This window comes from Phaseolus vulgaris, chromosome 10 (assembly GCF_051622355.1).
Source record: "Phaseolus vulgaris cultivar YP4 chromosome 10, ASM5162235v1, whole genome shotgun sequence".
Taxonomy (NCBI): Eukaryota; Viridiplantae; Streptophyta; class Magnoliopsida; order Fabales; family Fabaceae; genus Phaseolus; species Phaseolus vulgaris.
The window spans coordinates 3,536,546-3,607,942 of NC_143507.1; the positions used below are offsets into that span (position 1 = coordinate 3,536,546).

The 71,397-nt window shown below is 32.2% G+C and overlaps 6 protein-coding genes across 15 annotated transcripts; 3 read left to right on the forward strand and 3 right to left on the reverse strand.

Moving 5' to 3' along the window:
- Positions 1-2,666: 2,666 nt before the first annotated feature.
- Positions 2,667-5,941, forward strand: LOC137818971 (6,7,8-trihydroxycoumarin synthase). The gene is made up of 3 exons (XM_068622642.2): positions 2,667-3,305; positions 3,526-3,841; positions 5,153-5,941. The coding sequence occupies exons 1-3, from the start codon at positions 2,722-2,724 to the stop codon at positions 5,759-5,761; spliced, it is 1,509 nt and encodes a 502-aa protein (XP_068478743.2). The 5' UTR covers positions 2,667-2,721; the 3' UTR covers positions 5,762-5,941.
- Positions 5,942-10,438: 4,497 nt separating this feature from the next.
- LOC150024157 (6,7,8-trihydroxycoumarin synthase-like) lies at positions 10,439-13,737 on the forward strand. Its single transcript, XM_090296797.1, has 3 exons — positions 10,439-11,077; positions 11,298-11,613; positions 12,949-13,737. Exons 1-3 carry the CDS (start codon positions 10,494-10,496, stop codon positions 13,555-13,557), a joined length of 1,509 nt encoding a protein of 502 aa, XP_090152923.1. The 5' UTR covers positions 10,439-10,493; the 3' UTR covers positions 13,558-13,737.
- Positions 13,738-17,896: 4,159 nt separating this feature from the next.
- LOC137818970 (membrane protein insertion efficiency factor) lies at positions 17,897-27,575 on the forward strand. 9 transcript variants are annotated; one of them, XR_011082174.2, is made up of 7 exons: positions 17,908-18,178; positions 18,256-18,315; positions 18,950-19,090; positions 19,197-19,337; positions 20,069-20,209; positions 26,420-26,568; positions 27,202-27,575. XR_011082174.2 is itself a non-coding variant. In XM_068622640.2 (4 exons), the coding sequence occupies exons 1-4, from the start codon at positions 18,001-18,003 to the stop codon at positions 19,262-19,264; spliced, it is 447 nt and encodes a 148-aa protein (XP_068478741.2). In that variant the 5' UTR covers positions 17,897-18,000; the 3' UTR covers positions 19,265-19,587. The 9 variants fall into 9 exon arrangements, 1 of the variants encoding a protein (XP_068478741.2); XR_016516447.1 differs by having other exon boundaries at positions 19,197-19,332; positions 25,509-26,568; XR_016516445.1 differs by lacking the exons at positions 26,420-26,568; positions 27,202-27,575 and adding an exon at positions 24,329-24,644.
- LOC137818969 (suppressor of disruption of TFIIS) lies at positions 25,463-29,587 on the reverse strand. Of its 2 annotated transcripts, none has more exons than XM_068622639.2 (9): positions 29,358-29,477; positions 28,788-28,874; positions 28,640-28,705; positions 28,442-28,539; positions 28,289-28,326; positions 28,077-28,164; positions 27,135-27,455; positions 26,483-26,548; positions 25,463-26,143 (listed from the first exon to the last, which is right to left on the reverse strand). In XM_068622639.2, exons 2-9 carry the CDS (start codon positions 28,855-28,857, stop codon positions 25,994-25,996), a joined length of 897 nt encoding a protein of 298 aa, XP_068478740.2. In that variant the 5' UTR covers positions 28,858-28,874; positions 29,358-29,477; the 3' UTR covers positions 25,463-25,993. The 2 variants fall into 2 exon arrangements, with proteins under 2 accessions (XP_068478740.2, XP_068478739.2); XM_068622638.2 differs by lacking the exon at positions 29,358-29,477 and adding an exon at positions 29,537-29,587 and having other exon boundaries at positions 25,478-26,143.
- A 4,499-nt stretch (positions 29,588-34,086) lies between these two features.
- Positions 34,087-37,200, reverse strand: LOC137818968 (uncharacterized protein At2g37660, chloroplastic). Its single transcript, XM_068622637.2, has 7 exons — positions 36,949-37,200; positions 35,960-36,231; positions 35,834-35,870; positions 35,642-35,739; positions 35,378-35,439; positions 34,760-34,883; positions 34,087-34,460 (listed from the first exon to the last, which is right to left on the reverse strand). The coding sequence occupies exons 1-7, from the start codon at positions 37,001-37,003 to the stop codon at positions 34,341-34,343; spliced, it is 768 nt and encodes a 255-aa protein (XP_068478738.1). The 5' UTR covers positions 37,004-37,200; the 3' UTR covers positions 34,087-34,340.
- Positions 37,201-40,434: 3,234 nt separating this feature from the next.
- On the reverse strand, positions 40,435-46,645 carry LOC137818967 (serine carboxypeptidase-like 11). The gene is made up of 14 exons (XM_068622636.2): positions 46,296-46,645; positions 46,059-46,207; positions 45,110-45,186; positions 44,808-44,927; positions 44,060-44,162; positions 43,392-43,429; positions 42,737-42,835; positions 42,193-42,279; positions 41,953-42,108; positions 41,795-41,866; positions 41,436-41,551; positions 40,839-40,952; positions 40,675-40,720; positions 40,435-40,594 (listed from the first exon to the last, which is right to left on the reverse strand). Exons 1-14 carry the CDS (start codon positions 46,442-46,444, stop codon positions 40,511-40,513), a joined length of 1,410 nt encoding a protein of 469 aa, XP_068478737.2. The 5' UTR covers positions 46,445-46,645; the 3' UTR covers positions 40,435-40,510.
- Positions 46,646-71,397: the final 24,752 nt, after the last annotated feature.

The following is a 71,397-nucleotide window of genomic DNA, read 5'->3' on the forward strand; positions in this document are numbered from 1 at the left end:
CAATTTTATGCTATTATTTTAAATATTTTTAATTTGTTTAATTTAAAAAATAAGTTAATACAATTTATCCTATCAAATTCATGGTAACCTTTATTGTAAAGTCTAGTAACATTTATTTTCATGGTAGATGTCATTTTTGTTAATAAGTTCACTTTGAGTCATCAACTTAACATTCCAAAGAAAGACTCTACATTATTTTCATACCAAAACACATATATGCAATAATCACTCACAGGATTATCTATCCAAAGCAAGACTAAGCATTATTTATACACCAAGACACGTATATGTAATAGATACTCAAACAAGGATTAATTATATACAATATCAGTATGTAGTGACCTCTCTCTCATTATCTATATACTCAATGGTGACTGAATTCACAATAGAGTCTCAATATTTGGACAACTCATACCAACATCATTTTTCTTCACAATATCATAGCTTCAAAAGAGGCCTTTTTTGGAGAAAAAAAAATCTGAAAAATCATAAATATTTACAGAAACTAAGTACACCAAAATATATACAGTTTAACGTTATATTCCACAAAAAATCATCATACTCCAAAAAAATAAGCAAATACCAAACACAAACAAAATGTATTACCTTTGGTCACCAATACCACCACCCAACCACTATCAAAACAGTCGCACCCACGATGACGACCAATCACTGTGGAAAGACGTGCACCCACCACGACCAACCACCTCAAAACAGCCACACCCATGACGACGACCAACCACCGTGAAAAGAGGCGCACCCACCACGACCACCACCAACGGTTGAAGAGAAAGCTTGAGGAGAAGGTGTAAGAGGATGTGGAGGAGAAGAGGGAAAACGACAACGAACTCAAAAAGAAAGTGAAAGAGGTGCAACCCCAATTTCTAACCTAATTTCACAATGCGACCAAGAGACTCAAATATTATATTTTCAGAAATTTTATTGGGTCCCACAACAGAAATAAAATATTATTATTTTTGTCACATCAACGGTTGTATGTTGGAGCAATGCATTTGTGGTTGTTCAACCATCATTCTTCAATTAAAAGTTGCATTCTCAGAGTTCCAAATCTATTCCCAGTCCAGCAGAAAAATTTAACTTTTAGAAAAATAAAATAAAGCTCTTGTGTACACTGCTTGGAGTTCATGTTTGCCTAGCTTGTTAAAACTGCTTCTTCCTGTACTTTCATCACTCCTTCAACCACCTCTATAAATTTTTAAATTCTCAAAAAACTTCTTCACTAAAAAGATAAAATAGAAACAATGTTTTACACTGCGAATTATATAATCTAGAAGTCAAAAGTTATAAATTCTAGATTAAGTAATCTAAAACCTATTTAACAACTCAAAATACTGGATTATGTAATACATAACTTATTTAAGAAAATAAACTTATTAGATTACATAATTGGAATTAAAAAATTACCACTTTCGAATTACATAATTCGGAACTGTTAATTTTTAATTTTTGACTTCCGAATTACGTAATCCAGTAAATTTATTTACTTAAATAAGCTCCGGATTGCGTAATCCGATATTGTATGTTATTAAATAAGTTTCGCATTATGTAATCCAGAAGTTGTAATTTTTGACTTCCAGATTACATAATCTGAAAGCTGTAATTTTTTACTTCCAAATTATGTAATCTGAAATCTGTAATTTTTTTACTTCCGAATTACGTAATTCATAGTATAAAACATTACTTTTATTTTTTACTGAAGGCTAATTTTAGAAATTTACAAATTTATGGAGGTGGTTGAAGAAGTGATGGAAGTGCAGGAAGAAGCAGTCCTTGTAAAAATTGTACAAATTTACGTTGTTTCTTTCTCCACCCTAATAAATTTCTTCCTACACTCATCACTTTCAAAGAAGAATGTTTTACCATTATGAAAATGACTTCCAATCTCATCATGTATATATATAACTATGTCAACCTCAATCTTTTTTAATACTTCCCAGATATTTCTCAGCCAAGGTAGTTGATAATTTTGGGATCCTACCTTAGTTTGAGGTTGTAGTGATAATCTAAACCTTCTTACCCTACCATATATAGTACAATTAGTATAAGTATAATAGAAAAACTTCCTAAAGTACAAAAGAGAAGTAAAAAAACTAAATTTAGGAAAAAATAATTCATGATGACCAAAATGACACATGTATTGATAAGAAAAGGAATTGTAACTCTCCTTACCAAATCATAAATGAAATTATTAACTTCATTAAATACTAAATAGTTAAGTTAGTTTTTGATGTTCTTTAACTACTTCACTCTAAAATATACTACATGTTTCTAGATTATTATAGAAAACGTTCATTTTTGTAAGGGAATTTTAGTAAAAGCATTTTTAAAATATTTGGATATTCTTAGATCATTATAGAAAATCTTTCTTAAAGATAATTTCTATTCCAATATATAACACAATATTTTATTTCAAAACAGATTTGAACTTTTATTTTATAATTAATCTCTAAACTCCTAAGTTTTCTATTTTGTTATTGTCCCTCTCAGAGGAATATTTTACGTATTTTACTTTCTATAGTTTTTCATTGAGGAATCTTTTGGATTTTGGAATCATCGTCGACGTCGTACTAGTAAAATATTATTGTGAAATTGACGTAACATGGTTATGCCCCTACAAAAGATCCTATATGATTCTAACATGATGTTCACGAGAGCGTTATCTTCCACCTCATTATAATAGAAACAACGTTATCCCCTACAATGTTGTGCCCTACAATGTTGTCTCCACTTCTAATTCTATGCCTTGCTATTCCTGTGTTTTTCTCCTTCTTCCTCTGCCGCAAAACCTTGAACAACCCACCATTTCCACCTGGTCCCAAAGGCCTTCCCATAATAGGGAACCTTCATCAGCTGAATACTTCTGCTCTTCCTCTTCAGCTATGGAAATTCTCAAGAAAATATGGCCCAATATTTTCCCTTAAATTAGGTTTAAGGCCAGCCATTGTTGTTTCCTCTCCTAAACTTGCCGAAGAGGTAATGAAGGATTATGACCTTCAGTTTTGTGGGCGACCTAGATTATTTGGCCAACAGAAACTGTCTTATAATGGGATTGACATTGTCTTTTCCCCATACAATAGTTACTGGAGAGAAATGAGAAAAATTTGTGTTGTTCAGATCCTTAGCTCCATTCGTGTCTCTAACTTTTCCTCAATAAGACACTTTGAGGTCAAGCAAATGATGGGAAAAATATCCATGCATGCCTCATCTTCTAAGGTTACCAATTTGAGTGATGCACTCATGTCCCTCACCAGCACTATCATATGCAGAATTGCCTTTGGGAGAAGGTATTGTAAGAGACATGGAGAATACTACTCTTCACACTTAAACAAACTCACTTAATTTTGATTTCTTATATTCTGCAGTTGTGAAAAGTAACATTTTTCTTCTAAATTTTAGACTAAAATGAGTGACAGATGTACTTTCAAAACTGTTTTCTAAGTTATACCAAGTTTAATCAAATGTTTCACAATTTTTAGTATCATACGTTGTTCCATTTTCCACCAGGTATGAAGATGAAGGAACAGAAAGGAGCATGTTCCATAGGCTACTGAATGAGTGTCAAGCCATGTTGGCCATGCTGTTTTTCTCAGATTATATTCCTTTCTTGGGTTGGATTGATAAACTCAGAGGACTACGTGGTCGTCTTGAACAGAATTTCAAGGAGTTAGATACGTTCTACCAACAAGTCATTGATGAACACATGGATCCCAACAGAAAGAAACCAGAGAACGAGGATTTAATAGATGTCTTACTTCAACTCAAAAAGCAACGTTCGTTTTCTGTAGATCTCCAAAATGATCATATCAAAGCTGTGTTCATGGTTTGGAGTTCCTTCCCTTTCCTCATTTAATTTATCTACTTGAGATAGACCATTTTATTTAAATATTATGTGTTTAATTAAAATTTTGTTAGAAGTTAAATTTTTTGCTCCATAGAATTTTAACTACAAAGTTTATCCATATATAAACTTCAATATTTTAGTGTTAGCCGAACTAAAATATTTTAGTATTAGGAGAACTAACAATTGACTTGTTTGGATCAATATAAACCTTATTCATAGGATCTCCGATGACAAAGGTTGGGTTCCATCACTTGTTTTTTTTTTTACAAGTGACTTGAGTCTCATTCCCTTTTATGTTTCATGATTCTTCCTATGGTTTTGTCAGAGAATCTATTAGATTCATTTTGACTTAACATAATTAATGGAAATTGTTTCACTCTTTATAAGCTACTTTACCAAATTATGTCTCAAATGTGTATGTATGTTCTTTCCATTGTAAGATTTGTTTTTAGATATAGTTATTGTTGTTTGACAATCACAATGCATTGATACAAATGATGTTGGTTTCATTCCTAACAAAATATTTGCTACGAAGTTTTTCAACCACTCAACTTAACTTCAAGCTATTTCAAGAACAAAAAACTTTGATTCCATTGTTGATCTTGCAATAATTGTTTGCACGACAGATTTCCATGTAATTGCACCACCTCAAGTATAAACATATAACCACAAGTGAATGTTGTCTCATCTGAATCAGAGATCTAGTTAGCATCATTGTATTCTTTTAGCAAAAGAGGAAATCCACTATATTCAATGACATAATCTATTGTACCTTTTAAGTATTTTATAAGTTTTACAAGTGCATCCCAATGATCCTAATTAGGATATTAAGTGTACCTACTCAATCTTTTTACTGCATACAATGTATGGTCTAGAAAAGTTCATTACAAGCATTAAGCTCCCAATTATTCGGGCATATTGAGACTGAGAAATAGGTTATCCTATATTTTTCTTTAATTAAGAGTTAACATCATAAGAGATGTCTACTGATTTAAAGTCATATAATAGCTAAACTTCCTAAAAAAATTTCAATATATTGTTCTTGGAATAGTAATATATTATTTTCCTTCCTCGTGACTCTAACTCCTAAAATCACATTTGTTTCACCCATATCTTTCATTTAAAACCTCGACCCAAAAAAACTTTTTGTTTTAAAAACTATATTATCGCTTGTACCAAAACTATATATAATAAATTTAAGTTCACTTCTTAAAAATTGTAGTTAAATTTAAAAGCTTATTTATCAAAATAACTTGGATCAATTATGAATTGTTGATTTCTTTTCTACAGAATATGCTTGTAGGAGCAACGGATACAACTTCTGCTACAACAGTCTGGGCTATGACCGCACTGCTAAAAAATCCAAGAGTAATGAAGAAAGTTCAAGAAGAACTTAGGAATTTGGGGAATGAAAAGGATTTTCTACATGAAGATGATATTCAAAAGCTTCCCTATTTCAAGGCTGTGATAAAAGAGACACTGAGACTGCATCTACCAGCACCCCTACTTGTGCAAAGGGAAACAAATGAACCATGTATTTTAGAGGGCTATGAAATTCCAGCCAAGACAATAGTGTATGTGAATGCTTGGGCTATCCATAGAGACCCTAACACTTGGAAAGACCCAGAGGAGTTTTTACCAGAGAGGTTCTTAGATAGTACAACAGATTTTCGAGGACAAGATTTTGAGTTCATTCCATTTGGTGCTGGACGTAGAATTTGCCCTGGTATCCTTATGGCAATTGCTTCATTGGATCTTATTCTAGCCAATCTTCTCAGGTCATTTGATTGGGAATTACCACCCGGAATGAGAAAGGAAGATATTGATACTGAAGTGTTGCCAGGAATTACTCAGCATAAAAAGAATCCTCTCTATGTTTTGGCTAAGTTTCGAGTCTAAAAGTTTGATTAATAAAATGTGTGCAATATTATGTTTTGTTGTTGTTTTGTGTCTTTAGCTGCATGGGGATAATATTGTGTTCAATCCCTATTCCAGAATGTCTTTTTATTGTATAATTAAATTTAGATATTGATTTTGGTTGTATGTACAATGAGATGAGAAATGTGTCCCTCTTTGTATTTTGTATGAATGGCCAATGAATATCATAAAATTATTGAAGTAATACTAATGAACCTAGTGATATGTAACAATGGAGGAATTGATGTACTTGTGCTGGTATTATAGGTCGATAAAAAAAACATTTATGTATGTTCATGAGATTAAGACAAAAGACTCACTTAATAAAGTTAAAACTTACTTTTCTTTTAAAAGAAAATTACTTAGTATAATTGCTAAATAAAGAATTATCCTAATAAAACTCCTAAATTTACTAAATAGGTATCGTATAATATAAAGAAAGTATAAGATGATTGGGGACTAGACTAAAATCTATGGAAATCAAAGGGAGAGAGATCTCCAAACCTCAAAAGAAGGAACAATAAGATGAGCTTTTTATAAGACACCCAAAGAAGAACACAAGATTTTACAGTAACAACATACAATAGAACATGAGTAGAGATTTAGCACCAACGTTCAATCCCAACATGGAATTCTCCTAAAGACTTTTTTTCAATATGCTTGTAGGTTTCAATGCGTCTTGATCTTTAGCTCATCTTTAAAATCATTATGTATATGTAAATCTTCAATCATTAAGGCTTGATATTGTTTTCCTTACTAAATGTGTGAATCACATGTTGTAGCTTCTTTATTTTAAACGCTCTTAAAGGAAACTTTTCCAAATCTTTGCCAAATTTATGTTGTAGTGACACCTATTGTGTTTTGGAGATTTTCCTCGTTTTTCTAAAGGAGTCTTCGTATGTGCATTCAAGGTTCTAGACTAATGGATCCATCTCAAGGTTCGATGACGATGATGATGTAACAATTTTGCATTTGGTAAGTACCATAAAGCTTTGTGGCTTAAGAATAATTTTACCCAGACCCTACGGTGGGAACCAAATGTTCTTACCAGGAAGAACCATTCTCTCAAGGTAAAAAGAGTGATACTTTGAGAAAATTGAGCTTAAATCTTCGAGGAAGGGTCACCAAATTGTTAATGAAGATTGAAAGGAGATTCACCTGTAAAAGATTGTCGTTCAAGTCAGGAAAAACTAGAAAAGTTGTTGAATATATGAAAATATGAATGTTTGAATAAAAAAAATTGTATATACATATAAATATTCAAATTATAAATAATATAAATTATCTTCACGAATGTTCAAATATCTATGAGGCAAGTAGTACAATATAATTTCATGCCCCACCATTGTAAAAGTACATTATTATGAAATATTGAGAAATTATCTTTTATTATTTTATAAAAAAATAAAACTTAAACAGAACATAAATATGATTAATATTACGAAGTGGACTTTAAGCCTAACTCAATCCCATAAAACCGGCTCATAGGGTTGAGGTCTGCACCCATTTATATACAATGAATTGTCCTTATCTCTAGTCGATGTGGGATCTCCAACACACTCCCTCACGCCGAGAGTGATAGATAGAAGCTCGTGCGTGGGATAACATATTATGGGTGGTGGCCTGATAAACCCAACAAATACTCGCTAGGATAGGATCGAAATGGCTCTGATATCATATTAAAGAGTGGACTTTAAGCCTAACTCAACCCCATAAAACCGGCTCAATGAGGTGAGGATTGCACCCACTTATATACTATGAAAGGCTCTAATATCTAGTCGATGTGGGATCTCCAACACCCCCCCCCCCTCACGCTGAGAGTGATAGATAGGAGCTCGTGCGTGGGATAACATATTATAGGTGTTGGTCTGATAAACCCAACACTCGCTAGGATAGGCTCGAAACAAAAACAGTTTTTTACAAAGATTAATAAAAACAACTTGAATCTTCTGATTTTTATTAAATATACTTTTTTATTCATAATTGTGATGTTCAATTTTATGCTATTATTTTAAATATTTTTAATTTGTTTAATTTAAAAAATAAGTTAATACAATTTATCCTATCAAATTCATGGTAACCTTTATTGTAAAGTCTAGTAACATTTATTTTCATGGTAGATGTCATTTTTGTTAATAAGTTCACTTTGAGTCATCAACTTAACATTCCAAAGAAAGACTCTACATTATTTTCATACCAAAACACATATATGCAATAATCACTCACAGGATTATCTATCCAAAGCAAGACTAAGCATTATTTATACACCAAGACACGTATATGTAATAGATACTCAAACAAGGATTAATTATATACAATATCAGTATGTAGTGACCTCTCTCTCATTATCTATATACTCAATGGTGACTGAATTCACAATAGAGTCTCAATATTTGGACAACTCATACCAACATCATTTTTCTTCACAATATCATAGCTTCAAAAGAGGCCTTTTTTGGAGAAAAAAAAATCTGAAAAATCATAAATATTTACAGAAACTAAGTACACCAAAATATATACAGTTTAACGTTATATTCCACAAAAAATCATCATACTCCAAAAAAATAAGCAAATACCAAACACAAACAAAATGTATTACCTTTGGTCACCAATACCACCACCCAACCACTATCAAAACAGTCGCACCCACGATGACGACCAATCACTGTGGAAAGACGTGCACCCACCACGACCAACCACCTCAAAACAGCCACACCCATGACGACGACCAACCACCGTGAAAAGAGGCGCACCCACCACGACCACCACCAACGGTTGAAGAGAAAGCTTGAGGAGAAGGTGTAAGAGGATGTGGAGGAGAAGAGGGAAAACGACAACGAACTCAAAAAGAAAGTGAAAGAGGTGCAACCCCAATTTCTAACCTAATTTCACAATGCGACCAAGAGACTCAAATATTATATTTTCAGAAATTTTATTGGGTCCCACAACAGAAATAAAATATTATTATTTTTGTCACATCAACGGTTGTATGTTGGAGCAATGCATTTGTGGTTGTTCAACCATCATTCTTCAATTAAAAGTTGCATTCTCAGAGTTCCAAATCTATTCCCAGTCCAGCAGAAAAATTTAACTTTTAGAAAAATAAAATAAAGCTCTTGTGTACACTGCTTGGAGTTCATGTTTGCCTAGCTTGTTAAAACTGCTTCTTCCTGTACTTTCATCACTCCTTCAACCACCTCTATAAATTTTTAAATTCTCAAAAAACTTCTTCACTAAAAAGATAAAATAGAAACAATGTTTTACACTGCGAATTATATAATCTAGAAGTCAAAAGTTATAAATTCTAGATTAAGTAATCTAAAACCTATTTAACAACTCAAAATACTGGATTATGTAATACATAACTTATTTAAGAAAATAAACTTATTAGATTACATAATTGGAATTAAAAAATTACCACTTTCGAATTACATAATTCGGAACTGTTAATTTTTAATTTTTGACTTCCGAATTACGTAATCCAGTAAATTTATTTACTTAAATAAGCTCCGGATTGCGTAATCCGATATTGTATGTTATTAAATAAGTTTCGCATTATGTAATCCAGAAGTTGTAATTTTTGACTTCCAGATTACATAATCTGAAAGCTGTAATTTTTTACTTCCAAATTATGTAATCTGAAATCTGTAATTTTTTTACTTCCGAATTACGTAATTCATAGTATAAAACATTACTTTTATTTTTTACTGAAGGCTAATTTTAGAAATTTACAAATTTATGGAGGTGGTTGAAGAAGTGATGGAAGTGCAGGAAGAAGCAGTCCTTGTAAAAATTGTACAAATTTACGTTGTTTCTTTCTCCACCCTAATAAATTTCTTCCTACACTCATCACTTTCAAAGAAGAATGTTTTACCATTATGAAAATGACTTCCAATCTCATCATGTATATATATAACTATGTCAACCTCAATCTTTTTTAATACTTCCCAGATATTTCTCAGCCAAGGTAGTTGATAATTTTGGGATCCTACCTTAGTTTGAGGTTGTAGTGATAATCTAAACCTTCTTACCCTACCATATATAGTACAATTAGTATAAGTATAATAGAAAAACTTCCTAAAGTACAAAAGAGAAGTAAAAAAACTAAATTTAGGAAAAAATAATTCATGATGACCAAAATGACACATGTATTGATAAGAAAAGGAATTGTAACTCTCCTTACCAAATCATAAATGAAATTATTAACTTCATTAAATACTAAATAGTTAAGTTAGTTTTTGATGTTCTTTAACTACTTCACTCTAAAATATACTACATGTTTCTAGATTATTATAGAAAACGTTCATTTTTGTAAGGGAATTTTAGTAAAAGCATTTTTAAAATATTTGGATATTCTTAGATCATTATAGAAAATCTTTCTTAAAGATAATTTCTATTCCAATATATAACACAATATTTTATTTCAAAACAGATTTGAACTTTTATTTTATAATTAATCTCTAAACTCCTAAGTTTTCTATTTTGTTATTGTCCCTCTCAGAGGAATATTTTACGTATTTTACTTTCTATAGTTTTTCATTGAGGAATCTTTTGGATTTTGGAATCATCGTCGACGTCGTACTAGTAAAATATTATTGTGAAATTGACGTAACATGGTTATGCCCCTACAAAAGATCCTATATGATTCTAACATGATGTTCACGAGAGCGTTATCTTCCACCTCATTATAATAGAAACAACGTTATCCCCTACAATGTTGTGCCCTACAATGTTGTCTCCACTTCTAATTCTATGCCTTGCTATTCCTGTGTTTTTCTCCTTCTTCCTCTGCCGCAAAACCTTGAACAACCCACCATTTCCACCTGGTCCCAAAGGCCTTCCCATAATAGGGAACCTTCATCAGCTGAATACTTCTGCTCTTCCTCTTCAGCTATGGAAATTCTCAAGAAAATATGGCCCAATATTTTCCCTTAAATTAGGTTTAAGGCCAGCCATTGTTGTTTCCTCTCCTAAACTTGCCGAAGAGGTAATGAAGGATTATGACCTTCAGTTTTGTGGGCGACCTAGATTATTTGGCCAACAGAAACTGTCTTATAATGGGATTGACATTGTCTTTTCCCCATACAATAGTTACTGGAGAGAAATGAGAAAAATTTGTGTTGTTCAGATCCTTAGCTCCATTCGTGTCTCTAACTTTTCCTCAATAAGACACTTTGAGGTCAAGCAAATGATGGGAAAAATATCCATGCATGCCTCATCTTCTAAGGTTACCAATTTGAGTGATGCACTCATGTCCCTCACCAGCACTATCATATGCAGAATTGCCTTTGGGAGAAGGTATTGTAAGAGACATGGAGAATACTACTCTTCACACTTAAACAAACTCACTTAATTTTGATTTCTTATATTCTGCAGTTGTGAAAAGTAACATTTTTCTTCTAAATTTTAGACTAAAATGAGTGACAGATGTACTTTCAAAACTGTTTTCTAAGTTATACCAAGTTTAATCAAATGTTTCACAATTTTTAGTATCATACGTTGTTCCATTTTCCACCAGGTATGAAGATGAAGGAACAGAAAGGAGCATGTTCCATAGGCTACTGAATGAGTGTCAAGCCATGTTGGCCATGCTGTTTTTCTCAGATTATATTCCTTTCTTGGGTTGGATTGATAAACTCAGAGGACTACGTGGTCGTCTTGAACAGAATTTCAAGGAGTTAGATACGTTCTACCAACAAGTCATTGATGAACACATGGATCCCAACAGAAAGAAACCAGAGAACGAGGATTTAATAGATGTCTTACTTCAACTCAAAAAGCAACGTTCGTTTTCTGTAGATCTCCAAAATGATCATATCAAAGCTGTGTTCATGGTTTGGAGTTCCTTCCCTTTCCTCATTTAATTTATCTACTTGAGATAGACCATTTTATTTAAATATTATGTGTTTAATTAAAATTTTGTTAGAAGTTAAATTTTTTGCTCCATAGAATTTTAACTACAAAGTTTATCCATATATAAACTTCAATATTTTAGTGTTAGCCGAACTAAAATATTTTAGTATTAGGAGAACTAACAATTGACTTGTTTGGATCAATATAAACCTTATTCATAGGATCTCCGATGACAAAGGTTGGGTTCCATCACTTGTTTTTTTTTTTACAAGTGACTTGAGTCTCATTCCCTTTTATGTTTCATGATTCTTCCTATGGTTTTGTCAGAGAATCTATTAGATTCATTTTGACTTAACATAATTAATGGAAATTGTTTCACTCTTTATAAGCTACTTTACCAAATTATGTCTCAAATGTGTATGTATGTTCTTTCCATTGTAAGATTTGTTTTTAGATATAGTTATTGTTGTTTGACAATCACAATGCATTGATACAAATGATGTTGGTTTCATTCCTAACAAAATATTTGCTACGAAGTTTTTCAACCACTCAACTTAACTTCAAGCTATTTCAAGAACAAAAAACTTTGATTCCATTGTTGATCTTGCAATAATTGTTTGCACGACAGATTTCCATGTAATTGCACCACCTCAAGTATAAACATATAACCACAAGTGAATGTTGTCTCATCTGAATCAGAGATCTAGTTAGCATCATTGTATTCTTTTAGCAAAAGAGGAAATCCACTATATTCAATGACATAATCTATTGTACCTTTTAAGTATTTTATAAGTTTTACAAGTGCATCCCAATGATCCTAATTAGGATATTAAGTGTACCTACTCAATCTTTTTACTGCATACAATGTATGGTCTAGAAAAGTTCATTACAAGCATTAAGCTCCCAATTATTCGGGCATATTGAGACTGAGAAATAGGTTATCCTATATTTTTCTTTAATTAAGAGTTAACATCATAAGAGATGTCTATTGATTTAAAGTCATATAATAGCTAAACTTCCTAAAAAAAATTTCAGTATATTGTTCTTGAAATAGTAATATATTATTTTCCTTCCTCATGACTCTAACTCCTAAAATCACATTTGTTTCACCCTTATCTTTCATTTAAAACCTCGACCCAAGAAAACTTTTTGTTTTAAAAACTATATTATCGTTTGTACCAAAAGTTAACATGTCATCCATATATAAACATATATAATAAATTTAAGTTCACTTCTTAAAAATTGTAGTTAAATTTAAAAGCTTATTTATCAAAATAACTTGGATCAATTATGAATTGTTGATTTCTTTTCTACAGAATATGCTTGTAGGAGCAACGGATACAACTTCTGCTACAACAGTCTGGGCTATGACCGCACTGCTAAAAAATCCAAGAGTAATGAAGAAAGTTCAAGAAGAACTTAGGAATTTGGGGAATGAAAAGGATTTTCTACATGAAGATGATATTCAAAAGCTTCCCTATTTCAAGGCTGTGATAAAAGAGACACTGAGACTGCATCTACCAGCACCCCTACTTGTGCAAAGGGAAACAAATGAACCATGTATTTTAGAGGGCTATGAAATTCCAGCCAAGACAATAGTGTATGTGAATGCTTGGGCTATCCATAGAGACCCTAACACTTGGAAAGACCCAGAGGAGTTTTTACCAGAGAGGTTCTTAGATAGTACAACAGATTTTCGAGGACAAGATTTTGAGTTCATTCCATTTGGTGCTGGACGTAGAATTTGCCCTGGTATCCTTATGGCAATTGCTTCATTGGATCTTATTCTAGCCAATCTTCTCAGGTCATTTGATTGGGAATTACCACCCGGAATGAGAAAGGAAGATATTGATACTGAAGTGTTGCCAGGAATTACTCAGCATAAAAAGAATCCTCTCTATGTTTTGGCTAAGTTTCGAGTCTAAAAGTTTGATTAATAAAATGTGTGCAATATTATGTTTTGTTGTTGTTTTGTGTCTTTAGCTGCATGGGGATAATATTGTGTTCAATCCCTATTCCAGAATGTCTTTTTATTGTATAATTAAATTTAGATATTGATTTTGGTTGTATGTACAATGAGATGAGAAATGTGTCCCTCTTTGTATTTTGTATGAATGGCCAATGAATATCATAAAATTATTGAAGTAATACTAATGAACCTAGTGATATGTAACAATGGAGGAATTGATGTACTTGTGCTGGTATTATAGGTCGATCCAAAAAAAACATTTACGTATGTTCATGAGATTAAGACAAAAGAGTCTCTTAATAAAGTTAAAACTTACTTTTTCTTTTAAAAGAAAGTTACTTTGTATAATTGCTAAATAAAAAATTACTCTAAGAACATTCCTAAATTTATTAAATAGATACTGTAAAATATATAAAAAGAAAGTATAAGACAATTGGGAGACTAGACTAAAATCTATGGAATTAACCATAAAAAGAAAACAATGAAAAATAGTTCTTATTGTATTGTACAATTTCAAGGAGTCTCGATCAAGATTTTGACTGAATATTTTTCGAATAACGTGACTGATAGTCTTTATAAATATCATAAACATCTTTTAATATCTATGATTAACGTAATTATGGTACAAAATTTTATCTAAAATTCTAAGGTTAATCCAATAATGTACCTTAATCTCAATCTAGTGTCAGGCCATCACGACCCTGTAACTCAACACACCAATCAAGATAATATTACACTCAACTATCCCATACTGAATACCGACTTAGACATCGGAGTACCTTTTACAGATATACCACCTACATCGATCGAAGATCGAAGACTATACGACATTCTCAACTAGAATTAATAACAATCTAGAAAGCTTAAGGAATGACTAAGACATTTTCAATTTTTTGTAAGTACACTTATTTAGAAAATCATAATTGTAAAAATGCTTTTAAAACCTTAAAGAAAGTCATGGTATTATTATGAAGAATACAATTTAATTCATGAAATAAGGGGAAATATCTATCTAGTTAACTTTAATGAACATAGAATAGGAAAAGGGTTAAAAGTTATATTAAAAAATGTATCATGGAAGAGGATTCATGAATTTTTGAGATTTTTCCAAGAAAACTTAACTTTTGGAAAGAGTAAAACTTCATATAAGTATTACGAAAGAATGGACTTTAAGCCTAACTCAACCCCATAAAACCGGCTCAATGAGGTGAGGTTTACACCCACTTATATACAATGGATCTCCAACACACACCCCTCACGCCGAGACTGCCAATTCGTGCGTGGGACTATATATTATGGGTGGTCCGATAGCGGGTGGCACGATAGGCCCAACACAAATACTCGCTAGGATAGTCTCGAAATGGCTCTGACACCATATTACGAAGTGGACTTTAAGCCTAACTCAACCCCATAAAACCGGCTCATAGGGTTGAGGTTTGCATCCATTTATATATTATGAAATGTCCTTATCTCTAGTCGATGTGGGATCTCCAACAATAAGAATTATGAGATGTAATTTTTTTTTGTTAAATGTTTTATGTATATTTGTGCATTAAATATTTCAGATTTTAAATTTTAAATATCATGTGAAAATTAAAACAATTTTTTAATTGAATATTAGTTTCTTAGATTTAATTAACTGTTTATTCTATAAGTATAAAATTTTGTTTCTATAAAGCAAAAATGTTCATATTCATGAGTTATTATATATTTAGTTAAAAGGTTGTATATTATTCTTTATACTTCAATAAAAAATAATCATTCCCATTTTCTGTATTTTCATAATTTCAATGGTTGTAAAACAAAGCTACTAAAAAAACCACATAAAAAATTAAAGCTCATAGAACTCACATTTCAAAGCAAATGGTGGTTAAAGTTCCAACTCCACCAAAATTAGAGGGAGAGAGATCTCCAAACCTTACCTGAAGCATGAATCAGATGAGTTTTTTATAAGACACCCAAAGAAGAACACAAGATTCTACAGTAACAACATACAATAGAACACAAAGAGAGATTTAGCACCAACGTTCAATCCCAACATTGAATTCCCCTTTAAAGACTTTTTTTTTCAACCATGCTTGTAGGATGGAGGTTAGATAAGACTCTTCTTCTTGTTTGAAATTTTTTACATTTCTTCTTTTTCTTCCTTCAGACATGAAGATTTCAATGTGTCTTGATCTTTCGTTCATCTTTAAAATCATTATGTATATGTAAATCTTCAATCATTAAGGCTTGATATTGTTTTCCTCACTAAATGTGTGAATCACATGTTGTACTAGTTCTTTGTTTTAAACGTTCTTAAAGGAAACTTTTCCAAATCTTTGTCAAATTTATGTTGTAGTGACACCTATTGTGTTTTTGAGATTTTCCTCGTTTTTCTAAAGGAGTCTTTGTATGTTCATTCAAGGTTCTAGACTAATGGATGCATCTCAAGGTTCAATGACGATGATGTAACAATTTTGCATTTAGTAAGTATTATAAAACTTTGTGGTTTAAGAATGCAGGTGGGAACCAAATGTTCTTACCAGGAAGAACCATGATTCTCTCAAGGTGGAAAGAGTGGTACTTTGAGGAGACTCAGCTTAATTCTTCGAAGAAGGGTCACTAAGTTGTTAATGAAGATCGAAAGAAGATTTACCTGTAAAAGATTTTTCGACGTTCAAGTCTGTAAAAACCTAAAAACTGTCAATATATAAGAATATGAATGTTTGAATGAAAAAAAATTGTATATACATATAAATATTCAAAATTATAAATAATATAAATTATCTTCACGAATCTTCGAATATCTATGAGGCAAGAAGTACAATATAACTTCATGTATTCACCACCATTGTAAAAGTACATTATTAGGAAATATTCAGAAATTATTTTTTATTATTTTATAAAAAAATAAAACTTAAACAGAACATAAATATGACACGCCGAGACTGCCAACTCGTGCGTGGGAGTGGTCCGATAGCGACCCGATAGCGGGTGGAATGATAGACCCAACAAATACTTGCTAGGATAGGCTCGAAATGGCTCTAATACCATATTACGAAGTGGACTTTAAGCCTAACTCAACCCCATAAAACCGGCTCATAAAGTTGAGGTTTACACCCACTTATATACAATTGGTGGCTCTAATCTCTAGTCGATGTGGGATCTCCAACACACCCCCATCATCCCATTGAACCGGTTTTATGGGGTTGAGTTAGGCTTAAAGTCCACTTTCGTAACACAACTTGAATCTGATTTTTGTTAAATATACTTTTTTATTCAGAGTTGTGATGTTCAACTTTATGCTATTATTTTAAATATTTTTAATTTGTTTAATTTAAAAAATAAGTTAATACAATCTATCCTATCAAATTCATTGTAACCTTTATTGTAAAGTCTAGTAACTTTTTTTTCATGCTAGATGTCATTTTTGTTAATAACTTCACTTTGACTAATGACGTTTGAAAAAAAAAACAGTATATTGACTCATTTAAAAAAAAAAAAAAAATACTCAACCCATTTTAAAAAAAGAACATTCTAATACTAAAATAAAATAGCTTAATTATTTATTTTCAATATGTATATCCCGACTTATCACTGTGAATAGAACACACTTTGCCTAATTCTTCCTGCACCACATCAATGATCTATATTCAACATTTATTTTAAAACCCTAAATTGTCTTTTCTCACCTTTTCTGAATTTTTGAATTTAGAATGAGACATATTTTTATGAGTTTAGTTACCTATATAACACAGATACGGACACTGACACGACACGGATACGGACACAAAGATACGTATAATAATTTCTAAAATATAGGATATAGGGACACAAATTTATATATTATATAATTTTGAATTATATAAATTAAAAAAAATAAATATTTATGTGCAAAATTATGTTCCAGATTCTTGTGGGAGCAGAAAGATATTTTTCATAACTGGTTCAAAAGAATTTGTTCTTATTTTTATAATCATAATAAAAATTTATACAATAAAATTGAGTTTTTAGAAAGTTATTGTATTTATACTTTTTAAAATTGTGTTAGAATTTTCAAAAATTCAACAAATATTCTTTTGAATTGAAGATTTCACCAATAAGTATCCTACGAGTGTCGTACAAGTCGATACGGATACGTGTGTCCGACACAGATACGTCATTTAAAAAAAAGAAGTGTCCGAGTTCGAAAAACACATTTCAATTTAGAACTTATTAAAAAATGTCTTATTTATATTAGGATATGAATATTCAGAAAATTAATGAGAAAATAAATATTTCCTATTCAGATATAGGGTGTAAATAACAATTGTTTAGGTGCAGGGATAATTAGCCACACATTTTTGTTATGGTGACTAATGTTGGGCCCTGGTTTTTGAAGGCATCATAGGGGTGGCGCGTGTGTTAGGGCGTCACCATGGCCAATCTCTTTCTACCTTTCAACTCCTGTTCTCTACCCCTAATTCAAAACCCTAATTTCTCTTCTCTTCAAATCAAAATCAGCCCACGCCACTCTCCTTTACGAACACTACCACAGCATCGCACCCCATCGGTTCGTTCATTGAAGGAAGATTCCAACCCTGAAACAGTTCAAGGTACGTTTCTCTCTCTCTCTGCTGAGCTGATTCACTTGTCAAAAAATTTAATTTTGACTGTTAATTTTTTTTATCAGATGGCGAAGTGAAAAGTGTAGGAGTCAAAGTTGCGCTGTCCATGTTGAGATTCTACAAGAGTAATGTTTTTTTCTCATCATTTCTATCATAATTTTGCAGTGTTTATTATGTATTGTGTTGTATCTGCCTTTTCACTTCTTTGTTGATGAAGTGTGTGTTTGGTTTGTTTATTTTTATTGAGGTGTGTTTAAAATATTTATTGTAAATTGAAAATATGTGTTATATGTTAAAGAATATTTATTTACTTTAATTTTTAATTAAAAATAATAAAATTTATATATTTATAGTTATTTATTTATTAGAAATTTTATTATATAAACAAAAGAGTAAATAGTTGGTTGAGTGCAGATATGTTAATTTAGTGCAGTAAGAAAAAAATACACTTTTAGTACAAAAACTTGATAATTGTTTGAACTCCTTTAACAATCAAGGTAATTGAACACATGTTCTTCTTTAGTAACATTCAAGTGTGTTTATCTGAGAGAAGATTAACATTAATACGTAACTATCATTCACAGAATTATTAAGGATTTTAAATTTTAAATTTATAAAGCAAAATACAAAAGGTGAAAAAGTGATAGGTATTAAAGACTAAAAATAAAGACTGATTCAATTACCTTGAATTTTTTTGTATTAACACTGTAATTTGCTTAAGTTTTGTCTACCCAAACATGCTATTGTTAATATGTGCAGGGGAAATTTCACCAATTTTGCCAAAGAGCTGTCGCTACGTTCCTACATGCAGTGAATATTCCATGGAGGCTTATAAGAGATATGGAGTGGTGAAGGGTACGGTTTTGACTGCGTGGCGTCTCTGTAGATGCAATCCCCTTGGTATTGGATCCACCAATTACTTTTATATACTTATTATTTTGTTCTGATTTTAAGTTACATATTTGGCTTTAAACGTGTTACAAGTTAATTCGTTATATGTGTTCAGGTGGGCATGGTTATGATCCCCCTAGATGGTTTGGTGAGGCTAGTCTACCAGAAGATTTTGATGACTGATTGAAATGTGTGGCTGATTCTATGGTGTTCATCACTGCTGACTAAACATTTTGAAGTTCTTTGATGTGGTAATGTGAGTTTGTAGTGATTTTGCATTTTCCTTTCCCGTGTGACTTTGTTTGTACTAATGCAAAACAACTTCTGTTCTTACCACGTCAGAGAATTTGTATTAAGAAGAATTATATCTGTGATCGGAATAGAGCTGATGGTAATCAAATTGAACATATTTGTACATCCAAAGAGAAAACTGTGTTGAAACAAAGAGAGATCTGCACATTGAATATCGTAGATTTGTACTTTATGAAGTATTTTTTAAAATCCAACATGGGGATAATCATCTGCATGAGGAATGTCTTAGATGTGTTATGTCAATCATAATGAGACTCATAGTTGGTGTAGTTTTATGTTTTATATTAGAGGAATGCTAGTGACACGTATATTTTTTGGGTTTGGAATTTTTTAAATCTTTCATATCATACTATTCTGAACACATGATTCAATTATAAGTTAGAACTTTTGTTGGTTTAATTATAACATATTATCATATTTCAATCTTACCGAAGAAGAGTCTTCTCTTTGATAAAAAGAAAAAAGATCATAACTGATAAATTGAAGTGTTATTTTTTGGTTTATGTGCTTTATCTGATGTAAAGTATATGATCAAATATTCCATAGAATATAATACATTCAAGCATTATTTTCTGGTTACTTCATTTACTCACTGTTAATACACAGTAATATTTAGTGCCTGGGATCTTATAAATATGCTGTGAGATTGACTTTCCTTTCTTACTTGTTTTTTAGTTAATTTCTAGGCTAAATTACCGGTGGCTTTTGAAGAAAAAGATTGTTATTTAGTAACTTACTGCTGGGAAAAACTATGAGCTTCCTCATGCTGAACTAAGAAACATAACCAGTGCTGATTTTGTGGAAGTCTTTGTTCAGGTATTCTAAACTCGTATGTGGTAATTGAGAATTGTATGCTCTCCTCTGTTTCGGTCATTTATGTCATTCAATATGTTTCAGTCCCTGGTTCCTTGCTAATTGCTAACACTATTTTCAATTAACTAAATGATGAAAATAGAACCTATGAAGCTAGACACATCTCTTGAATGGTGTGTTCTTGTGTCCAACATGTATTCGGGCACTGATACGCGTATGACACGTGTAGGTGAAGTGTGTAAATTAAAAGATATTTTTTAGGTCTTTGATAATTAGGAGTATTTAAATTATATATGTATTATTGGGAATATTTTTATTTAATCTCCTATCATATCTTTATATAAGTGAGATTTGTCAAAGGTGTTAATTTTTCATTAAATGAATTTCACTAAAATGTATTTTTTATATGATGATGATGATCTTCTGTCATATAATTCATAATGATGTCCCTTCTAATCTGTTTTGAAAAAAAACATAAAATGAAAACAATCATCATCTTCTTTGTCTGTCTCGTTAGACCTACCAAGTTGTCAAACACCATTTACTTGAAAGATATTTAATTTATTCATAGTTTTCTTCTCAAAGTAATGATTCATCCTAACATTATTGTTGCATCATTTGACAAGTCCAACCCACACACCTACATGATCCTTGTTATCAAAATGTCATACAACAGAGGCATGTTGTTATCTCGACATTTTATCATGTGTTGCATGATGTAATGATGTCAATTAATCAATATATCATTTCCTATGTACCATAAGTCGAAAATATCTTCATTCAAGAGTTGTGCAAAGTTACTACTTTGAGAACACAACATATGCATCTATATGTAATGTAGTAGTTTATCATTTATATTCAAATTATTTACATTTTTGACATTTTCACTTGTATCTCTTCACAAATCATGGATGATAACACCACTACTCGATCAAAATGTATTCCTTCAAGGATGATACCAAGATTAACTTAACACCATCATACTTTAGATTTTTCTTGTTCATCCAATCCATTTGTCTTATTTCAATTCGTTTTGAGTTAATTTCAATAAAAAGGTCGCCAATAGTTGTGAACTTAAGATTTGTATAAAAGACTCTCACCAAGTTCTCATAATATGGAAGTTTCATTCTAAGGAATGGTTGTAATCCTTGAAAATTCAAATGATTTTGAAAAACCTTGGTGTGGCAAAAAATGGAAAATGTGACTTTCGATGATAATAACACTGGTTTTCCATTAAACATTTTCTCATAAACCACCATTTGCCGTTTTGTACTAAAATATATTGAATAATCAAGAACATTTTCAATCTTCGTCTCTTGGGTAGGAGAAACTGCATCATTAAATGTTAGAGTTTTACTCTAACTGGTTCTTTAACTTTTCATGGATGATGATGTCATGAATAATGCAATTATAATCTAGTATAAATAAATTAAATATTGATGACAATAAATATGAAACACAATTTAAAGTAAACCAAAGTGATTAAAAATTCTTAAACATAATAGTACAATTTATAAAACAAAATACTCAAGTTCGATTGTTGTATATTAAAGTCATCAAACAACACAATAACACAAGTTTTGAAACACAATATTACAAGTTTACAAGTCTTGAAACAAGTTCTGAAACAGAATTATCTAATAAAAAACATATATATATATATATATATATATATATATATATATATAAATAAGATAACAACTTAAATCGAATACCGACACAAAATAAAAGTTAAAGACATGAAATCAATGTTGAGTCATAAATGCAAACAACTTTGTGATTCAACATGTAGTTCATCATGAATATTCAGCTCCACCAGTATAGCCTAAATATTTGACTCAGAGAAGTGGTACGATGACGACATTGATGGTATACATGTTGACCATATAAGTTGTTTCTTTATCTAATTTCCCCAACTACATTGTCTGATGCAGTTGCTTGTACACGAACAATATCAACCAACTTTGAGATTGTATGATTTCAATGGTTAGTGGAGAATACACATTATTGAATATTTACAGAGCAAAATGTTTATCAATTTCATCTATGGTTGGACCATTTATTTTTTATCCTCGAGACGAAGATGTGCCACTAGAGGCTGTAAAAGGCACGAACAAAATGTTTGATGGAGTGTCACTTGATTGAACACGTGGGGCAAGTGACTGGGGGACATCAACATCTACAACTTCAAACTTTGATTGCTCAGGATATATTCCATATTATTGTCAGTTAGTTGTGTTTGAAGGTGAATTCACCTGGCAGGTTGTCTTCACCCGACTTTCGGTGACTCTGTCATTACACCACAAGTCATTCATTAGATTATAATAGCGGATGATCAACATGTACACCATCAATGTCACCATACATCGTACCAGTTTTCTAAGTCTAATATTTGGGTTATGTTGGTGGATGACTAATATTGTGTATCATAACTTCTAGTATAGTGTTTCAGAACTTGTAGTATTATGTTGTTGAATGACTTCAATTGGGTTTCATAACCTGTACTGCTGTGTTTAAAAACTTCTAATCACTTTGGTTTACTTTAAATTATATTTTTGTCATCAACATTTAATATATTTATATTTGATTATAATTGCATTATCCATGAAAGGGAAACAAATCAGTAAGGGTAAAACTCCAACACATAATGATGCAGTTTCTCCTACCCAAGGAACGAAGATTGAAGACATTCTTGATTATTCACGATATTTTAGTACAAAACATCAAATGGTAGTGCTTAAGAAAAGGTTTCATGGAAAACCAGTGTTATCATCGAAAGCCACGTATTTTCCATTGTTTGTCGCATTAGGGTTTCAATTTTAAAACCATTTGAATTTCTAAGGATTACAACCATTCTTTGGAATGAAACTTCCATATTATGAGGAATTGGTGAAAGTCTTACACAAATCTTAAGTTCATAACTATGATGATCTTTTTATTGAGATTAGCTCAAAACGAATTCAAATAAGTGAATCATGGCAAATTTGAGGTATGATGACGTTAAGTTAATTCTTAGTACCATCCTTGAGGGAGTAAATTTTGATTAAGCAGGGATGCTATCATGCATGATTCGTGAAGAGTAAGTAGTTTGAATATAAATGACAGACTACTACATTATACATGGGTGCACATGTTGTGTCCTCGAGGCAGCAACGTCGCACAACTCTTGAATAAAGATATTTTCATGTTATGATACATAAAAAATGATATATTGATTAATTGGTCTCATTACATCATGCAACACATGATGAAATGTCGAGATAACAACATTCCTTTGTCATATGCCATGAATAACACAGATCATGTAGGTGTACAAGTTGACTTGTCAATGATACAACAATAATGTTAAGATGAAATCATTACTTTGGGAAGGAATTAAATATCTTTTAGGTAAATGATGTTTGACAACTTGGTAGGCCTGACGAACTAGACGAAGATGATGATAAAAATCTACCATTATCAGAAAACATGTTCAAGGTGATCAACCTCAGTCCGCAATCTCCCATGATGTCCAAATGTTAACCCAAATTTGGGACGAGATACAAAACATCAGGAAAGTATGACCACCATGAGGTTGGATAAAAATACATGTTTGGACATATTCAACACATGTTTTGATAGGGTTGATGAAAGATCGAATGAATCAGATTGAACATCATCAACGCTAATTATTGTATTATGTTATTGTTATTTTTCATGTTGAACATTGTTATTTAATATTCAAGTTTTATTGTTAGGCATTATCATTTAATATTCATTTGAATGCATGTTTTGCAACATTTTCTTTACATTATCTCATTACCTTTTTTGGAGAATCGAGAGCATTGCTTCAACGATCTTTGATGTCTACGTATCACTCGTTGTCATCATGTAGTTGTACAAGCTATGGTGTGTAGAACCCTTGTATTTTTACCCATGGTGGTGGGTACACGATTGTCTTCATTGCACCTATTTGTGATTGTGGAAATTTTGTTTTGATAATAACTAAAAAAAATGTTTAAAAACAATTTTGGGATTGTCCTAAGTATAGGGTAACATTTATCCATTTTGGGATTGATGAAAACTTAACAATGTTTTAAAGTTATTGATTGTTTTCATTTTATGTTTTTTATTTGAAAACAGATTAAAAGGGGCATGGTCCTAGACTGTAACTTTTTCAAATGGTGCATTGAAGATGTTGGTGATGAAAGATATGCAATTTCTGTCAAACAAAGAAATATAATGTCTTTTAGAAAACCTTTGAAGGTCTCCACACGAAAAGGATTCAGATGTTGTTTGTAGAGGTGTTTTATTTTTCTAATTAACAAAATGATGTTCTTAGTTTTGTTAAAATTTTCATGACATGAACATATTTCTCTTCCAATTAAATGTAATGACTTTATGTATATTTTCCTTAAATCAATGACCATTTCATTTTCATCCCATATTTTATTTTGTACCATTAATGTGTATTAATCATGATTACTTGTTTTTCTAATATTTTTATATAATCTATGTAAATTTAATGAATGATATTAATCATTAAAACAAACTTCAGTGCACCACAACCTTGTTCGTAAAAGCATCCGATATTTTATTTTTATTTATTTATTTTTATTTTACATTATTTAATTTAATTTATTTATAACTGTAATTTTATAGTTTTAATTAACGTACACAAAAATTATCTCATTTCATTTTTTTAATTTTTTTCATACACAAGGATAATTTGTAATATTATATTTTACATCAATAAAAAATAATTCAAATTACCTTTCAACCATTACATCATATTTCAATAAATTTCTTTAAAGATTCACTATAATCTATTCTAATTCAAATATATCAAATTTTTTTCTCAAATCTCCACACTTCTACTTCTTCACATCCTTGTATTTGCACTCAGGTAGACAAAACATTCACGAAATTAAAACTGAAACACTTTATTTCCAAAATTTAAAATATTATTAATCCTTAAACCTATAAAATTATAAATGAGAACATTAACTAGTTATATTCGTCATGTTTTTAACAATTTAAACAAATCATCTTTCCTTTTATTATAAGAACGCAATTTCTCTGTTTTCAGTAATAATTAAATAAAACATACTAAAATAAAGAAAGTTAGTTAATTTTATTAATTATTTGTAAAAGTATCTCATAAAGTGTTTGTATGAAAAAGTAATTGAAAATATAGTTTCAATTAATTAAAACATATTTTGAAAATAGACAAAGATAATTAAAATTTATTTATATTGAGTTCACAATAGTCCAATTTGAAAACAAAAAGTTAACTATAATACCTTTTTATTTATGCTTGTAGGTGAATGGAAAGAATGAAACAAAAGACATCATTGGATTGACTAAAAGGTACAACGTTATGTTTTCATTAGGAATGACCAAACTTAACCAAATTATCAAGTACAATAACCATAAAATAGAAGTTGAAAACTTCTCATTTTTATTTAGTTCTTTATTTTAGCATTTTTCAAAGGTTTAATTAAATTTTTAGTTCCATAAATTTAAGATAAATCTAACTTTGGTTTTCAAATTAAAAAACTTATTTTAATCTCTCAATTTTTTTTTTAATTTATGAATTTTAAAGATAAAACTAGTTTTAAAAAAAATCATTGAGTTTAATTCCTTCAATTTATTACCCAAAGACTGAAAAGGTAATTTTTCAAATTTGAGAGACTAAAATAAAATTTCAGAAAACCAAAACTAAATTTATCTAAAAATGCAGAACTAAAAATTATAATTAATTCTTAAATTTTGTAATGATAATAGAAAGGATCATTCTTGCAGTTCTCAAGCTACCATTGCAAGCTTCTCAGTCCCAGGATATGCAATAACTTGTGCTTTTATTTCAGTCTCCCATAGTTCAGGCACTGCCTCCTTAAGGTTGTGAATGCTTTCCATGGCATAATCAGCACCTTTAACTCTGTGGGATTTACCAACCTGAATGTTGCAATCAATGAGAATATATAGAGACTCATTTAAAGGAAATCCAACAATGTTAAGGAAACTCCCTCTTACAATCTTTATTATATTACCACAGTTTCATCTTTTTTTTTTACAATCTTTAATGTAAGCTACATCAAGATAGGTGATTTTTATTATTTTTTTATGTTTTTTAAAACCAAAATATGATAAATATACTAATTTGATACCAACATTTACTTTGTTACTTTTTTTAATCAAAACTGGTAACATGTTAATTCAAAAGTAATGCAGATAATGGCAGAAACCAAATTAGTGAGTTTGTACTACACAGCAAAGTTCCCAACAATGACATACCAGCACAGTGTGAAGACCCACTCGTTTTCCAGCTTCTATGTTGCGGACACTATCCTCAAAGAACAACTGAATGTGGCAAAGAACAGGTAAAAAGTTTAAACAGATCACTCCATAAATTTAAGCAGAAAAAAGATAAACTTTAGAGCCCTTTTGGATTCCAAATTTTGATTGATCTAGATTGAATTGGACAATGTGCTGAGAGGATTGGACAATGTGATGAATTGTTGATTTATGTTGTTATTTAATGATCATCAATAGTATTTTGTCCCTTCTATTGGTCTTGTCTGGGAATGATGATTTGGTATTTTGGCTTGATGGCTAGGTAGTATTCTTATAGTAATAATTTTATGTATCTTAATGTATATAGACACTTTTTTATATGTATTTAATTATCATTATTTTTTTGCTGATAAAAATAGAAGCTCTTAAAATATAAATGCTTAAAAACAATCCAATCATTATTGAATGATAACATGGCATGTTTATAAAGACACAAAGTACTGAAATTTTTTTAAGAGATAAAATGAAAATGTGTGATGTTTTTTTTATCAGCATGTATGATGTTTGTAAGGACTAATAAACATTAAACCAAAAATAATTATTGTGAAAGTTAACACAATTGCATCATAGAGTCCACGGTTGATTTTCTTACTGTTCTTTTGGGATTAAGGTTGGCTATCTTGAGAGCCAATTCAATGGCATGTTCTGATGGTTTGCAGATAACTGGTGAGCTTGGAAGGACTGTAGTGGGATCTGGTTGAGCAAAGTGTTCTATGATGTCAAAGATTTCCGAGCATTTTAGACCAGTTTTGGGTGTTGGATTAGTGGCCTTTGAACCAGCAACCTCTGTGATCTCAGTGCCATTGTGGATGGGATTGAGGGTCTCAAAGCATGTCATTCCTTCAAAGCAATCTTCCAATCCAAGTTTTCTAAGTGCCTTAATGGTGTGGACTTTGTCTGAGTTTGTAAAAATCTAGTGACAAAACCAAGTGTTGAAACACAAGAGACAGAGATTTAAACAGTAATACTTTTGATAAATATAGCTCTATAAGTGTATAAAATATTCATCAAGACAAAAACCATAATTTGTGGTCATTTTATAAACTAAAAGTATAACACTGTAACATTTGACACCCACTCATGAGAAATAATATTAGACAATTTAATATATTTGAATATTGTAAGATGATTATTTTTAAATATTTTCCCACAACTTGAAACTTAAATTCCATACAGTTAACCCTTTCAAAAAATAAGAAAAATGAGAGAAGTTTGGAAAGAAAGCTCAAATGCTAATGAATTCTTAAAAACAACTAAAAATTATATATATATATATATAATATAATATAAGATATTTTCTTGATATATTTGTAGGATAATATTTGACATCCTTCCCAAAAAAATTACCATTTAACAATCTGCTTTAATAATATAACAATATATATTAATACTTTCTTTATAATTGAAAAAAAATTAAAAAATTCTTTATTGAAGTAGAACCATTTTAAAATTACATTAACCAAATTACGATTATAATCATGTATCTTTCAATATGCAATTGTTAAAAAATATTTTTTATTATTAAACAACTTACAAGCTTCTTATAGGGTAGGCTGAGTAGGAGATTTCTCAGAACAGGATCTGGCTTTAAATTCTCATAAGGCAACCTCCCATGAACAAAACTGCCAACAAAATTTCAAGAATCAATCTCACCATTTCAGAATAAACAGACACAAGGATCGAAAAAAGAAACACTCATTAGCCATTTGAAAGTAATTTGGCAAAAGAAAGAAGAAACACTACTACCTGTAGTATTCTCCATAATCAAACTCATATCCAATAGCCTGAACAGAAAATGAAATGCATGACAGTAAAAAGAAATTACTAGTGTTCTTAGAATTGAACAACTAAACCTTATTTAACAGAAAATGATAAGTAAACAAAACCAGGAAATCACACCCTTAGACCAGCAAGAGTAGTTCCATAGTTACTGTATAGAAGGTTGGTCATCTCATCAGTTTTACTTGGTTCTATGCCAAGTTTCTCCACCATGTAGTCTAAACATCAATGTTACCATCATATCAGTACTATAATTCAGCACCAACTACAAACACACTAATCAGAATACTTTAGCACAAGTGTGGCACAGTTCCTTACCCTTAATGTTTTGGTGAACTGCATTTGCAAGACCAGAATTGAGAGGATACAAAGTATCATCTAAATCTGCAAAATAATACCATGGTTTACACAGCAGCATCCACAAATATGGATTTTTCTGGTACTATGTTCTGATTACAAGGCTTACCAAATAGAAGACAATCATATTTTGGCCTCTGAGTCTGTTGTGTGATGCTCTTCTCATTCTCCATTTCCATCAGAAAAAACCAAAAGCCTTAAACATTAGACAGAAAACAAGTGAATAGTAGGTTCATGAACAATGGAAGCCACCATGAAAATTCATTTTGATTCTAAATCTACAGTTAATAAAAAACATAACACTTTCTGCAATGCATGTTTTTAGCCTCATGATCATTATAAGACAAGCCACATATAATAAACATGAGGGAATTTCTAAATGGTTTTACAAGTACCAACATCATATCCATGCCATTCTCATTGTATATTCATGAACAAAATTAAAAGAGAAACATAAGGAGAGAGATTAAAAATGAACAAAAAACAAAACCTGTGCTGTAATGAAATAAAAACAGTTTATACAGGTGTAAATCCTGCATTTTCATTCTTGAATTAAGAAAAAACACAGCATGCATGTGATTTATATGCAGAAAAAATCACATTAATTTTACAAACTTTAGGCTCTATCTATCTTATAGCTTTAACAGATAATGAAAACTTCATAGCAAACTGAGCCAACCTTCCTTTTTGCTAGCTAGCTTCAACTCTATTCCCTCAAATTAGATAGCAAAACAAAACTCTAACAAAATCATGCAAAACCACAAATTCAATGCTCTCTCACACTCCCATTTACATTTTCTTTTGCAGACTTGCTTGAATTATATAAGCCATGAAATTCATCAAGTGGATCAACAGTACCTCTCTGTTCATGTTTGTTTCTACTGACTAACATGCATTGGTTTGGTTGCACTGAAAGCAATAATATGAAGACACGTATAGTCTTTGTTCTTCACATATACTTCAACATATATAAAGCCACCACACCATTTTCATGCATGATATGAAATTTCTCTTTCATTTCTCTCTATTTTCTTAAAATTTGAAATTGAGTTTCCCAATATCACTGTCCAGTCAATGTTGCATCGAACATCGCATTTCACCAAATACTATTTAAAAAATTTACATGTGCTTTTGTTTCATATGGTTTTTTTTTCTCTGTGTATCCACATAATTAAGATGATGCAGGAAACTAAAATTTTCTGAAATTTAAACATTAATGAAATGTACTTTCCTTTTTCTATGTGAATGTGCTATAACTTCAGAATCTCAATGTACAAGAAATATACCATTGAACATGGCTTGTTATCATAATGAACAAAATCAACATATTAAGTTCATTAGTATAAAAATTTAAGAGCTCCATAACCAAAACTAAAAGAATTCTAAAATATTTTTCCATAAACAAATCCGTTTAACCAAAAATAAGATTAAATTATTTGCACTTAAATTTTGGTAAATTACTTTTTTAATACCTAACAGTATGTTTGATAAAGTGATAAACAATTTCAAAGAAAAAAAAGTGAACATTTGAAGACACTTAAACATATAGCTGTCGGATATATCTAGAGTTTGATTCTTGTTAATGTTATTTAATAAAAGAAAAAATATTTTATTTTAATAATAAATATTTTGTTTATTTTCTTACACTATCCCAAATAAATCATTATATTTTTTTTTGTAATAGTTTTTTCTATATTTCATATCATTAAAAAATCATGCATATGCTAGGAAAAAAGGGAAACAGTTGTGCAGGGTCATGGATTCGACTGCACATTTCTGTGCACCTGAAACATAAATACAGAATTGTGGCCCTGCATTTCTTAGAAAATGTAAAAGTTATTAAATGGTTATAGATATACAATCAATTTTTGTTTATAATTTTAAAAATATTTTAGATTTTAAACTTAAAATTATTGTTTAGGGAGAAAAAGTGAATTTAGAAAATTTATTTTAATGTTACAAAGATAATAGTAAAAAAATTCACATTAGTTAATATAAATGATAACTATTTATGTTTCTTAGTTTGACACTGAGTGATTCAAATGAGTGATGAAGAATACTTCACACTTCAATATTAGGTTAAGTAGTTGTAAAAGTTTCCTCCAATGATGCTTGATGAAAAATAATGTTTTTACTATTGCACTTAGTAGGTGTTTGTATCATATTATGATGGTAGTTAATCTTTGGATGACTAAGTATTATTAATGTTTCTTATGTTACTAGGGCTTAAGCATAAATCACATGTTGGTAATATTGTTGATATTATTACATAAAAAATACTTCTTATATGCCTTTTCAACAATTTTCAAAGTTAATTCACATTTAATTTGTTACCTTTATAATTATGTCCTACTATAAAAATAATATAAGAAAATTTATCACTTTGAATGATATATCAAAGATCAAGATAATGATAAAATATTGTGATTCTTAAATTATTTTTAGAAATACTAAAATTTAATTAAATATGTATAACTTGTTTAAGTTATATTCAAAAAGGTTAATTTTGTACATTTAATTTAGATTAGGATGGAAATCAATATTAATGGATATAATTTTAATCTATTAAATAAAATTTTTATTTGTGTAATTTATTAAAAAATAAAAATTATTTATTATAATTTTTCAATTTAGTGTTTGTTTGATTTAGAAAAGACTAAATATTTTCTAAATTAATTAATTAATGTGACTTTTGCAGTTAAATTGAAAGATGGACTGAAATGGAGTTACAGCAAAAGAGTTATGACCAATTTAATGGAGTAGGTCAATAACCTTATGGATTTATGAAATGAAATTAGAGTTCTTCTAAATAGGGATGGATTAAGTGATTGGGAGGTTTCGACCCTAATTAACTTTAAACACAATTGATAATTCTTGAAAGTAAACTCAGATAATAATACAATTAATTACAACAGTAAACTCAAATATTAATACAATAATTACAAGGTTAGAAAGTAAACTCAAATATTAAAACAATCAATTACAAGGTTAAGGTCAAGTGAGATGTGATCTACTTTAATAAAATTGATCTTATTTTATCTTCTATGCTTAGCAATCTTCAAACTTCATAGAAGAGATCTCAAAGCCTAATGTCAGATAAATTGTCATACCTATGGATCCAAAAAGGTTATTAGAAGAAGACTGAAAGTGTTCATTCAACCACTTAGGAGAGTGAATCTTCCTCTTGTATTCGTCGAAAGATGTAACTCCTTCCTAGAATGCAATAAGAATTGAACTATGAGAGAATGCCTAAACCTTGTACTGGTTTGTAAGATGCAATTTTCCACAGTAGTTAAACACAATGATTAGAGGACCATTCAAATCTTCTGACATTAGACATGAGTGGTTATTGGTACGCAATACTCAAGGCAATAGCCAAGAGTAATTAGGTGCCCAAATATGATTAAATTAGGAGTAGCTTGGTAAAGAATACTTAGTCAAGCCAGGAGTGACATGGAAAAGAATACTCCTTAGCAGGGTCAACCAGGAGTGGCTCGAAGTCGAAAAAATACTCATTAAACCAAGAGTTACTATAGTCAAGAATCCTCAATAAGCCATAAATGACTTATCTCAAGAATACTCAAGGGGTTAGTCAGGAATGACTACGAATCCAAATAATTATTAAGTGTTTCATAACACTAGTTTATCTTGTTGAAGTTAGCTTGTTAGTCAAGAATTTGATGTAATTTGTTGCGACAAAATAACCATGATATTTTTGAATTTCGAAGTGCTCTCTGGATTTATAAAATCTGGACAAAATTAAAAAAAAAATCTAAATTACATAATTCGAAAGCTAATTTTGGATCAAAAAATAGCTTCTAGATTATATAATTCAAGATATATTTTAAAAAAAATAATATTTCAGATTACATAATCTAGAAATCTTTTATAAATTTGAGAATAGCTTATGGAATATGTAATTCAGATATATTCCAGATTACATAATTAGGAAGCTAATCTTATATTAGAAAAGACTTCCAGACTATATAATCTAGATGTTAATCACGAATATGAAAAAAAACTTCTAGATTATATAATTCGAAAACTAATTAGAAATATTAAAAATGGTTTTTGAATTATGTAATTTGAAATATAAACTACACTTTATTTTTTTTTTACATAAAGACATTTTTAGAGCACTTCACTTGAGCAAGTGATGCTCTTTGGCTTAAGTGAGAGAAATATGATTTACACTCTAACTTAAACAAAATCAGGAGTAGACAATATAGTAAAATCATCCTAGGCTAGTGAGACACAGCTTAAAATATTTGCATGTTCTAAACTTTTAATCTTCAGTTTTTCTTTGAGTATTTGTGTGTTATGTTATGAACAATTAAATACCTTGTTGCTAAAGGTTGATGTAGTTGCACATAATCAATTGTTTTACCTTATTTATAATCTAGTTTAGCCTAATCAACCAAACCATGACTTCATAATTTTAATTATAATTCTTCTATAAATTAGGATATAATTTTAATTATGATTCTTCTATAAATTAGGATCAAGGTAAAAATAGTGGTAAAACCTACAACTACGAATGAGGGTAAAAACTACCCAGCCAAATTTAAGTCTTCAACCTTAATGTTGGTTGTTTGACAAAGAATCGCACTCTCCCTTAAGTAATATTAGAATTTTCTCACCAAAGAATAAGGTTAAAATCAATTTCGTGAATCATTGAATTTAACTAAAAAAAAAATAGTGAATTACATGATAAAGGCCTTGTAAAATCAATATCTTTATTCTTAATGTAAGTCATTTGATTAATTTTTGCTCTCTTATTAAAAAATTCTAATATTTTTATTTGGCTCTTTATTATCTTATTGTATAAAATGTTGCCATTAAACTAAAAAAAATTCTATTAATTTTCTTTCTAATTAAATAATTATATAGCAAATATTTGTGGATTCATACTTGGACTTCTGTCCATTTACAACTTCCATCAAATTAGTAGGCTTGCCAATGAGATCTCAGCCATTAAAAACTAAGAAAAAAAAAACATAAAATCTTAAAAAAGCTGACACTCTAAGATTGGTTTAAAAATAGAAGGAATATGCCTCTCTTGCTATAAAAATAAAAGCTGTGTCCATAAATGATCATTCCCCAACACTAGATGATCAAACATTAGAGATTAAGACTCTACGGACACAACAATGGGAGATGCGAGATTAAATCTTTTGTTTGATGTTTATCATTTGGTCATGTCTCCTAACCCAACCACATTTTTTTCATCCACAAGGTTTGAACCAAAAACATTATTAAAAATACCACTTAGTGGTGTAGAATAAATTTGACTGTGTTAATGGACTAAATGAATAGAATAAGTTAAAAAAATAACTCTAATTTTGACCACCCTTTTGGAAATGCAAACTGAGTTATTTGGAGGAAGAATACTCACAACAAGTAGCATATTTTGACAACAGCTTTCTTTTCGTATTGTAGGCTTGTAGTAATCAAAAACATCTTACAACATTACATAAAAATACAATTTAAAACATCTAAAAAGAAGCCATACAGAATTAAAAGCATAAACATGAATTTTATTTTTCAATGGTATTATTGAGCTATACTAATATTGAGCTATACTATTATTGAGCTACAGTATTGGTTGAGCATTGATGATTGTAGGGTATCCCTCAGTTATAAAAAACCACTTGCATTAGCATCAAAAACGAGCTGTGATATTGGAAAACAAAGCCTTGAAGTCCTTTGTTGGGGTACCTACTCCCTCTGGTTTTGATGCCAAGTCAAAAGCCTTGAATTGAACCTCCTCAAAATTCAGTGCCTGTCAAACCATTTTACTCAAAACTCGATAACCAAATCTCATAGTAACTTGAACAACACAACTCATGGGGGAATTTTTATGCCACTTGGGAAATGAGTTATTTTTACTCATGATCAATACACAAAAGTCATATAAAAGACCCTGGTTAAAGAACTAAAAGTGAAAAACTTTTATTGTAATATGTAAAGATGTTATCGCTTGTGATTTTTTAAGGGTACTTCTATAAGATTTCTAATAGAAACATCTTTTGATTCCTTGACCACTGATGGTTAGGAAGACCTTATAAAAAATATATATACCTGAATGCAGACTTCGGCAACATCAGCTCGTGGAATGGCTTTGTTTTCAGTCTGAAGAAGCTCGTCATCTTTTCCCACAATGAGTTCCCTAATGCCTCCTTCTTTATCTAACAAACCACCAGGCCTGATTCAGCACCAAACGTGAGGAAATATTGTGCAGAAGGACACAATCTTGCAAAATATTCGCAAGAATGTCACCCTAAAATTTTTAATTTGCATCGGCAACAAGAATATCAATGTATGTCCCAAGACAAGGCAATTACGTAATGGATATAAACCAAATGAAATTGTATTTGTATTGCTAAGCATCACATTCAGATGGAGTAATAAAAAATTAACAAAAACCAATGTTGTTCCCTAAAGATCTTCAAAAGCTTTCATATACACGACACGGCATCAAGTATCAATACTCTCTCAAGATTACAAGATAATTGTCTACCCCGAGAACAACATCAAGAGTTCTAAAATTTTTCACTCAACCAAAATAGATATCAATATAAGGTTGTTGAGTTGATTCAAGAGAATAGGCCAATTGAACAGCATGAAACAAAAAAGTAAAACAAGACCAAGAGAACTAGGACAAACTATACATCTTCATATGCATAGAAATTAGTGTACCTTATGATTGTGTATGGAACGCCAGAATCAGCCAGATATTGTTCAGCCTTTCTCTTCCAAATCTGAGATCAATATAAAACTATAAGCTGCCTATGAAAGAGAGGAAATAAAACGATTGAAGGGAAGAGAAAATGGCACTATCTTTTAACTAAATTGCATTATGCTACGAAATGGAACTTAAGCTCCATTTATTATAATAGAAAAAATGAGGTCATGAAGTTAAGAAAGAATTCGATAAATAGTATAATAGAAAATATGACCAACCAATATATTCCCTTTTCCCAAGCTGTTCAGAGGATGATTAGTGTTTGTTCCACCCATAGACCCAACCAACACAACATGCTTCACTCCTGCAGCCTTGGCTATTCATAGAGGCAATACAGTTTCAGTATCACATGCACTGATTAATTTGTAGTATGATTTACAACAACATATGGAATGAATGCAGATTCTTACCAGCATCTATTTGATTCTTCTGCCCAATCCAGTCAACCTAACATATAAATGAGAAAGCTACAGTATTAATAACACGATATACATATGTAAATAAACTGAGCATGCATAGGGAATATGCAATGGCACCTGTTCAGGATATGCGCCCTCAGAAAAATAGAACTCAGGCCTTTCACCTTTTGTTGGATCAAACCCAGGCTTCATTTGTGGAACTGCACTTGTGAGGATTATGAGAGAATCTATACCTTCAAAAGCAGGAGTAATACTTCCAGCATCTCTGATATCCCCAACAAAAACATCATCTGCACCGCCAATTTTCTGTTTGCTTTCTTCTGTCCTAACAAGGCCTCTGGCAACATACTGGTTTGGCTTCTCTTTTAATTTTTTATACACAATTTGTCCTGAAAAATTATCCACCGAATCACATTGAGAATTGTAAAAGAGAGAGAAAGATAGTGTGCCTCATATTATCATATGAAGAGAGGTTAAACACTGTAGCCATGTAGCCAAGAATAACAAGCCATGATTTCAACTTCCAGATCACATAAAAAATGAAAAAAAAGCAACTGCTGAGATTTAGCATGTGAATGTATTTACACTGTACAAGTAACTAATATCTCATATGACAAGAACAGGTATGTAGTAAATGCAAACAAACAGCTGAAAATAGACTAGAATGAAGTCTGTAAGTGCATATATCCACCAGGGAACTGTCCTTCCTTAGAAAGGGTAATGATGGAGCAAAAGTTGTTGCCAGAGTATAACAACCCACTTCCACATTGCAAATAAAATCATTAAAACATGTAGCTATTAAGCATTTGCAAAGGGTCAAGCTTTGTGCAGCAGGTGAAATTTTTAATTTACTAAGACAATTACTACATGTTTTTAGCCCCACAAGTTTCTTATTGTTCATTTAAATTTAAAACTAGTTTTTTTAATCATATAACATGAAAATCTTGGTTTACTGTACAAAACCCCAAACCTTGCTCCTGTATCAACCGTCTCTAACAAAATTCTCATGAACTGAAATTACAGATACCCATAATGCAGTAAAATCACTGAACCTCAATTAAAATACGAACAAAAAAGTTATGAAAAAGGAAAGGGTAAAAGAGAACCTGTGCGGCCACCAGATCCAGTTACAAGCACGGTTCTTGGGGACGAATCGGCCATGGACGTAACAGTAGAGTAGTGTAATTGGGACTGTGAATGTATTGAAAATGGTCAAGACAAAAGGGTATTATAAAAGAAATGGAAAATAGATATTTGGAAGAAAAGACGAAAAGAAGAATCTGGAATCTGAAGACAAACTCAAACGTAGTTTGCGACAGTGAATGTCTGAACTGAGTTAACTTCCTACTTGAAAGGGTAAATTTTTTTCATTATTCCTTCTGTCATATAAAAAATTCAAATTAATTATTTTTATTACAACTTTATAATTAAATAGTTCTAAATTTAATGTGAGATTAATGTTTAAAATTATATTTTATAACGAAATAGTCTTGTAGAAGTAAAAATACAGACAATTTTATACATTGGATGCACTAAAATAAATATTTTACTCAAAATAAATAAATTAACATACAACATTAGTTATTAAAAAGATAACTTAAATTTTTTATAATTTGGTTGGATTTATTATAAATTGGTAGGTTGATTCAATTTAATATTTTTTTTTAGTTTATATATATATTATACTACAATTAAAGTGAATTAATTTGACTTTTTTTCATTTATTTACATTGATGCAATTAAAGTGTTTATCTATTTTATTAAGATTTATTATAAAAAATAAAGTAAAAATTAAAATATAAACTTATATATATTTAAATGAACAAATAAATTAATTATCTAAATCATTCCAACATTATTAAAAAGTATTTTAGTTTTTAAAATGATTAAATTGTTAACTTAAATAATTAGAAGAAATAAACAATTAGAATAAAAACATTATGAAAAAATATAAAAAATTATTGTCGGTAAATTATGAATCAATCCACTTTCAACACATTTCAAACTCATAATAAAAATTTATAAAAAATAAAAAAATAAAAAAAATTATTGTTAAATAAATTACAAATCAATCCACCTCCAATCAAATTCAAAATCATTTAACTCAGTGCATTAAATAAGTTAGGTGCACTTTAATTCACATTTTATAAAAAATATTCTCAAAAACCCATGTTGACTCATGGATCTGAATACATTTGACGCGTACCGAAAATTTGAATTCTCTTTTCCTTTAATAATTTAAAATAAATAAATAATCCATCGATACACATCTATTTCTATCATCAATACGATTGTTGGGTCTTCTAATAGGGATTAACTAAAGAGATTTGATATCATTCAACTTATATTAGAAATATGACATGATTTTCAACCCAAAATATTAAAATATTGAGTTTGTGGATCTTCTTTCCTATATATTGTTCAACTTTCTCATTTTTAGTTAATGTGACACTCAAACTTATACTCAACCTTTGTTTCGACAAGTGTCATTATTTAGTGAAATATCACGCAAAACGTTATACATTTATTGATTTTAATTGTTGATTAAGCTATGACTCAACCCTAATTTGACAAATTAGAATTCAATAATATCTTTTGGAGTTATGAAATTAATAGAACTATTTAATCTCAATTTTGTGTTATTTTCAAGAATTTAGTGAGAGATGAAGCAAAGGGATATATTTTGAATAGAGATGTCAATTAGTCCAAACCCAATTATGTTTAAAGGGGCATAAGGCATAGAGGAAAGGGAGGGAAGAAACCCTAGGAGGAGGAGTTAAGGAGAAACGTTCTGAATCTTTTTCTCTTGCTTTCAATCATCTTTGGGTGCATGTAATGGCTACTATGAGTGGCTAATTCATTTCCTTTAGAATTGAATGTAATTGTTTCAAACTCCTATGTATTGAGGTGATATTTATCTATAATATTACATTCTTATTTGATATTGATATTTTCATTTTATACTTAAAGCTTGAATTTTTTATTCTTGATTCAGATCTTTGGAATTGAATAGGAAGTATTTATGATGATTTGACCTAAATGAAAATATTTGATGTGTTTTAATACTAGGAATAGATTATAATATATCAAATGCTTTATAACATCTTTTCTTAATGATAAGAATTTTTGCTAAAGAGATGAGGAATCAATGTTTAGAAGATGATCTTAATAATTTCATATTTGAGGAATCAATGTGAATAACTCTTTTTGTTGCATCAATATCAAATAAGTAAGAATGTTGTATGATTTTATTTACTAAAATACAAATAAGTGAGAAAGATTAATTTCAATCCCAATTCTATCAATCAAATCCTTATAAACATTCATTATGCTTTTTATTAAATTACAAGCACATTTTATTCAAAAAATGTTCATATTTCTTAAATCAATTAAGTGCACATCAATGTGTAGTGAGTTTTACACATTAAAATTTTGAAGAGAATTGTTCCTTGTCGGTTTGATATCCATATTTTAAGACAGGTTTTTACTTCTGACTTAGTACACTTGTTGAATTAGGTCAACAACTTTGAATTATATTTTTGTTCAACCGAAGGATTTTCTGCTCAAACCAAATATTTTCACTCAAGCAAAAATAGAACTACAACTTAACCTTTACCCTTGACTAGATTTTCACTAAAACAAAAAGATTTGATCAAGCGCATGCATGGGGAGTCTGTCAGAGGTTCGACAATCTATGATACGACATTTAAGGCTAATGAAGAATGAAAGGAAATCCATTACTGAGAGAAGTGGTGATCTTGTCTTACTTGTTGGGAGTGAGAAAGCTTCAGACCACCTTTTCCAACCAGATAGCGAGCGATCACTCAACAGTGAACACTGAGATAATATTCACTCAAGCTAAAAGAAATTCTTTTCTTTCTCTTGTTTTTCGTGATTTATGGATTTGATATGAATGCTAAATATAAATATAAACAAAATATTAATTTGTATATTTAATTGATTTGTAGTTTTCTTTTACACAATGACATGTGTAGATGTATGACTTGGATTGTAATGAGCTTACCTTGATCCAATACTCTTGATCAAATATTATATGGTAAGACATACTTAATACTAGTCTTGATATTCCACTTGTTTAATATCTTTTGATGTATAGATCCATTTGTGTTCTATACGTTTCTAAATGTTGGAATTTTATTGAAATTGGATTGGTGTGGATTGCTAATTAAAACATCTCATTTACATACATTTACTCCTGTTGAAAATTTATTTTAATAGCTTACTTTTTTGTGTTGTTTGTATTGTGATATGCTATAACTATACTACATACTAGAACAAATATAGATACAAGTATAAGAGCAACATCTAAAGAGATCATAGATTTTATTTTGACTCTCAATGCGTGTGTACACTTTTAGAAAATCATTAGATAAAAATTAAATTTAACGATAAAAAATAATTAGTTGCTATACTGACTAAATTAGATAATATTTTAGAGACTAAAAAAATTATTAGTATACAAACTAGTTTCTATTATTGATAAATAATTTATATATTAGTATCTAATTAACTACAAATTATTTAAATTTTAAAGTAACTTAAAAGTGTAGAATTTGCAAACCACTATAACATATAGATGTCAAATTATTATAACATATTTTATTTGTAATAATTTATTACATTTGGATACACACCATTGGGGTTGACTTACAAAGGCTTTCTGGCTATCCATCTACTGAACATGGCGTAACCTTCATCAGGTTTGTACTCAGGAGCTGTGTGTCCTGAACCCTGTAATCAATCACTTACAATATTATCAAAGTAACTCAATTCACAATATTGTAACCTAAAATTCAATGTTCCTGTCTTACCTTCACAGTTGCAAATGTCATTTGATTAGAGTATGTTCTTGTGTATCTGCTTGGAATGCAAAATATTCACAAATATTACACAGATGCAAATTATTCAGAGTGAAGGTGCTATTAGTTTTGCATACAAAATCAACAATATCAAGGCCATAATGTTTCATTCTCACCCTGCAACTTGGCCTTCAAGAAGCCATGGCCTCCAATCGTCTACAATGGAGTAGTTTAGAGCTCTGATCCATGTTTGAGTCGACATGAAAGGAACAACTGCATCATGATCCCCACTGCCACCAAAACACCAATTTCCATAAAAGAAAATTAGCTAGATATAAACACATCCTTCAATATATTCAAACTGAAAAACACTTAACATATGAAAACATAAGTTTTAGAAATACTTCGAGAAAATTAGGTTTAGGTTACTCATATTTTTCGTGAAGGGAATGCGTGTGCTGATAAGTTATCTAATTTAGAATTTATTCATAGAAAACCATTTTATTGGTATAATAAACTTCCATCTAGTCTCTTCTTAAAATTCTTAACGAATAGGTATTCTCTACCTAAGTATCGTTTTTGTTAACATATGAGTTTTGGTGTAGTTCTCTCATATTTTTTTTCTTAATAATATTTTTTTTTTCATGTGATGACAAATGATTGTTGTTATTTGAGATGTCAGTATAGCTAAGATGTCAAGTTGTAGAGTGATTTCTAACGTACATGAAAGTTTTTATAAAAACAAAAAGTTTTCAGAAAATGAATCTCTTCACCTATATATTAGAGAACGATATCCTTTAGCACTGAGATTTAAATGAAACTCGAAGCTGCTAGAGATCTCAAACTCAAAATCACCAGTCCAACAACGTTCCCATTTGCCTTTTGTTCCCTGCAACAAGAATAAGGCTTTAATATGTTTATGATCTATCTAATATAATACTTTTATAATTCTGTTTTCTTTTAAAAAAAGTCGATCTTTTATACTTCTTATAGATAGTTGATCACAAAAATATCTGCATGGGAACACTTGTTTGGTCCATTACTCAACTTTGAATTGATTTGTAGTTGAACATAGACCAAAGTATTTTTTGCCAATTTTGATGAACATAATGAACTAAATATTATATCAAACCTCTCGAATGTGCAGTGCTTTGCGAACACTCTCATCATTGGCCCATTGAGTGGCAAGGAAAAAACCATATATCTACAATAATGTAAAATGGAGAAACCAAATTGTAAACATGGTGGAGAAAAAGTTTGAGAGTGCATTTTAAGGTACAAAGGAATTACTTGGCATCTTGTGTCTAACTCTGTGAGATGAGAATTGAGAGAGGACTCAAATTTCTGAGTCAGAGATCTTCTCCATGGACCTTGATCATGATTCTTAGTAGAATCATCTTTGCAATAGAGATCCAAAATGTTGAATTCATTAATTCCTGAAAGGCACTGAAGATAAGAAACAATATTTATTATTATGGTGATATATAATATTTAACTCAACTGATATAAAAAAAAACAAATATTACTTGCCTCATCATAGTAGTTGAGATCTCTTGAACACAATTCATTTCTAGAATCTACATCTATATATTCTCCTTTGCAATTTCTCTTCAGTGACTGTCCATATATGAGATGAGTAAGAATCATTGTCATTTCTGTCACTACAAGAAAATCATTAAATAGAAACTAATTTTTAGTGACAAAAAATAATTAGTTGCTATAATGACTAAATTAAAGACCATTTTAAAGACTAAAAAAATTTTGGTTTCTAAATTAGTTTCTATTATTGTTAAATGGTTTCTAAATTAGTATCTAATTAGCAACCAAGGTTTTAACTACCAATTATTTAGTTTATAAATTTGGTAGCATAAACTTCGATTGTTAATTAGATACTAATTTAGAAATCATTTAACAATAATATAAACTAATTTAGAAATCATTTTTTTTAGTTTATAAAATGGTCTCTAATTTAGTCATTATAGCAACTAATTATTTTTGTCACTAAAAATTAGTTTTTATTCATGATTTTCTTGTAGTGTGCTATTATTAAACAGATGAAAAATATGGCTATTACCTCATAGAGTTCATCAGAAATAAGCCCCATTCCATGAGCAAATGGGATTTTGTCATTTTTTTCTTTTCGTGTTGTCATGGGGTTCCCTAGTAGATATCCCTAAAAATATCTTATGATCAATTTATACACTACAAAAAATCATTGAATAAAAACTAAAATTAAAAACAAAAAATAATTAGTTTTTATAATGACTAAATTAAATATTATTTTCGAGACTAAAAAAATTATTAGTATATAAATTAGTTTCTATTATTGATAAATAGTTTCTAAATTGGTATCTAATTAGTTACCTTAGTTTTAACTATCAATTATTTAGATTCTAAAATTGATATCTAAAATCTTGGTATCTAATTAGATATCAATTTAGAAACTATTTATCAATAATAAAAACTGATTTAAATACCAATAAATTATTCAGTCTTCAAAATAGTATTTAATTTTACTAATAGAATAATTAATTATTTTTTATCTCTAAAATTAGTTTTTATTTAATAATTTTTTTGATATTTCGGAGCTTAGAAATGCAGTTGAACATTACAATTTTGAAAAGGTGGAAAGCTATTGTTTGAATGAGCTGAGGTATAAAAAATCACTCTAGAATTTTATTTTGTCTGTAGTAAAAGCACAGATAGAGAAACTGATACTGATAGCAAACCTGAAGATTTATTGGTGGTTGAAGACCTATTTCATTTCCTGTTAATCAAGGAAATCGAAGAATGATAGTAAGATTTATTGTATGTGCATGCATGTTAACCTCTTGATAGAAGTTGAGTTGTCCAATCTCAATGAAGTGACAATATCTCAATCAAATATTAGGGGTAGCAAAACGGGTCAATCCAGGTAAGTGGCTCAATCTGTCACTGATCCATAAAAACGAATTAAGTTGGACTGACCTGACAAGGTTATACAAACTTAAAATAGTAATTTGCCTTGTTAGAGGATGAATTGACAGACTGACTAATATTTTTTTAATTATTTATTTATAATCTATTTATTTTGTTAGTAGATGATATCACTTTTTAACAATAAAAATATAATTACAATACAATTGAATCAAACTTTAATATTCTTCCTATAAACATTTTTCATCTATACATATTATGTTTCTATAACAAGCAAGCTAGAAAGGATTATAAGAGAGTAATTAAGTAGTTGTTTTTGGTATAATTTTTGTCTTGTTTTACTAACTTCTACCTATCACCAGATAATCCAAATCATAAGAAACCTTTTTGCCACATTGTCAATATAATTGAGAAGACAATAACCATTAATTGAGTAACCGATTCATCTTATAACTAAATTAAGCCAATTTGAATTTCATACCCTTTGAAATTTCTTGAACAATGGCAGGGCCAGGTATGCCAGAATATGAATCAGCTCCAAAGTAAAAGTCATTTGAAAGAAATTCTGGGTGATCAATCAGCCACTACAAAGATGACCATACCAGGATTGCAGTTTAATAAAAGAATGATCAAAACACCATGTTTTCAAAAGGTTAGGAAAAGGGAAAACTAGTCAGAAAAAAGAGAGTAAAACTTACACTTTATAAAAAATAATTAGTTGCTATAATGACTAAATTAGAAACTATTTTAAAAATTAATTTTTTTTGTTATTAACTAGTTTCTATTATTTTTAAATAGTTTCTAAATTGGTATTTAATTAATTACTAAAATTTTAAATTTGATAGCAAAAACCTTGGTAGCTAATTAGATACCAATTTAGAAACCATTTAACAATAATATAAACTAATTTAGAAACCAAATTTTTTTTAGTCTCTAAAAATAATCTCTAATTTAGTTACTATAACAACTAATTATTTTTTGTCTCTAAAATTAGTTTCTATTTCACGATTTTCTTGTAGTGTTAGTTGTTAGTAGAGATTATAGCACTACAAGGAAATTATTAAAAAAAAACTAATTTTAGAAATAAAATAATTAATTATTATATTGATTAAATTAAATATTATTTTAAAAGTTTTAAAAAGTTAATATTTAAAATAATTTTTAATATTTAATTAACTACTAAAATTTAACTATCAACTTAATTTTTATAACATGCAAAATGAGTGTACCTTCCTAAGAAATTGATGGGTATGGTGAACTAACTTCCAGTCCTTCCTATAAGCAGTCACATTTGTTGTATACGAGAAGCCTGTTCCAAAAGGCAAATCTACAAAAACAATGCTACATACCTGTCAAAACAAAACATTACAAAGAATTAGCAGCATGACATAACATGTTCAAAAGAATCATGTAAGAAGACCAAGTATCAGTGCCTATGATAAGTTAAGATTATTAATGTTATGAAATTGGAAGTAACATTGTAAGATGAAACAAAGGAAGAGTTGTTGAGGATGCATTATGAAATGTATACCTTGGTCCATGACTGTGGCCTCAAGAACAAATTTGGCACTCTCCCATCATACTCCTCTCTCTTGAATCCAAATGGACCTATTTACATTCAATTTGTTTCGTGAAATTAGTTTTTGAATAAGAGATTAGAGACTAAAAATGTTGCATGGTAACAATGGGTTTAATAATAATCACTGCTATAAAAATGGAAAATAATAATGAAAAACACTGTAACACACTACTTAAAAATATAAATATATAAATAAATAGGGTAAGTTAGTGATTGATTCTTTAAACTTTAAATAAAAATTTAGATTTGAATCATCCCATCACCATCATATTAATCATCACTCTTCCTTCATTTAAAATTTAAATTTCATTTTCATATTACTTATGCCAAAAATCTCCATATACTTTACTTCATTCTATTTTCGAAAAATTATGTATTAAAACTAGCATACATCTCATGTTATTATCATTTTTTTTATCAGCAATAAACAATGAATAAATCTGAGTCACTTTAGGGGTGACCCAACCCTTATACAAAACACACAATCTTTTAACCTTTTCCACAACACACACCCTGCCAACTCCTAAAAACTTTAAAAAATCCGAAAAGAACTGTCTACAACCCTCACTCTTATACCCAAACAAACCATCAAAACATCATCTCCATACAGACCAAAGGATCAACACACCAATCAGAGAAGGAAAAAATTGCATCCTGCGACTTGGAAGTAACCCAAGCTCATGCCTTTAATTGCACCAAAGCAAATACTTGCAATACATCTATTACACCCCTCTAAATATTACTCTCTTTCTATGTAATCTCTCATTCAAGAAATTCTTCCTTAGAATAAATCCATATAATCTATCTTGATAAATTCTTTCAAACTTCAAAATCAGTAAAATAGTGTGGTGCGAAATCCAAATCTAGTGTCTAACATAGAAAGTTTTCATCTAAGAATTACCAATTTGAAAAGCAAGCCCAGAAAATGAAGAGCAACCAGGGCCTCCAGTGAGCCAAAGCATAAGAGGATCTTTTGCAGGATCATTCTCTGACTTGATAAAGTAGTAAAACACTTGCTTGTCATCATCTGTTTCTCCTAATCCTACATACCTGTTCTTCATTTATGTCTATCAAACTAAGATCCATGGAATCATTGAATAGGGTTGAAATCAGAAAAGGGGAAAGTGGTTTTGCTTACCCTGTTTCGAGTTCAAAAGGAAGAGGCCCTTCAAACCCAGGAAGCACTTCTACCTTTGAACCAAGCTGAGATGATATGTGTACGAAAATTGCAAGAACAATCACAAAAATAATGTGAAAATTGAAACAGATAATAGAAATCATGCTCATCCTGAAACACAGAAGATGAAAAGTCAAAGATGCTTAAACATGTTTAAATATATAAAATATGTTTGAAAAAGTTATCCAATAAACCTGTCGTACGTAATTCTAATTGCTTTATTTATTTTAAAAAAGTGGTTATCGTTTTTTGTTTAGAACTATTCATTAGAAAATTTGCAAGCGTCTTTTGTGTTGATTTAAGATTTGAATGTATATTTCAGGGAACTTGTGAATTTAAAATGCACAGAAGTTTTTACACAAAATTCATGAGTACTTAGTTTTCTACTGATTTAATTTACAAATTATTTCGCTTCAAATTTCATATAAATTTTAAATTTATATTTATATACTTGTGTACTTTATATTCGATAAAATCATTTTTAACTATTTATAAAATTAATATATTACTTTAAAAATATAGCTAGTTGTTATGGCGAAGATAATATATTGAAACCACTGTATGGATGAACCCAAGAAACAGTAAAAAGAATTTGGATGAGATGTATGAAAAAAAGATGTGTTCAAAAAGAGGTTATTGACAATTTGACACAAATAATCGAAAGGATTTAAGACAAAAATGTTATTAAGTTTTAAATAGATCTAGGTTTTGACTCTTCTTCCTCTACATGATTGGGGTTGCATTTTTGGCAATTGTGTTTGATTTCTCCTATTTTGAGTGGTTCGTAGAAATTGTGAGTGGTTTAGCTATTTGTTTTTTTTAGTGGTTTTTGGTGTTTAGTCACACTATTTTGAGAGAAGAGAGGTCAGGTCAGCTTTTTGAGTTTTTTTCCCTTCCAAAATTTCCATTTTGGATCAATTGTGAAAAATGAAATCCGGAATAGAAGTTGAGATGTGCAAGTCATATTGTATAATTGGATTTGGTAGTTCAGAATACACTTTTAGATTATGTTTTTTTAAATTTTTTATTCATCACTGTTAGGGTTGAAAGGAAGGTTCTTTTGTGTGTGAAACTGTTTGATTTTTTTCGTGGGTGAATACCCATCCGTTTGACAAGAAATTTGTCGCGTTTTGTCCCAAATTCAGTGGAGATTCTTACGTGGAATTTTAGGAAAAACTATTACAAGAGAATTTTTCAGAAATTTTGTGCAAACCAAGGCTATCATCTACCAAAACTTCTGAAATTTCGCTCTACTTCCTGCAATTTTATTCTGGTTCCGAACCGCGCCGAAAAAATTCACACAAGTACTTTCATATGTTGTTTGCACCCAGGAAAGGAGGCACGTCCAGAAACAAATCACAAAAAGAAGATATGGGGAAGAAAAGCCAGGACGTTTTATTTTCAGAAAACTAGTTTTGTTCACTCTCAGTCTGGGACTTACTACGCTTTACTCATGGGGTATTTTGGTCTAAACTTTTTACCAGACATTTTTCACTGTGTCTATTGAGTTTTGGTCTAGATTTGAGACCCTGATTCATCCCATAAAATCGGCAATAAATTTTTTATTCATAACTGCCAGGGCTAAAAGGAAGGTTCTTTTGTGTGTGAAACTGTTTGATATTTTTCGTGGGTGAATACCCATCGGTTTGACATGAAATTTGTCGCGTTTTGTCCCAAATTCAGTGGAGATTCTTACGTGAAATTTCAGGAAAAACCTATTTCAGGAGAATTTTTCATAAATTTTGTGCAAACCAAGGCTATTCTCTACCAAAACTTGTGGAATTTCGCCCTACTTCCTGCAATTTTATTATGGTTTCGTATCGCGCCGAAAAAATTCACACAAGTACTTTCATATGTTGTTTGCACCCAGGAAAGGAGGCACGTCCATAAACAAATCACAAAAAGAAGATACGAGGAAGAAAAGCCAGGACATTTTATTTTTAGAAAACCAGTTTTGTTCACTCTCGGTCTGGGACTTACTACGCCTTACTCAGTGGGTTTTTTGGTCTAAAATTTTTACCAGACATTTGTCAATGTGTCTATTGACTTTTGGCTGAGATTTGAGCCCCAGATTCGCCCCACAAGATCGACAAGAAATATTTTTATTCATCACTGCTAGAGCTGAAAGGAAGGTTCTTTTGTGTGCGAAACTGTTTGATATTTTTCGTTGGTGAATACTCACTGGTTTGACCTGAATTTTGCCACGTTTTGTCCCAAATTCAGTGGGGATTCTTACGTGGAATTTCAGGAAAACTATTTCAGGAGAATTTTTCAGAAATTTTGTGCAAACCAAGGCTATACTCTCTGGTATTTTGTGGAATTTCACCCTACTTTCTGGTATTTTATTTTGGGTCCGTATTGCGCTGAAAAAATTCACATAACTACTTTCATATGTTGTTTCCACCCAGGTAAGGAGGCTAGTCCAAACAAATCACAAAAAGAAGATACAGGGAAGAATAGCAGGACATTTAGTTTTCGGAAAACTTGTTTTGTTCACTATCCGTCTGTGACTTACTACGCCTTACTTCTTGGGTATTTTGGTCTGAAATTTTAGCCAGACATTCGTCACTGTGTCTATTGAGTTTTGGTTGAGACTTGAGACCCAGATTCATCCCACAAGATCGGCAATAAAGTTTTAATTCATCACTGTCAGGGCTGAAAGGAAGGTTCTTTTGTGAGTGAAACTGTTTGATTTTTTCGTGGGTGAAAACTCATCCGTTTGACCTGAAATTTGTTGCGTTTTCTCCCAAATTCTGTGGAGATTCTTATGTAGAATTTCAGGAAAAAACTATTTCGGGAGAATTTTTCCGAAATTTTGTGCAAACCAAGGCGATACTCTACCAAAACTTGTGGAATTTTGACCCACTTTCTCCAATTTTATTCTGGGTCCGTATTGCGCTGAAAAAATTCACACAAGTACTTTAATATTTTTTGCACCCAGGTAAGGAGTTACGTCCATAAACATATCACAAAATGAAGATACGAGGATGAAAAGCCCAGACAATTTGTTTTCGAAAAACAAGTTTTGTTCACTCTCGGTTTGGGACTTACACTTCTTACTCCTTGGGTATTTTGGTCTGAAATTTTTACCATACATTCATCACTGTGTCTATTGAGTTTTTGCTGATATTTGAGCCTCAGATTCGTCCCACAAGATCGGTGATAAATTTTTTATTCATCACTGCCAAGGCTGAGAGGAAGGTTCTTTTGTGTGTGAAACTGTTTGATTTCTTTCGTGGGTGAATACTCATTCGTTTGACCTGAAATTTATCACGTTTTGTCCAAAATTCAGTGGAGATTCTTATGCGAAATTTCAGGAAAAAACTATTTCGGGAGAATTTTTCAGAAATTTTGTGCAAACCAAGGCTATCCTTTACCAAAACTTGTGGAATTTCGTCATATTTTCTGCAATTTTATTCTGGGTCCGTATTGCGCTGAAGAAATTCACACAAGTATTTTCATATGTTGTTTGCACCCAGGTAAGGAGGCATGTCCATAAACATATCACAAAAAGATGATACGGGGTAGAAAAGCCAGGACGTTTTGTTTTCGAAAAATCAGTATTGTTCACTCTCGGTCTGGGACTTACTACGCCTTACTCCTTGAGTATTTTGGTCTGAAATTTTTACCGGACATTCGTCACTGTGTCTATTGAGTTTTGGCTGAGATTTGAGCCCCAAATTCGTCCCATAATATTGGCAATAAATTTTTTATTCATCATTGCCAAGGCTGAAAGGAAGGTTCTTATGTGTGTGAAATTGTATGATTTTTTTCGTGGGTGAATACTCATCCGCTTGAGCTGAAATTGGTTGCGTTTTCTCCCAAATTCTGTGGAGATTCTTACGTAGAATTTCAGGAAAAAACTATTTCGGGAGAATATTTCCGAAATTTTGTGCAAACTAAGGCGATACTCTACCAAAACTTGTGGAATTTCGACCCACTTTCTCCAATTTTATTCTAGGTCCGTATTGCGCTGAAAAAAATTCACACAAGTACTTTAATATTTTTTGCACCCAGGTAAGGAGTTACGTCCATAAACATATCACAAAATGAAGATACGGGGATGAAAAGCCCAGACAATTTGTTTTCGAAAAACAATTTTTGTTCACTCTTGGTTTGGGACTTACTACTTCTTACTCCTTGGGTATTTTGGTCTGAAATTTTTACCAGATATTCATCACTGTGTCTATTGAGTTTTTGCTGATATTTTAGCCTCAGATTCGTCCCACAAGATCGACGATAAATTTTTTATTCATCACTGGCAGGGCTGAGAGGAAGGTTCTTTTGTGTGTGAAACTGTTTGATTTTTTTTCGTGGGTGAATACTCATCCGTTTGACATGAAATTTATCGCGTTTTGTCCCAAATTCAATAGAGATTCTTATGTGGAATTATAGGAAAAAACTATTTCAGTAGAATTTTTCAGAAATTTTGTGAAAACACAGGCTATCCTTTACCAAAACTTGTGGAATTTCATCCTATTTTCTACAATTTTATTCTGGGTCCGTATTGCGCTGAAAAAAATTCACACAAGTATTTTCATATGTTGTTTGCACCCAGGTAAGGAGGAACGTCCATAAACATATCACAAAAAGATGATACGGGGTAGTAAAGCCATGACGTTTTGTTTTCGAAAAATCAGTATTGTTCACTCTCGGTCTGGGACTTACTACGCCTTACTCCTTGGGTATTTTGGTCTGAAATTTTTACCGGTTTTGGCTGAGATTTGAGCCCCAGATTTGTCCCATAAAATTGGCAATAAATTTTTTATTCATCACTGTCGGAGTTGAGAGTAAGGTTCTTTTGTGTGTGAAACTGTTTGATTTTTTTCGTCGATGAATACTCATCCGTTGGACATGAAATTTCTCGCATTTCGTCCCAAATTCAGTGAAGATGCTTACTGGAATTTCAGGAAAAAACTATTTCGGGAGATTTTTCCGAAATTTTGTGCAAACCAAGGCTATCCTCTACCAAAACTTGTGGAATTTTGCCCTAGTTTCTCCAATTTTATTCTAGGTCCGTATTGCGCTGAAAAAATTCACACAAGTACTTTAATATGTTTTTTGCACCCAAGTAAGGAGGCAGGTCCATAAACAAATCACAAAATGAAGATACGGGGAAGAAAAGTCAGGACATTTTGGTTTCGGAAAACAAGTTTTGTTCACTATAGGTCTAGGATTTACTACGCTTTCCTCCTTGGGAATTTTGGTCTCAAATTTTTACCAGACATTCGTCACTGTGTCTATTGAGTTTTGGCTGAGATTTGAGCCCCAGATTCGTCCCATAATATTGACAATAAATTTTTTATTCATCACTGCCAAGGCTAAAAGGAAGGTTTTTTTGTGTGTGAAACTGTTTGATTTTTTTCGTGGGTGAATACTCATCCATTTGACCTGAAATTTGTCGCGTTTTCTCTTAAATTCAGTAGAGATTGTTACGTAAAATTTCAGGAAAAAACTATTTCGGAAGAATTTTTCAGAAATTGTGTGCAAAACAAGGCTATCTTTTACCAAAATTGTGGAATTTCGCCCAGCTTTCTGCGATTTTATTCTGGGTTTGTATTGCGCTGAAAAAGTTCACACAAGTACTTTCATATGTTGTCTGCACCCAGGTAAGGAGGCACGTCCATAAATAAATCACAAAATATTGATACGGGAAAGAAAAACCAGGACGTTTTGCTTTCGGAAAATCAGATTTTTTCACTCTCGGTCCGAGACTTACTACGCCTTACTCCTTTGGTATTTTGGTATGAAAATTTTACCAGACATTAGTCACTGTGTCTATTAGATTTTGGCTGATATTTGAGCCCCAGATTCGTCCCACAAGATCGACAATAAATTTTTTATTCATCACTGCTAGATCTGAAAGGAAGGTTCTTTTGTGTGTTAAACCGTTTGATTTTTTTCGGGGGTGACTCATCCATTTGACCTGAAATTTACCGCATTTTTCAGGAATTTCAGGAAAAAACTATTTCGCGAGAATATTTCAGAAATTTTTGTGCAAACCAAGGCTATTCTCTACCAAAACTTGTGGAATTTCGCCCTAACTTGTGGAATATTCAAACAAGTACTTTCATATGTTGTGTGCACCTAGGTAAGGAGGCACGTGCATAAACAGATCACAAAAGGAAGATACGGAGAAGAAAAGCTAGGGCGTTTTGTTGTCGGAAAACCTGTTTTGTTCACTCTCGGTCTCGGACTTACTACGCCTTACGCCTTACGCCTTGGGTATTTTGGTTTCAATTTTTTACCAGGAATTCGTCACTGTGTCTATTGAGTTTTGGCTACGATTTGAGTCCCAGATTCGTCACGCAAGATCGACAATAAATTTTTTATTCATCACTGCCAAGGCTAAGATGAAGATTCTTTTGTGTGTGAAACTGTTTGATTTTTTTCATGGTTTAATACTCATCTGTTTGACCTGAAATTTTTTGCTTTTTGTCCCAAATTCAATGGAGATTCCTACGTGGAATTTCAGGAAAAAATATTTCGGGAGAATTTTTCAGATATTTTGTGCAAACCAAGGCTATCATTTACCAAAACTTGTGGAATTTCGCCTGACTTTCTTCAATTTTATTCTGGGTCCGTATTGCGCTGAAAAAATTGACACGATTACTTTCATATGTTGTTTGCACCCAGGTAAGGACGCACATCCATAAACAAGTCACAAAAAGAAGATACGGAGAAGAAAAGCCATAACGTTTTGTTTTCGGAAAACATGTTTTGTTCACTCTCGGTCTGGGACTTACTACGCCTTATTCCTTGGGTATTTTGGTCTGAAATTTTTACCAGACATTTGTCAGTGTGTCTATTTAGTTGTGGCTGAGAGTTCAGCTCCCGATTCATCCCACAAGATCGGATATAAATTTTTTATTCACCACTGCCAGAAATGAAAGGAAGGTTCTTTTGTGTGTGAAACTGTTTGATTTTTGTCGTGGGTCAATACTCATCCGTTTGAACTGAAATTTCGCGCGTTTTGTCCCAAATTCAGTGGAGATTCTTAAGTGCAATTTCAGGAAAAAAACTTTTTGGGATAATTTTTCAAAAATTTAGTGCAAACCAAGGCGACACTACAAAAACTTGTGGAATTTCGCCATACTTTTAGCAATTTTATTCTGGGTCCGTATTGCGCTGCAAAAATTCACACAAGTACTTTCATATGTTGTTTGCATCCAGGTAAGGAGACACATCCATAAACAAATCACAAAAAGAAGATACGGGAAAAAAAGCCAGGATGTTTTGTTTTTGGAAAACCAGTTTTTTTCACTCTCGGTCTGGGACATACCACGCCTTACTCCCTGGGTATTTTGGTGTGAAAATTTTACTAGACATTCGTCACTGTGTCTATTAGGTTTTGGCTGAGATTTGAGCCCCAGATTCGTCCCACAAGATCAACAAGAAATTTATTATTCATCACTGCCAGGGCTGAAAGGAAGGTTCTTTTGTGTGTGAAACTGTATGATTTTTTTTTCGTGGGTGAATACTCATCCGTTTGACCTGAAATTTGTCGCGTTTTGTCCCAAATTCAGTGGAGATTCTTTCGTGGAATTTCAAGAAAAAACTATTTCGGGGGAATTTTTCATACATTTTGTGCAAATCAAGACTATCCTCTACAAAAACTTGTGGAATTTCCCCCTATTTTTTGTAATTTTATTCTGGGTCCGTATTGTACTGAAAAATTCACACAAGTACCTTCATATGTTTTTTACACCCAGTTAAGGAGGCATGTCCAAAAACAAATCACAAAAAGAAGATACGATGAAGAAAAGCCAGAACATTTTGTTTTTGAAAAACCAGTTTTGTTCACTCTCGATCTGCGACTTACTATGTCTTACTCCTTGGGTATTTTGGTCTGAAATTTTTACCAGACATTTGTCACTGTGTCTATTGAGTTTTGGGTGAGATTTGAGTGCCAGATTCATCCCACAAAATCGGAAATAAATTTTTTATTTGTCACTGCCAGGGCTGAAAGCAAGGTTCTTTTGTGTGTGAAACTGTTTGATTTTTTCGTGGGTGAGTACTCATCCGTTTGACCTGAAATTTGTTGTTTTTTGTTTCAAATTCAGTGGAGATTCTTACGTGGAATTTCAGGAAAAAACTATTTCGGGAGAATTTTACATTAATGTTGTGCAAAGCAAGACTATCCTCTACCACAACTTGTGCAATTTCTCCCTACTTTCTACAAAATTATTCTGGGTCCATATGGCGCTGAAAAAATTCACACAAGTACTTTCATATGTTTTTTGCACCCAAGTAAGGAGGCACGTCCATAAACAAATCACAAAAAGAAGATACGAGGATGAAAAGCCTTGACTTTTAGTTTTCGGAAAACCAATTTTGTTCACTATCGGTCTGGGACTTACTGCGCCTTACTCCTTGGGTATTTTGGTCTGAAATTTTTATCAAACATTCATCACTGTTTCTATTGAGTGTTGGCTGAGATTTGAGCCCCAGATTCGTCCCACAAGATTAGCAATAATTTTTTTATTCATCACTGCCAGGTCTAAAAGAAAGGTTCTTTTGTGTGTGAAACGGTTTGATTTTTTCATGGGTGAATACTGATCCGTTTTACCTGAAATTTGTCGTGTTTTGTCCAAAATTTAGTGGAGATTCTTACGTGAAATTTCAGGAAAACAAATATTTCAGGAGAATTTTTCATATATTTTGTGCAAACCAAGACTATCCTCTACCAAAACTTGTGGAATTTCGCCATATTTTCTGCAATTTTATTCTGGGTCCGTATTGCGCTGAAAAAGTTCACAGAAGTACCTTCATATGTTTTTTGCACCCAGTTAAGGAGGCACGTCTATAAACAAATCATAAAAAGAAGATACGATGAAGAAAAACCAGAACATTTTGTTTTCGAAAAACCAGTTTTGTTCACTCTCGATCTGCGACTTACTATGTCTTACTCCTTGGGTATTTTGGTCTGAAATTTTTACCAGACATTTGTCACTATGTCTATTGAGTTTTGGGTGAGATTTCAGTGCCAGATTCGTCCCACAAAATCGGAAATAAATTTTTTATTTGTCACTGCCAGGGCTGAAAGCAAGGTTCTTTTGTGTGTGAAACTGTTTGATTTTTTCATGGGTGAATACTCATCCGTTTGACCTGAAATTTGATGCTTTTTGTTTCAAATTCAGTGGAGATTCTTACGTGGAATTTTAGGAAAAAAACTATTTCAGGAGAATTTTTCATATATTTTGTGCAAACCAAGACTATCCTCTACCAAAACTTGTGGAATTTCGCCATATTTTCTACAATTTAATTATGGGCCCGTATTGCGCTGAAAAAGTTCACTGAAGTACTTTCATATGTTTTTTGCACCTAAGTAAGGAGGCACGTCCATAAACAAATCACAAAAAGAAGATACGAAGATGAAAAGCCTTGACTTTTAGTTTTCGGAAAACCAATTTTGTTAACTATCGGTCTGGGACTTCCGTCGTCTTACTCCTTGGGTATTTTGGCCTGAAATTTTGACCACACATTGGTCACTATGCTATTGAGTTTTGGCTTAGATTTGAGCCCCAGATTCGTCCCACAATTTCGGCAATAAATTTTTTATTCGTCACTGCCAGGTCTAAAAGGAAGGTTCTTTTGTGTGTGAAACGATTTGATTTTTTCATGGGGAAATACTCATCCGTTTGACCTGAAATTTGTCGCGTTTTGTCGCAAATTCAGTGGATATTCTTACGTGGAATTTCAAGAAAAAAAATATTTCAGGAGAATTTTTCATATATTTTGTGCAAACCAAGACTATCCTCTACCAAAACTTGTGGAATTTCGCCATATTTTCTGCAATTTTATTTTGGCTCCGTATTGCGCTGAAAAAGTTCACAGAAGTACTTTCATATGTTTTTTGCACCCAAGTAAGGAGGCACGTCCATAAACAAATCACAAAAAGAAGATACGACGATGAAAAGCCTTGACTTTTAGTTTTCGGAACACCAATTTTGTTCACTATCGGTCTGGGACTTACGTCGTCTTACTCCTTGGGTATTTTGGTCTGAAATTTTTACCAGACATTCGTCACTGTTTCTATTGAGTGTTGGTTGAGATTTGAGCCCCAGATTCGTCCCATAAGATTAGCAATAATTTTTTTATTCATCACTGCCAGGTCTAAAAGGAAGGGTCTTTTGTGTGTGAAACGGTTTGATTTTTTGATGGGTGAATACTCATCCGTTTGACCTGAAATTTGTCGCGTTTTGTCCCAAATTCAGTGGAGATTCTTACATGGAATTTCAGGAAAAAAACTATTTCAGGAGAATTTTTCATATTTTTTGTGCAAACCAAGACTATCCTCTACCAAAACTTGTGGAATTTCGCCATATTTTCTGCAATTTTATTTTGGGTCCGTATTGCGCTGAAAAAGTTCACCGAAGTACCTTCATATGTTTTTTCCACCTAGTTAAGGAGGCACGTCTATAAACAAATCATAAAAAGAAGATACGAGGAAGAAAATCCATGACATTTTTTTTTCGGAAAACCAAATTTGTTCACTCTCAGTCTATGACCTACTACGCCTTACTCCTTGGGTATTTTGGTCTGAAATTTTTACCACACATTATGTGTATTGAGTTTTGGCATAGATTTGAGCCCTAGATTAGTCCCACAATATCGGCAATAAATTTTTTATTCGTCACTGTCAGGTCTAAAAGGAAGGTTCTTTTGTGTGTGAAACGGTTTGATTTTTTCATGGGTGAATACTCATCCGTTTGACCTGAAATTTGTCGCGTTTTGTCCCAAATTCAGTGGAGATTCTTACGTGGAATTTCAGGAAAAAAACTATTTCAGGAGAATTTTTCATATATTTTGTGCAAACCAAGACTATCCTCTACCAAAACTTGTGGAATTTCGCCATATTTTCTGCAATTTTATTCTGGGTCCGTATTGCGCTGAAAAAGTTCACAGAAGTACTTTCATATGTTTTTTGCACCCAAGTAAGGAGGCACGTCCATAAACAAATCACAAAAAGAAGATACGACGATGAAAAGCCTTGACTTTTAGTTTTCGGAAAACCAATTTTGTTCATTATCGGTCTGGGACTTACGTCGTCTTACTCCTTGGGTATTTTGGTCTGAAATTTTGACCACACATTTGTCACTATGTCTATTGAGTTTTGGCTTAGATTTGAGCCCCAGATTCGTCCCACAATATCGGCAATAAATTTTTTATTCGTCACTGCTAGGTCTAAAAGGAAGGTTCTTTTGTTTGTAAAACGGTTTGATTTTTTGATGGGTGAATACTCATCCGTTTGACCTGAAATTTGTCGCGTTTTGTCCCAAATTCAGTGGAGATTCTTACGTGGAATTTCAGGAAAAAAACTATTTCAGGAGAATTTTTCATATATTTTGTGCAAACCAAGACTATCCTCTACCAAAACTTGTGGAATTTCGCCATATTTTCTGCAATTTTATTATGGGTCCGTATTGCGCTGAAAAAGTTCACAGAAGTACTTTCATATGTTTTTTGCACCCAGTTAAGGAGGCACGTCTATAAACAAATCATAAAAAGAAGATACGGGGAAGAAAATCCATGACTTTTTTTTTCGGAAAACCAGTTTTGTTCACTCTCAGTCTGGGACTTACTACGCCTTACTCCTTGGGTATTTTGGTGTGAAATTTTGACCACACATTGGTCACTATGTCTATTGAGTTTTGGCTTAGATTTGAGCCCCAGATTCGTCCCACAATATCGGCAATAAATTTTTTATTCGTCACTGCCAGGTCTAAAAGGAAGGTTCTTTTGTTTGTAAAACGGTTTGATTTTTTCATCGGTGAATACTCATCCGTTTGACCTGAAATTTGTCGCGTTTTGTCCCAAATTCAGTGGAGATTCTTACGTGAAATTTCAGGAAAAAAACTATTTCAGGAGAATTTTTCATATATTTTGTGCAAACCAAGACTATCCTCTACCAAAACTTGTGGAATTTCGCCATATTTTCTGCAATTTTATTCTGGGTCCGTATTGCGCTGAAAAAGTTCAGAAAAGTACCTTCATATGTTTTTTGCACCCAGTTAAGGAGGCACGTCTATAAACAAATCATAAAAAGAAGATACGGGGAAGAAAATCCATGACTTTTTTTTTTTCGGAAAACCAGTTTTGTTCACTCTCAGTCTGGGACTTACTACGCCTTACTCCTTGGGTATTTTGGTCTGAAATTTTGACCACACATTGGTCATTATGTCTATTGAATTTTAGCTTAGATTTGAGCCCCAGATTCGTCCCACAAGATCGGCAATAAATTTTTTATTCATCACTGCCAGGGTTGAAAGGATGGTACTTTTGTGTGTGAAACTGTTTGATTTTTTTTCGTGGGTGAATACTCATTCATTTGACCTGAAATTTGTCACTTTTATTCCCAAATTCAGTGGACATTCTTACCTAGAATTTATGCAAAAAACTATTTTGGGAGAATTTTTCATAAATTTTTTGCAAACCAAGACTATCCTCTACCACAACTTGTGCAATTTCTCCCTACTTTATGCAATTTTATTTTGGGTCCGTATTGTGTTCAAAAAATTCACACAAGTACCTTCATATGTTGTTTGCATCCAAGTAAGGAGGCACGTCCATAAACAAATCATAAAAAGGAGATACGGGGAAGAAAATCCAAGACTTTTTGTTTTCAGAAAACCAATTTTGTTCACTACCGGTCTGGGACTTACGTCGCCTTACTCCTTGGGTATTTTGGTCTGTATATTTTACTAGACCTTCATCACTGTGTCTATTGATTGTTGGCTTAGATTTGAGCCCCAGATTCGTCCCACAAGATCGGCAATAATTTTTTAATTCATCACTGCTAGAGCTGAAAGGAAGGTTCTTCTATGTGTGAAACATATTGATTTTTTCGTGGGTGAATACTCATTCGTTTGACATGAAATTTGTCGCGTTTTGTCCCAAATTCAATGGAGATTCCTACGTGGAATTTCAGGAAAAAAATATTTCAGGTGAAGTTTTCAAAGATTTTGTGCAAACCAAGGCTATCCTCTACCAAAACTTGTGGAATTTCGCTGTACTTTCCGCAAATTTATTTTGGGTTCGTATGGCGCTGAAAAAAATCACACATGTACTTTCATATGTTGTTTGCACCTAGTTAAGGAGGCATGTCCATAAACAAATCACAAAAAGAAGATACGGGGAAGAAAAGCCAGGACATTTTGTTTTTGGAAAGTCAGTTTTGTTAACTCTCGGTCTGGGACTCAGTACGCCTTACTCCTTGGGTATTTTGGTCTGAAGTTTGTACCAGACATTCGTCACTGTGTCTATTGAGTTTTGGCTGAGATTTGAGCCCCAGATTCGTCCCACAAAACTGGCAATAAATTTTTAATTCATCACTACTAGGGAAAATGGAAGGTTCTTTTGTGTGTGAAACAGTTTGATTTTTTCGTGGGTGAATACTCATCCGGTTGACCTGAAATTTGTCGTGTTTTGTCCCAAATTCAGTGGAGATTCTTACGTGGAATTTCAGTAAAAAACAATTTTGGGAGAATTTTTCAGAATATTTATGCAAACCATGGCTATCATCTACCAAACTTGTGGAATTTCGCCATACTTTCTGCAATTTTATTCTGGGTCTGTATTGTGCTGCAAAAATTCACACAAGTACTTTCAGATTTTGTTTGCACCCAAGTAAGGAGGCACGTCAATAAACAAATCACAAAAAGAAGATACGGGGAAGAAAAGCCATGATGTTTTGTTTTCGGAAAACAAGTTTTGTTCACTCTCGGTCTGAGACTTACTACACCTCACTCCTTGGGTATTTTGGTCTCAAATTTTTGCCAGACATTCGTCACTGTGTCTATTGAGTTTTCGCTGAGATTTGAGCCCCAGATTCGTCCCACAAGATTGGCCATAAATTTTTTATTTATCACTGCCAAGGCTGAGAGGAAGGTTTTTTTGTGTGTGAAACTGTTTGATTTTTTTCGTGGATAAATACTGATCCGTTTGACCTGAAATTTTTCGCGTTTTGTCCCAAATGCAGTGGAGATTCTTACGTGGAATTTCAGGAAAAAAAAATTTCGGGAGAATTTATCAGAAATTTTTTGCAAACCAAGGGTATCTTGTACCAAAACATGTGAAATTTCGCCTTGCGTTCTGCAATTTTATTTTGAATTTTACTCTGGGTTCGTATTGCATTGAAAAAAATTCACCCAAGTACTTTCATATGTTGTTTGCACCCAGGTAAGGAGGCAAGTCCATAAAGAAATCACAAAAAGAAGATACGGGGAAGAAAAGCCGGGACGTTTTGTTTTCGGAAAACCAGTTTTGTTCACTCTCGGTTTGGAACTTACTAAGCCTTACTCCTTGGGTATTTTGGTATGAAATTTTTACCAGACATTCGTCACTGTGTCTATTGAGTTTTGGCTGACATTTGAGCCCCAGATTCGTCCCACAAGATCGGCAATATATTTTTTATTCATCACTGCTAAGACTGAGATGAAGGTTCTTTTGAGTGTGAAACTGTTTGATTTTTTTGTTGGGTGAATACTCATCTGTTTGACCCGAAATTTGTCGCGTTTTGTCCCTTGTTTAGTGGAGATTCCTACGTGCAATTTCACGAAAAAACTATTTCGGGAGAATTATTTAGAAATTTTGTGCAAACCAATGCTATTATCATATACCAAAACTTGTGGAATTTTGCCATACTTTCTGCAGTTTTATTCTGGGTCCGTATTGCGCTGAAAAAATTCACACAAGTACTTGCATATGTTGTTTGCATCCAAGTAATGAGAAACGTCCATAAACAAATCACAAAAAGAAGATACGGGGAAGAAAAGCAAGGACGTTTTGTTTTCGAAAAACCAATTTTGTTCACTCTCGGTCTGGGACTTACTAAGCCTTACTCCTTGGGTATTTTGTCTGAAATTTTTACCAGACATTCGTCATTGTGTCTATTGAGTTTTGGCTGAGATTTGAGCTTCAGATTCGTCCCACAAGATCGGGAATAATTTTTTTATTCATCACTGCCAGGGCTGAGAGGAAGGTTCTTTTGTGTGTGAAACGATTTGACTTTTTCATAGGTGAATACTCATCCGTTAGACCTAAAATTTGTCGTGTTTTGTCTCAAATTGACTGGAGATTCTTACGTGAATTTCAGGGAAAAACTATTTCGGGAGTAAATTTCAGATATTTTGTGCAAACCAAGTCTCTTATTCTCTACCAAAACTCTTGGAATTTCGTCATACTTTCTGCAATTTTATTTTGGATTCGTATTGCGCTGAAAAAATTCACACAAGTACTTTCATATGTTGTTTTCACCCAGTTAAGGAGGCATGTCCATTAACAAATCACAAAAAGAAGACGCGGGGAAGAAAAGCCAGGACGTTTTGTTTTCGGAAAACCAGTTTTGTTCACTGTTGGTCTGGGACTTATTACGCCTTACTCCTTGGGTATTTTGGTCTGAAACTTTTACCAGACATTCGTCACTGTGTCTATTGAGTTTTGGCTGAGATTTGACGCTCAGATTCGTCCCACAAGATCAGCAATAAATTTTTTATTCATCACTACCAGGGCTGAGAGTAAGCTTCTTTTGTGTGTGAAACTGTTTCATTTTTGTTGTTGGTCAATACTCATCCGTTTGACCTAAAATTTGTCACATTTTGTCCCAAATTGAGTGGAGATTTTTACGCGGAATTTCAAGAAAAAACTATTTCGGGAGAATTTTTCAGAAATTTTGTGCAAACCAAGGCCATCCTCTACCAAAACTTGTGGAATTTCACCCTCATTTCTGAAATTTTATTCTGGGTTCGTATTGCGCTGAAAAAATTCACACAAGTACTTTCATATGTTGTTTGCATCCAGATAAGGAGGCACGTCCATAAACAAATCACAAAAACAAGATTCAGGGAAGAAAAGCCAGGACGTTTTGTTTTCGGAAAACCAATTTTGTTCACTCTCGGTCTGGGACTTACTACGCCTTACTCCATCGGTATTTTGGTCTGAAATTTTTACCAGATATTCGTCATTGTGTCTATTGAGTTTTGGCTGATATTTGAGCCCCAGATTCGTCCCACAGGCGATAAATTTTTATTCATCATTGCAAGGGCTGAGAGGAAGGTTCTTTTTTGGGTGAAACTGTTTGATTTTTTTCATGGGTGAATACTCATACATTTGACCTAAAATTTGGTGCGTTTTGTCCCGAATTCAGTGGAGATTCTTACGTGGAATTTCAGTAAAAAAACTATTTCGGGAGAACTTTGTTGAATAGAGTGTGTTCAAGCTTTGAAGAATCCAAATCCTTTGAGTTTGATGGAAGGCTGGATGTGTTTGTTGTTGCTGAGGTGTATTAGAATAGGATCTGGGGTATATTATCTGTGTTAATCCACTCTTGATTGAATCCAAAGCTTAAGTATTCTCAAACCTTTTTAATTGAAAGTGTTTTTCAAACTAAGTGAAAAAAAGTCTGTTGTTTTGTCGAAGCAACCGATTGTTTTATACTTAGGTGTTTTGAGAAAGGTTGAAATCTATTTTTGGTGGTTGAGTTGCTGTCAAACCAAAACAACCGATTGATTCGAGCATTCAATCGATTGTTTGTTTTGGAACCATAATAGAAAATTGTTTTGTGCTTTAACTAAGCTTTAAATGATTTTATAACTGAATGCGCTCCAGTTTTAAATGCTTTGACCAGTCTTTGAAAGCAATAAATAGTTTGTTCAGATTATGTAACAAACAAGATCTGAGATTTAATCATAGAAAAACATATTTGAGTTTTTCACTGATTTTGCTTTTTCAAGAGTTGAAGATTGCTTTGAGATTGCTTTGATCAAGAGAGAGTGGAATAGGATTTTCATTTTCTATTGATTTCAGATCATTCTGTAACAAGTGTAATCCTTCTTTACTTTGTGTAAACTCTGTGTGTGAAGCCGAGAAGTGTTGTGTGCTCTTGAGGTTGTCAAGATCAACATTCTTGGTGGTGTTTATGCTGAGCCAAAGGGAGTGTGTGTCTTGAGGGGATCAAGGTCACTTCTTTGGTGGTGTTGTAAGTAATCTAGGTTTGGTTACTTAGTGGATTCCCCAATGGTTTCTGGGAAGATTGAATGTAGCTCTTTGTTTAAGAGTGAACCAGTATAAACCTGTGTGTGCAATCTCTCTATCCCTTAAACTCTTAAATTTCAGTTTATATTTGTTAACTAGTATAAACAACCGATTGTTTCTACGAAACAACCGATTGTTTTTCTGGTGTTGTGCTAAATTGCTTTGTGTTTTTGGCAAACTGAATTCTGAATCAAGTTTTCTCCAAGGAATTTCATTCTAGACTAAAAGGTTTGCGAAAACCCTCTTTAAACCATTCACCCTATTAACATGGAATTTCAAGAAAGAACTATTTAGGGGGAATTTTTCAAAAATTTTGTGCAAACCAAGGCTATCCTCTACAAAAAGTTGTGGAATTTCGCCCTACTTTCTACAATTTTATTCTAGATCCGTATTGCACTGAAAAATTCAAACAAGTACTTTCATATGTTTTTTGCACCCAGGTAAAGAGGCACGTCCATAAACAAATCACAAAAAGAAGATACGGGGAAGAAAAGGAAGAACGTTTTGTTTTTGGAAAACCATTTTTGTTCACTCTCGGAATGGGAATTACTACGCCTTAATCCTTGAGTATTTTGGTCTAAAATTTTTACCAGAAATTCGTCCCTTTGTCTATTGAGTTTTGGCTGAGATTTGAGCCCTAGCTTCGTCCCACAAGATCGGCGATAAATTTTTTATTCATCACTGCCAGGGCTCAGAGGAAGGATCTTTTGTGTGTGAATCTGTTTGATTTTTTTCGTGGGTGAATACTCATCCGTTTGACCTAAAATTTGTCGCGTTTTGTCACAAATTCAGTGGAAATTCTAACATGGAATATCAAGAAAAAACTATTTCAGGGGAATTTTTCAGAAATTTTGTGCAAACCTAGGCTATCCTCTACCAAAAGTTGTGGAATTTCGCCCTACTTTCTGCAATTTTTTTTTGGATCTGTATTACGCTGAAAAAATTCACACAAGTACTTTAATATGTTGTTTGCACCCAGGTAAGGAGGCAAGTCCATAAAAAAATCACAAAAAGAAGATATGGGAAAGAAAAGCCGGGACGTTTTATTTTCGAAAAACCAGTTTTGTTCACTCTCGATCTGGGTCTTACTACGCCTTACTCCTTGGGTATTTTAGTGTGAAATTTTTACCAAACATTCGTCACTGTGTCTATTGAGTTTTGGCTGAGATTTGAGCCCCAGATTCATTCCACAAGATCGGCAATAAATTTTTTATTCATCACTGTCAGGGCTGAGACGAAGGTTCTTTTTGTGTGAAACTGTTTGATTTTATTCATTGGTGAATACACGGACCTGAAATTTGTCGCCTTTAGTCCCAAATTCAGTGGAGATTCTTTCGTGGAATTTCAGGAAAAAAATATTTCAGAAGTATTTTTCAGAAATTTTGTGCAAACCAAAGGCTATCCTCTACCAAAACTTGTGGAATTTCACCCTAGTTTCTTCAATTTTATTCTGGGTCAGTATTGCGCTGAAAAAATTCACACAAGTACTCTCATATGTTGTTTGCACCCAGGGAAGGAAGCACGTCCATAAATAAATCACAAAAAGAAGATACGGGGAAGAAAACTCAGGACGTTTTGTTTTCGGAAAACCAGTTTTGATCCCTCTTGGTCTGGGACTTAGTATGCCTTACTCATTGGGTATTGTGGTTTGAAATATTTACCACTCATTCGTCATTGTGTCTATTGAGTTTTGACTGAGATTTGAGCCCCAGATTCGTCCCACAAGATCGGCAATAAATTTTTTATTCATCACTGCCAAGGCTGATAGGAAGGTTCTTTTGTGCGTGAAACTGTTTGATTTTTTTCCTCGGTGAATACTCATCCGTTTGACCTAAAATTTGTCATTTTTTGTCCAAAATTGAGTGGAGATGCTTACGGGGAATTTCAGGAAAAAACTATTTCGGGAGAATTTTTCAGAAATTTTGTGCAAACCAAGGCTATTATCCTCTAGCAAAACTTATGGAATTTCACCATACTTTTTGCAATTTTAATCTGGGTTCGTATTGCGCTGAAAAAATTCACACAAGTACTTTCATATGTTGTTTGCAAACAGGTAAGGCGGCATGTCCATAAAGAAATCACAAAAAGAAGATACGGGGAAGAAAATTCAGGACGTTTTGTTTTCGGAAAACCAATTTTGCACACTCTCGGTCTGGGACATACTACGCTTTACTCCTTGGGTATTTTGGTCTGAAATCTTTACAAGACATTTTTCACTGTGTCTATTGCATTTTGGCTGAGATTTGTGCCCCAGATTCGTCCCACAAGATCGGCAATAAATTTTTTACTCATCACTGCCAGGGTTGAGAGGAAGGTTCTTTTGTGTGTGAAAATGTCTGATTTTTTTTGTTGGTGAATACTCATCCGTTTGACCTAAAATTGGATGCGTTTTGTTCCAAATTAAGTGGAGATTGTTATGTTGAATTTCAGGAAACCACTTTTGTTTTCAAAAAACCACTTTTGTTCACTCTCGGTCTGCGACTTACTACGACTTACTCCTTGGGTATTTTTGTATGAAATATTTACCAAACATTCATCACTGTGTCTATTAAGTTTTGACTGAGATTTGAGCCCCAGATTCGTCCCACAAGATAGGCAATAAATTTTTTATAAATCACTGTCAGGGCTGAGATCCTTTGTGTGTGACATTGTTTTATTTTTTTCGTGGGTGAATACTCATCCGTTTGACCTAAAATTTGTCACGTATTGTCCCAAAATCAGTGGACATTCTTACGTGGAATTTCAGGAAAAAAAATATTAAGGGAAAAATTTTGAGAAATTTTGTGCAAACCAAGGCTATCCTCTACCAAAACTTGTGGAATTTCGCCCTAATTTCTACAATTTTATTTTGGGCCCATGTTGCGCTGAAAAAATTCACACAAGCATTTTCATATGTTGTTTGCACCCATGTAAGGAGGCACGTCCATAAACAAATCACAAAAACAAGATACGGAGAAGAAAATTCAGGACCTTTTATTTTCGGAAAACCAGTTTTGTTCACTCTCGGTCTGGGACTTACTACGCCTTACTCCTTCGGTATTTTGGTCTGAAATTTTACCAGACATTCGTCACTGTGTCTATTGAGTTTTGGTTGAGATTTGAGCCCTAGATTCGTACCACAAGATCGGCAATAATTTTTAATAAATCACTGTCAGGGCTGAGAGGAAGGTTCTTTTGTGTGTGAAACTGTTTGATTTTTTTCGTGGGTGTATACTCATCCGTTGCACCTAAAATTTTCCGCGTTTTCTCCCAAATTCAGTTGAGATTCTTACATGGAATTTCACGAAAAAACTATTTCGGAAAAATTATTCAGAAATTTTGTGCAAACCAATGCTATTATCATCTACCAAAACTTGTGGAATTTCGCCATACTTTCTGCAATTTTATTCAGGGTTCGTATTGCGCTGAAAAAATTCACACAAGTACTTTCATATGTTGTTTGCATCCAAGTAATGAGGATCGTCCATAAACAAATCACAAAAAGAAGATTCGGGGAAGAAAAGCAAGGACGTTTTGTTTTCGAAAAACCAATTTTGTTCACTCTCGGTCTGGGACTTACTACGCCTTACTCCTTGGGTATTTTGTCTGAAATTTTTACCAGACATTTGTCATTGTGTCTACTGAGTTTTGGCTGAGATTTGAGCTTCAGATTCGTCCCACAAGATCGGGAATAAATTTTTTATTCATCACTGTCAGGGCTGAGATGAAGGTTCTTTTGTGTGTGAAACTGTTTCATTTTTTTTATTGGTCAATACTCATCCGTTTGACATAAAATTTGTCGCATTTTGTCCCAAATTGAGTGGAGATTCTTACGTGGAATTTCAAGAAAAAACTATTTCGGGAGAATTTTTCAAAAAATTTGTGCAAACGAAGGCTATTATGCTCTACCAAAACTTGTGGAATTTCACCATACTTTCTCCAATTTTATACTGGGTCCGTATTGCGCGGAAAAAATAAACACAGCTACTTTCATATGTTGTTTGCATCCAGGTAAGGAGGCTCGTCCATAAACAAATCTCAAAAAGAAGATATGGGGAAGAAAAACCAGAACGTTTTTTTTTCGGAAAACCAATTTTGTTCACTCTCAGTCTGGGATTTACTACGCCATACTCCTTGGGTGTTTTGGTCTGAAATTTTTACCACACATTCGTCACTGTGTCTATTAATTTTTGGCTGAGACTTGAGTCCCATATTCGTCCCACAAGATCAGCAATAAATTTTTTATTCATCACTCGCATGGCTTAGAGGAAGGTTCTTTTGTGTGTGAAACTGTTTGATTTTTTTCGTGGGTGAATACCCATCCGTTTGTCCTGAAATTTGTCGCGTTTTGTCCCAAATTCAGTGGATATTCTTATGTGGAATTTCAAAAAAAATATATTTCAGGAGAATTTTTCAGAAATTTTGTGCAATCCAATGCTATCTTCTACCAAAACTTGTGGAATTTCGCCCTCCTTTTTGCAATTTTATTCTGGGTCCGTATTGCGCTAAAAAAAATCGCACAAGTGCTTTCATATGTTGTTTGCACCCAGGTAAGGAGGCACGTCCATAAACAAATCACAAAAAGAAGATACGGGGAAGAAAAGCCAGGACGTTTTGTTTTCAGAAAACCAGTTTTGTTCACTCTCGGTCTGGGACTTACTACGCCATACTCCTTGGGTATTTTGGTCTGAAATTTTTACCAGACATTCGTCATTGTGTCTATTGAGTTTTGGCTGAGATTTGAGCCCCAGATTCGTCCCACAAGATTGGCAATAATTTTTTTATTCATCACTGCCAAGACTGAAAGGAAGGTTCTTTTGTGTGTGAAACTGATTGATTTTTTTCGTGGGTGAATACTATCCGTTTGACCTGAAATTTGTCGCGTTTTGTTCGAAATTCATTGGAGATTCTTACGTGGAATTTTAGCAAAATAATATTTCAGGACAATTTTTCTGAAAATTTGTGAAAACCAAGGCTATCCTCTACCAAAACTTGTGGAATTTCGTCCTACTTTCTGCAATTTTATTCTGGGTCCGTATTGCGCTGAAAAGATTGACACAAGTACTTTCATATGTTTTTTGCACCCAGGTAAGGATGCACGTCCATAAAGAAATCATAAAAAGAAGATACGGGGAAGAAAAGCCAGGACATTTTTTTTTTTGGAAAACCAGTTTTGTTCAATGTCGGTCTGGGACTTACTACGCCTTACTCCTTGGGTATTTTTGTGTGAAATTTTTACCAGATATTCGTCACTGTGTCTATTGTGTTTTGGATGAGATTTGTGCCCCAGATTCGTCCCACAATATCGGAAATAAATTTTTTATTCACCATTGTCAGGGATGAAAGGAAAGTTATTTTGTGTGTGGAACTCTTTGATGTTTTTCGTGGGTGAATACTCATCCGTTTGACCTAAAATTTGACGCGTTTTGTCCCAAATTCAGTGGAGATTCTTACGTGAAATTTTAGGATAAAACTATTTCGGGAGAATTTTTCAGAAATTTTGTGCAAACCAAGGCTATCCTCTACCAAAACTTGTGGAATTTCGCCCTACTTTCTTCAATTTTATTCTGGGTTCGTATTGCGCTGAAAAAATTCACACAAGTACTCTCATATGTTGTTTGCACCCAGGGAAGGAAGCACGTCCATAAACAAATCACAAAAAGAATATACAGGGAAGAAAAGCCATGACGTTTTGTTTTCGGAAAAGCAATTTTGTTCCCTCTCGGTGTGGGACTTACTATGCCTTATTCCTTGGGTATTTTGATCTTAAATTTTTACCAGATATTCGTCACTGTGTCTATTGAGTTTTGGCTAAGATTTGATTCCCAGATTCATCCCTTAAGATCGGCAATAAATTTTTTATTCATCACTTCCAGGGCTGAGAGAAAGGTTCTTTTATGTGTGAAACTGTTTGATTTTTTCCGTGGCTATATCCTCTACCAATATTTGTGAAATTTCGCCCTACTTTTTGCAATTTCATTATGGGTCCATACTTGTTGTTTGGATTAAACCCTAGCCCAACCTTGCCAAAAACACAATTTTGAGAAACAATAACAATTTTAAGATTTGATTGGCCTTTGGAAAACTTGTCCATAATTTTTAAAAGATAGTGAACCTTCTTTTGAAGGGATTCACAATTTTCCATAAATCTTGAATCAACACACTCATAAGAAAATTTTTGGTAAACCATTTTCAGGTTTTCAAAATCAGTTTTTGAATCACTTAACTCTTCTTCTAAGGTCTTGACTCTATTTTCCAACCAGTTGTTTAACCCTTTCAACCGGTTATTCAATAGGGTCAGCCTGTTAGCTTCCTCATGAGTTTCTTTGAAGGCATCAAGAAATTGATTATAGTTTTCAAAATTCACAAAAGTGTTAGAACTTACACTGCTGATTTCTAAATCTTTTTTTTTATCAAACACAGATTTAGTTCTTCAACTTCCTTTGATGATGAACTTAAGGATGAGTCATCATTGTCTTGACAAGTTATGTAGGCTCTTCTTACTTTACCTCTCTTTTAAAACTTCGTGTTGACCCCTTTCTCCTTGCTCTCATTGTTTGGACATTCAACCTTGATGTGTCACTGTTTACCACATCCAACACAAGTATAGTTCATAGAATTAAATTCATTAACTTTATTTTTATTATGCTTGTTTGATGGTTGATTCTTGTCCCAGATGTTCTTCTTCAAGAACTTGACAAATTTCCTTGTGAGCAAGTTGAAAGTCTCATTATCACTGCACTCACTTGGGTCTTGATCACTCTTTTGACCAGTAGCTTTTAAAGCAATGCTCTTCACATGCTTTTCTTCATTTTCTTGGTCATTAAGTCGATTCATCTCAAGCTCATGCTCTCTTAGTTTTTCAAACAATGAGGCAGTGGTCAATATAGTCAAATCCTTGGATTCTGAAATAGCAGTGACCTTTGGTTGCTAAGATCTATCCAAGCATTTGAGGATCTTGATGTTCAATTCCTCCCTTTCAAAGATTTTTCCAAGGCTAATGAGGTGATTTACTATGTGAGTAAATCTCTCTTGCACATCTGAGATGATTTCCCCTTTCAACATCCTAAACATTTCATACTCTTGGATCAAGGCATGCTTCCTTGCCTACTTCACATTTGTTGTGCATCCATGGGTTACTTCAAGGATGTCCCACATCTCCTTTACAGATCCACATTGAGATACCCTAAAAAAATCATATGAATTTAAGACATAAGTTATAATGTTCTTGACAATGCAATCATATTAAGTCTATTGGGACCAAGGTTTTTTAATAAAAACATCATCTTTTTCAAGCTTAGGTACAAAACAGCTATTGTGGTAGCATCCCAAATTCCTTTATGAATTGATTCAACAAAAATTTACATTCTTACTTTCCAAAATTGGTAGTTCAGTCCACAAAACTAAGGTGGCCTGTTTATAGAAACACCCTCTCCAAAGGTTAGTTTGTCAACCATTTTCAAAAAAAAATTAGGATCGAAACTTGAGTAACTTTCAAGAACTCAACTCCTGATGCTAATTATTAGAATTAATGGCCTAAACAAGAGGGGGGTGAATTGTTTTCATAACATTTTTGCAAATTTTGGAAGTAGAGTGAAAAGTTATGAGAAATCAACCAATTGATTTTCTGTTCAATTGGACAAAAGCTCAGTTTTAATGTTCTTTACAGAAATTTAACCGGTTGTTTTCTCGAAACAACAGGTTTTTTATACTAGCAGAGAAAGAACAGTGATTAAAACAGTGTAAAAGAGACTATATAAAGAGATTCACATAAAGAGGTTTATATTGGTTCACTTTTAACTAAGAGCTACATCCAGTCCTCTACTAATCACTAAAAATTCACTCAATAACCAAAGCAAGATTACACAAACACACTCAAAAAGTAATGATCTTAAACCCCTAAAAAAACATACTCCACTCATTGGCAACACCACAGTTTTTAAAAACCCTTTTATGAAATTGCGTTACACGAAACACACAGAATTACAGTGTTCAAAATGAAAGAAATAGAATACACCTAGGCTTTACAAAGTAAAAGAACAAAAGTATA

What these genes read in the sequence shown, in the direction of transcription:
- LOC137818969 (XM_068622638.2), bottom strand. Translation starts at nt 29,570, where the DNA reads ATGTTAGTCAGTAGAAACAAACATGAACAGAGAG. An exon ending in GCCTACCCTATAAGAAGCTT is followed by an intron (nt 27,456 to 28,076) that starts GTAAGTTGTTTA and finishes TTTTGTCACTAG; the next exon opens with ATTTTTACAAACTCAGACAA. An exon ending in ACCTTAATCCCAAAAGAACA is followed by an intron (nt 26,549 to 27,134) that starts GTAAGAAAATCA and finishes TGCCACATTCAG; the next exon opens with TTGTTCTTTGAGGATAGTGT.
- LOC137818968 (XM_068622637.2), bottom strand. Translation starts at nt 37,003, where the DNA reads ATGGCCGATTCGTCCCCAAGAACCGTGCTTGTAACTGGATCTGGTGGC. An exon ending in TGGATCTGGTGGCCGCACAG is followed by an intron (nt 36,232 to 36,948) that starts GTTCTCTTTTAC and finishes ATAATTTTTCAG; the next exon opens with GACAAATTGTGTATAAAAAA. An exon ending in GTTCCATACACAATCATAAG is followed by an intron (nt 34,884 to 35,377) that starts GTACACTAATTT and finishes GTGCTGAATCAG; the next exon opens with GCCTGGTGGTTTGTTAGATA.
- LOC137818971 (XM_068622642.2), top strand. Translation starts at nt 2,722, where the DNA reads ATGTTGTGCCCTACAATGTTGTCTCCACTTCTAATTCTATGCCTTGCT. An exon ending in AGAATTGCCTTTGGGAGAAG is followed by an intron (nt 3,306 to 3,525) that starts GTATTGTAAGAG and finishes ATTTTCCACCAG; the next exon opens with GTATGAAGATGAAGGAACAG. An exon ending in ATATCAAAGCTGTGTTCATG is followed by an intron (nt 3,842 to 5,152) that starts GTTTGGAGTTCC and finishes TCTTTTCTACAG; the next exon opens with AATATGCTTGTAGGAGCAAC.
- LOC137818970 (XM_068622640.2), top strand. Translation starts at nt 18,001, where the DNA reads ATGGCCAATCTCTTTCTACCTTTCAACTCCTGTTCTCTACCCCTAATT. An exon ending in CATGTTGAGATTCTACAAGA is followed by an intron (nt 18,316 to 18,949) that starts GTAATGTTTTTT and finishes TAATATGTGCAG; the next exon opens with GGGAAATTTCACCAATTTTG. An exon ending in CTGTAGATGCAATCCCCTTG is followed by an intron (nt 19,091 to 19,196) that starts GTATTGGATCCA and finishes ATATGTGTTCAG; the next exon opens with GTGGGCATGGTTATGATCCC.
- LOC137818967 (XM_068622636.2), bottom strand. Translation starts at nt 46,444, where the DNA reads ATGAGCATGATTTCTATTATCTGTTTCAATTTTCACATTATTTTTGTG. An exon ending in AGTTAGACACAAGATGCCAA is followed by an intron (nt 41,867 to 41,952) that starts GTAATTCCTTTG and finishes ACATTATTGTAG; the next exon opens with ATATATGGTTTTTTCCTTGC. An exon ending in CTTGAAGGCCAAGTTGCAGG is followed by an intron (nt 40,721 to 40,838) that starts GTGAGAATGAAA and finishes CATTCCAAGCAG; the next exon opens with ATACACAAGAACATACTCTA.
- LOC150024157 (XM_090296797.1), top strand. Translation starts at nt 10,494, where the DNA reads ATGTTGTGCCCTACAATGTTGTCTCCACTTCTAATTCTATGCCTTGCT. An exon ending in AGAATTGCCTTTGGGAGAAG is followed by an intron (nt 11,078 to 11,297) that starts GTATTGTAAGAG and finishes ATTTTCCACCAG; the next exon opens with GTATGAAGATGAAGGAACAG. An exon ending in ATATCAAAGCTGTGTTCATG is followed by an intron (nt 11,614 to 12,948) that starts GTTTGGAGTTCC and finishes TCTTTTCTACAG; the next exon opens with AATATGCTTGTAGGAGCAAC.